Source organism: Phyllobates terribilis, unplaced genomic scaffold (assembly GCF_046119375.1).
Source record: "Phyllobates terribilis strain yellow unplaced genomic scaffold, ASM4611937v1 Scaffold_3__8_contigs__length_932513732, whole genome shotgun sequence".
NCBI lineage: Eukaryota > Metazoa > Chordata > Amphibia > Anura > Dendrobatidae > Phyllobates > Phyllobates terribilis.
The window spans coordinates 201,259,303-201,326,888 of record NW_027362763.1 but is presented as its reverse complement, the minus strand read 5'-3'; the positions used below and the strand labels follow the sequence as shown (position 1 = coordinate 201,326,888).

At 46.5% G+C, this 67,586-nt stretch overlaps 1 protein-coding gene across 1 annotated transcript; it reads right to left on the bottom strand.

Annotated features, from left to right (window-relative positions):
- Positions 1 to 30,224: 30,224 nt before the first annotated feature.
- Positions 30,225 to 53,463, bottom strand: AMER3 (APC membrane recruitment protein 3). The gene is made up of 3 exons (XM_073674476.1): positions 53,177 to 53,463; positions 37,585 to 40,262; positions 30,225 to 31,372 (listed from the first exon to the last, which is right to left on the bottom strand). Exons 2-3 carry the CDS (start codon positions 40,244 to 40,246, stop codon positions 31,335 to 31,337), a joined length of 2,700 nt encoding a protein of 899 aa, XP_073530577.1. The 5' UTR covers positions 40,247 to 40,262; positions 53,177 to 53,463; the 3' UTR covers positions 30,225 to 31,334.
- Positions 53,464 to 67,586: the final 14,123 nt, after the last annotated feature.

Sequence of the window (67,586 nt, the reverse complement as noted above, 5' to 3'; positions counted from 1 at the left end):
TCCAAAACTTGAACATATGTTTGAGGTAGCAAGAATATTACCAAGCAATGATCTATTAAATCCCATAATCTGAGTCATAATAAGATATGGTTAATCATCACCTGTGGATGTGTCACGCTTATGCAACATTGATAAAGCATCCAACAAAGTGCAAAGATAATATAAAACATCACCAACTTTATAGAAAATGCATCAGAAAAAAATATTTAAAAACAATTAAAATGAATCCGCACAAGGAAAAAGAGTTGGGACAACCAGAAATCCTCTATATGTATAAAACTAGGCACATATAGAAATAATAACACAATCAAAATAATTCAAGAAAAAGCTCAAAACAAAAATGATAGGTCTATGTATTAAACATAGCATCAACCAAAATAGAGGATCAAACTGAGGTGGGAACTTTGATCCTCCATTTTGAGTGGTGCTATATCTGTGAATTTGACTCTACTATGATCTTTCAATGATCATTATTATCTTGACTATTTGCATATCTATGATTACTATCTGTATTCATGATGCATTGTTTCGATCTAAGTCCTTTTTTAATTTTTTTGATTTACAGCGGCTGTAATGTGGTATGCATATCTTTACATATACATACAGTATATAAGATCTCTGGCTGTCCCACTGTAACACAGGTTCTGGAATGCAATGCACAGGTCCACAAGGAGGGAACAGTTAGGGGTACATAAAACCACTTTATATATATATTTACAGGGTGGGCCATTTATATGGATGCACCTAAATTAAATGGGAATGGTTGGTGGTATCAACTTTCTGTTTGTGGCACATTAGTTTATGGGTGGGGGAAAACTTTTCCAGATGAGTGGTGACCATGGCGGCCATTTTGAAGTCGGCCATTTTGAATCCAACTTTATTTTTTTCAGTGGGAAGAAGGTCATGTGACACATCAAACTTATTGAGAATTTCATAATAAAAACAATGGTGTGCTTGGTTTTAACATAACTTTATTCTTTCATGAGTTTTTTACAAGTTTATGACCACTTATAAAATGTGTTCAAAGTGCTGCCCATTGTGTTGGATTGTCAATGCAACCCTTTTCTCCCACTCTTGACACACTGATAGCAACACCGCAGAAGAAATGCTAGCACAGGCTTTCAGTATCCATTGTTTCAGATGCTGGACATCTCGTATCTTCACAGTATAGACAATTGCCTTCAGATGATCCCAAAGATAAAAGTCTAAGGGGGTCAGATCGGGAGACCTTGGTGGCCATTCAACTGGCCCGCGACGCCCAATCCACTTTACAGGAAATTGTTCATGTAGGAATGCTCGGACCTGACACCCATAATGTGGTGGTGCATCATCTTGTTGGAAAAACTCAGGGAACGTGCCATCTTCAGTACATAAAGAGGGCAACACATCATCATGTAGCAATTTCAGATATCCAGTGGCATTGAGGTTTCCATTGATGAAGAATGGCCCCACTATCTTTGTACCCCCTATACCACACCATACAATCAAGATACGAGATGTGCAGCATCTGAAACAACGGATACTGGAAGCCTGTGCTAGCATTTCTTCTGCGGTGTTGCTATCAGTGTGTCAAGAGTGGGAGAAGAGGGTTGCATGGACAATCCAACACAATGGGCAGCACTTTGAACACATTTTATAAGTGGTCATAAACTTGTAAAAATTCATGAAAGAATAAAGTTACGTTAAAACCCACCCTGTATATATACACTGCTCAAAAAAATAAAGGGAACACTCAAATAACACATCCTAGATCTGAATGAATGAAATATTCTTATTGAATACTTTGTTCTGTACAAAGTTGAATGTGCTGACAACAAAATCACACAAAAATCATCAATGGAAATCAAATTTATTAACCAATGGAGGCCTGGATTTGGAGTCACCCCTAAAATTAAAGTGGAAAAACACACTACAGGCTGATCCAACTTTGATGTAATGTCCTTAAAACAAGTCAAAATGAGGCTCAGTATTGTGTGTGGCCTCCACGTGCCTGTATGACCTCCCTGCAATGCCTGGGCATGCTCCTGATGAGGTTGCGGATGGTCTCCTGTGGGATCTCCTCCCAGACCTGGACTAAAGCATCCGCCAACTCCTGGACAGTCTGTGGTGCAACGTGATGGATGGAGTGAGACATGATGTTCCAGATGTGCTTAGTCGGATTCAGGTCTGGGGAACGGCCGGGCCAGTGCATAGCTTCAATGCCTTCATCTTGCAGGAACTGCTGACACACTCCAGCCACATGAGGTCTGGCATTGTCCTGCATTAGGAGGAACCCAGGGCCAACCGCACCAGCATATGGTCTCACAAGGGGTCTGAGGATCTCATCTTGGTACCTAATGGCAGTCAGGCTACCTCTGGCGAGCACATGGAGGGCTGTGCGGCCCTCCAAAGAAATGCCACCCCACACCATTACTGAACCACTGCCAAACCGGTCATGCTGAAGGATGATGCAGGCAGCAGATCGCTCTCCACGGCGTCTCCAGACTCAGTCACGTCTGTCACATGTGCTCAGTGTGAACCTGCTTTCATCTGTGAAGAGCACAGGGCGCCAGTGGCAACTTTGCCAATCCTGGTGTTCTGTGGCAAATGCCAAGCGTCCTGCACGGTGTTGGCTGTGAGCACAACCCCCATCTGTGGACGTCGGGCCCTCATACCACCCTCATGGAGTCGGTTTCTAACTGTTTGTGCAGACACATGCACATTTGTGGCCTGCTGGAGGTAATTTTGCAGGGCTCTGGCAGTGCTCCTCCTGTTCCTCCTTGCACAAAGGCGGAGGTAGCGGTCCTGCTGCTTGGTTGTTGCCCTCCTACGGCCCCCTCCACGTCTCCTGGTGTACTGGCCTGTCTCCTGGTAGCACCTCCAGCCTCTGGACACTACGCTGACAGACACAGCAAACCTTCTTGCCACAGCTCGCATTGATGTGCCATCCTGGATGAGCTGCACTACCTGAGCAACTTCTGTGGGTTGTAGAGTCCGTCTCATACTACCACGAGTGTGAAAGCACAACCAACATTCAAAAGTGACCAAAACATCAGCCAGAAAGCATTGGTACTGAGATGTGGTCTGTGGTCCCCACCTGCAGAACCACTCCTTTATTGAGTGTGTCTTGATAATTGCCAATAATTTTCATCTATTGTCTATTCCATTTGCACAACAGCATGTGAAATTGATTGTCAATTTGTGTTGGTTCCAAAGTGGACAGTTTGATTTCACAGAAGTTTGATTTACTTGGAGTTATATTCTGTTGTTTAAGTGTTCCCTTTATTTTTTGAGCAGTGTATATATATAAATATATACGAGGGTCAGTCAATAAGTAATGCCTCCTATTTTTTTCTCCTTTTAATTGGCAAGAAATTCAAATGCAATTACATAGGTTGAAAACCACAACATTAACGATTAATTTGTCACTTTTCAATATAATCTCCATCCATTCCCATAGTCTTGGTCCACCGTTTAACAAGGGCATGTATTCCAGCATGGTAAAAAGCATTCTTGGGACCCACCGTGCACAAACTTTTCTGTATCCCAGTTGTCCAATAATTTTCATCACACTGCCTTTACTGAGGCAGATAATGCCACACAATTCATCTGCAGTCACACGGCGGTCACCACGAATGATGTCATCAACTCGCTGAATGTTGCTTGGAGTCACTGCGGTTACTGGCCTGCCACTCCGCATTTTGTCAGCCAACGGTGATCGCCCTTCAGCTGTGTTACAGCGACGAACCCATCGTCTAACAGTACTGACATCCACTGTTACATCACCGTACACATTTTTCAGTCTCTCATGAATTCGAATGGGCGTTTCACCTTCTGCATGCAAGAATTCAATCACAGAACGTTGTCTAATACGAACATCGATGGCAGCCATTTTGCAAACGGATACAGTCCTGCCACCTGTTGGTGCAGGAAGTTGCAATTGCTGTGGATTGGAGAAGAAGGTTTGAGGAATTGTGCCAAATTTGAATATTTAACATAACTACCTTATTTAAGGAGAAAAAAAATAGGAGGCATTACTTATTGACTGACCCTCGTATATATACAACTATTATGCAAGGGGGTTAGTAACAAGGGTAATAAAGAGCAACTTGGAATAAGAATAGGAAATATCTTTCAGTGAATAACAATAAACTTCTTTGCAAAAGTGTGATACACCCAGTCGTGGGAGTCACCAGGTGAGTTCGCTTTATATGGCCCTAGCGAGGGTTACTGGTTATTCCCACTAGGCCGCAAGTCTCTCCCGGATAAAGTCTATCAGATCCCGTTTCGCCTCCCACGCACCAACCGACCCCCTCCCAACCCAAAATCCTAATCCCAACTGTCCCCGGTACCGTAGGTGAGAGTTGGAAGTGATGGCCCTGTTCACTTGCGTGATTCCTCCGCGGTTGCTGACGCATCTCTCCTGTCGCAGTTCTATCTCAGCTCTTCTCTGCTTGACCATTGACGGTAGTCTCTCATGCTTGCGATAAGGGGCAGGCGGCGTCGGGTCCCGGGAACTTACTCAGCGTGGGGCACTGGTCCTGACTCTGATCAATATGCGCAGGGCTCAGGGCACTTCTGTGAGGAGTCCAGAGCCTCTTAGGCGGTATCCGACTCTGGTGCAGCGCAGGCCTTTGGCTGAGGCCTGTCGTGCTGGGCTCTGCGGTCCCTCTGGAACATGTCTGCTCCACTCAGCAGCCTGGTGCCAAATCTGCCTGTGTCTTGGCAAGCTGGACTTTTATATTCATGAAATCATTCCTGGAGGTCTCCTGATCAGGTCCGGCATCTGAATTTGCTCCCCCTTCAACTCTTCTAGTGTAACTTGGTTCCGCTTTATTTCGCCTGTCCAGCAGATGGCAATCTTTCCTCATCTCTGGCACATCCTGCAAGAATCCTCCTGATAGTTCATTGCTCTCTAATACATTCTTCTCCCCTTTTTGCTCGCCAGTCCTCGGGTGAGTGGACTTCTTGCGGGATTGACGTCTCTTTCCAGGCAGCCCAAGTTCAGACAAGAGTTGAGCATACTCTTCTGTTTTCTGTTGAATCTGAGACCAGATAAACTCTTTCCCCAACATATGGGGTATCGGCGTGCTCAGGAGAAATTGCACAACAAATATTGGGGTCCATTTTTATCCTTTTCTCCTTGTGAAAATAAAAAAATTTGGGTCTAAATTAACATTTTTGTGAAAAAAGTTAAATGTTCATTTTTTCCTTCCACATTGCTTCAATTCCTGTGAAGCACCTGAACGATTAATAAACTTTTTAAATGTGGTTTTGAGCACCTTGAGGGGTGCAGTTTTTAGAATGGTGTCACTTTTGGGTATTTTCTGTCATGTAGGCCCCTCACTTCAAATGTGATGTGGTCCCTAAAAAAGTGGTTTTGTAAATTTGTTGGAAAAATGAGAAATTGCTGATCAACTTTTAACCCTTATAACTTCCTAACAAAAAAAAATTATGTTCCTAAAATTGTACTGATGTAAAGTAGACATGTGGGAAATTTTAATTATTAACTATTTTGTGTGACTTAACTCTGATTTAAGGACATAAAAATTAAAAGTTTGAAAACTGCAAAATTTTCTAAATTTTCGACAAATTTCTATTTTTTTCACAAATAAACACAAGTCATAATAAAGAAGTGTAACTGTGACGCCCAGCTGCGCTTGGTATCACAGATCCTGGAAGAGTGCATTGATGGATTCCTCCACAAGAGGCCCCAATAACCATTCACACATCTCCACCTTCCACCTCAGACCAGCAGAGGGAGCCCGTTAGGGATATAAAATAGGGAAGGTGAAGCCAGGCAGTTCAGTCTGGAGTCGACAGAGAGTGATTCAGCAGTTCCTCTGAGGAGCTCCTGCAGTAGTTAAACCTGAGAGAGGTCAGCCTGCAGTGGAGCACGGTCCAGACTCAGTTGTAGCTCAGAGTGGTGAGCTTTAGGTGTGCCGGCGCCATAAGATCGGTGAAGCTCGGCAAGCTGTCGTTAGTGTGTATAGCCTAGTGAGGGCCCAAGTAGGCCGAAGGCGAGTGGAGAGTTAGTGCATAGGGGGCAGAGGAGCTTAACTAGCTCACCCCGAAGAATTTACCGGACACCGGATCCGAAGCTTACCGGGATCTCTATGACCCAGTATGGTACAACCGGAATCCCTGGAGAACTACAAGTCCCAGGATCACTAAAGAACTGATACGTAACAGAGCCAGGAGACACATAGGCCCCGTAAGCTGGGAGCGTGCACTCCAAGAGAAGGCCCAACCACAAAGTCAGCCAGCGCAGGACAGAGACAAAGTTAAGCCTAGCTCCAGGCAGGTCAGAAACTTACTACGCAGAGGCAAGAAACAGGAGGCCCTACACCTGCTCATTGGGGAGGATCCTGACATGCACCCTTCACCCTACAGTGCTCCGGGATGTGCCTGAATTTCCATCAGTAAAAGGTACTGAAGTGACTATTGTGTCTGCCCCTGTTCTTGCTCTGACCCGGCTGGGTCTCGCCTGTCCTGCACCCCCCCCTTCATACACTGCCCTGAGGCCTAGCTCCACCTGTGGGGAGCTATACCATCAAGCTGCCTTATCATCGGCCTCAGTGGACTGCGCAGCGCTGGTGATTCTCACCAGAAGCCACAGGTGGGGTCACGAACTTTTCTTAAAAATTAATAAATATCCACCCTTTAAAGAGAGACCCCAGGGTACGGGCCCGGGAGCCGACCACCGCAACATCCCCAAGTCAAAGGCCCGAGTACCGAGTCATCCCCATCCCCTGGGCTGGTCATCTCTTCCTGGCGTCACAAACAGGATTCCGTGCCCGCTGCAATGACGGAGTGTTATGCCCGTTGCCACCGGCTACTGTGCGCCTTTAATTAAAAACTGTGTACGTTAAACTGTGGTGAAGATTGCTGCCATTGTTGGGCCGCCGAGCGACAAGAAGGGCATAACCGCGGGAAACTGAGGGGTGTACCTGCAAAAGTGCGCGAAGCCCCGGACACGCCCCACGCCTCGACGTCAAACCACGAAGAGCAAGGTCCTGGAAGGAGCATCGCTGAACGCTGTGACGTAGGACGCAAGCGACGCAAGGTCCTGAAAAAGACTGTCACCTGCGGAGCTGCGGCCTACCGGAAGAAAAGAAACGAAGGTAGGCCACGATTCGCTAGGGGGGCGCCAGAATGTCCGAGGAACAGCACAGCGCCGGAGCACCGGTTCACGGCCCTGATGTTCAACCCGAGCTCGGCCCCGAGCAGGCCGAAGTGGCCGCCCCATCAGCAGGACCGGTAACCCCTGTCATACCCGTGGCCCTGAATGTCCACAAGGTGGGGGAGGAGAGCAAACCTCCGCCATCTACGGCTGATGACCCGGCTGGGCCAGCCTATCATGGACAGGTGCTTCCCCGGAAGGAGCACCATTATTGAACTGCTGAAAATGTTTTATATGTTTATAATGTTTTTGTTATGCAAAGTTTAAGAAATGTGCCTCCCATAAAGGGAAGATCGTTATTGCATTCTTCATGTTATTATTGTTGTTTTATAAAATGTACTTCAGCCTGGGAGTGCTGAGCTTTGCTAGGGGGGAATGTGACGCCCAGCTGCGCTTAGTATCACAAATCCTGGAAGAGTGCATTGATGGATTCCTCCACAAGAGGCCCCCATAACCATTCACACATCTCCACCTTCCACCTCAGACCAGCAGAGGGAGCACGTTAGGGATATAAAATAGGGAAGGTGGAGCCAGGCAGTTCAGTCTGGATTCGACAGAGAGTGATTCAGCAGTTCCTCTGAGGAGCTCCTGCAGTACTTAAGCCTGAGAGAGGTCAGCCTGCAGTGGAGCACGGTCCAGACTCAGTTGTAGCTCAGAGTGGTGAGCTTTAGGTGTGCCGGCGGCATAAGATCAGTGAAGCGCGGCAAACTGCCGTTAGTGTGTATAGCCTAGTGAGGGCCCAAGTAGGCCGAAGGCGAGTGGAGAGTTAGTACATAGGGGGCAGAGGAGCTTAACTAGCTCACCCCGAAGAAGTAGATACAAGACACCGGGTCCGAAGCTTACCGGGATCTCTATGACCCAGTAAGGCATAACCGGAATCACTGGAGAACTACAAGTCCCAGGATCGCTAAAGAGCTGATACATAACAGAGCCAGGAGACACATAGGCCCCATAAGCTGGGAGCGTGCACTCCAAGAGAAGGCCCAACCACAAAGTCAGCCAGCGCAGGACAGAGACAAAGTTAGGCCTAGCTCCAGGCAGGTCAGAATCTTACTACGCAGAGGCAAGAAACAGGAGGCCCTACACCTGCTCATTGGGGAGGATCCTGACATGCACCCTTCACCCTACAGTGCTCCGGGATGTGCGTGAATTTCCATCAGTAAAAGGTACTGAAGTGACTATTGTGTCTGTCCCTGTTCTTGCTCTGACCCGGCTGGGTCTCGCCTGTCCTGCACCCCCCTTCATACACTGCCCTGAGGCCTAGCTCCACCTGTGGGGAGCTATACCATCAAGCTGCCTTATCACCGGCCTCAGTGGACTGCGCAGCGCTGGTGATTCTCACCAGAAGCCACAGGTGGCGTCACAAACTTTTCTTAAAAATTAATAAATATCCACCCTTTAAAGAGAGACCCCAGGGTACGGGTCCGGGAGCCGACCACCGCGACATCCCCAAGGCAAAGGCCCGGGTACCCAGTCATCCCCATCCCCTGGGCTGGTCATAACCACTATCATGAAGAACAATATGTCATAAAAAAAACAATCTCCGAATCAGTGGGATCCACTGAAGCGTTCCAGAGTTATTATCTCATAAAGTGACAGTGGTCAGAATTGCAAAACTTGGCTTGGTCATTAAGGTCAAAATTGTCTCGGTCACTAAGGGGTTAAAGCCAGATATTGATAAACATTATTTTCTTTTAGTCCGTTTATATTTTCTGATTTGCAGATTTTTTTAAATTCTAGTTTCAATATATTATTACAAGGACAGCCATCTTGCATAGTCTTCTTTTAATAGCATTTAGATATATGCTTTATAGTTGCTACATAAACATTTGAAGCAATAGTCGGGAACTGACACTTTGGGGGAATATAATAAAGTACAGTGGCTTGCGAAAGTATTCACCGCCCTTTGACTTTTTACCTATTTTGTTACATTACAACCTGTGTTTGAATATTTTTGTAATTTAATTAGTGTGTGATGCGTCAGCACTAAATAACCCAAATTGGTGAAGTGAGAAAAATATAGGCATGAATTAAGTTTATGGGATGAAATAACTAAAAATTGGCATGTGCATATGTATTCAACCCTTTTGCTATGAAGCCCCTAAAAATTTCTGGTGCAAGCAATTACCTTCATAAGTCACATTCTTAGTGAAAGGAAGTCCCCCTGTGTACAATCTAAGTGTCACATGTCTGTCAGTATATACACACCTTTTCTGAAAGGCCGCAGAGGCGGCAACATCATTAAGCAAGAGACACCACTAACCAAACACCATGAAGACCAAGGAGATCTCCAAACAAGTCAGGGACAAAGTTGTTGAGAAGTACAAGTCAGGGTTGGGTTATAAAAAAATATCCCAATCTCTTATGATCCCCCGGACACCATCAAATCCATTATCATCAATTGGAAAGAACAAGGTACCGCAACAAACCTGCCAAGAGAGGGATGCCCACCAAAACTCTCAGCCGGGGCAAGGAGGGCATTAATGAGAGGCAGCACAGAGACCAAAGGTAACCCTGAAGGAGCTGCAGAGTTCCCAATCAGAGACTGGAGTAATAAGCCGTGCACTCCATAAAGGTGGCCTTTATGGAAAAGTGGGCAGAAAAAAGCCTTTACTTACACACAAAAATTGTAAGGCTCGTTTTGAGGTTTCCAAAAGACATGTGGGAGATTGAAAGGTTTCCTGAAAACTTTACTTTTCTTGGACAGAATTAAGCATGGTAACTCCCTGCTACTGCTAATACATGTTACGATATGGCTTACTGTAACCTGTATTCTTACCTGTAGCAGCTAATTAACAACATACAATTTACTGCTTTTATAACATTTATTTAAAGCAGCAAATTATTCTGCTCATGTTATTCAGCATTTGTACCTTGATCATCAGCTCACAACACAATATGATGTCCCCACACAACTCCCCACATAGTATGATGTCCCCATACAGCCCCTCAAACATTATGTCCCTCCAAACAGTATGCTCTCCCTACAAAACATGATTTCCCAACAAACCCTTTCACGTTGTATAATGTCCCCCTACACAGTACAGTATTATGTCTCCACAAAGCTCCCCACACTGTATAATGGCCCCTCACACAGTATGATGTTCCCACAAAGCCCCCCACATAGTATGATGTCCCCACAAAACCCCCATACAGTATGATGTCCCAACAGATATCTCCATGCAGTATGATGTCCCTACACAACCCCATACACAGTATGTCTCCAAACAGCCACCTTACATAGTATTATATCCCCGCACAGCCCACTTGCACAATATTATGGACCCACACAGCTCACCACATATTACGATGTCCAAAAAAACCCTTCACAGTATAATGGCCCCACATAGCCCCCACACAGTATGAGGTCCCAAAACAGCTTCCCACACAGTATGATGTTCCCACAAAGCCCCTACACTGGATGTTCCCACACAATATGATGCCCCCACACTTGCCCCTTAGGACACAGCATTCTGTCCCCACACATGCCTCTTACAGCACAGCAATTGCCCAAAATGTACTGTGAATTTAGAAAAAATGAGCTACTCACCTAAACCCGTTGTCATGAGTGTGTCAGAGGTGACAGACAGTCGCCCTGCTGTGGTTTGCAGGAGGTCTCCACGTTTGGCAATGCAGACAGGTGCCTAGATAGGAGGCTGTGTTTAGGACCCAGCGACTACCTCCCTTTAGTCTGGGTGTATATATACCTGGTGTGTCTAGGTGGGCGTCGCCGGTTATACTCATTTCTAATTGGAACTTGTCTGAAGCAGCATCACGTCCTCTTTGGAGTCTTGATGCCATGTGCCCTGTTGGAGTTCTTCTAAAGCAAAGTTATTATTTTCCTGTGTTGTCTTCCCCTTTTATCTTTAGAGTGCTAGCGGAGGTTGACCAGTGCTCATCTCGTTCCACTCCCAGCTTTAGCCTTACGCCAGGGATAGTAGGACGAGGCACGTGATCGGCGACAGCTGCGGAGGCTGTATAGGGACGTTAGGGGGAGACAGGATGATACTAGTCCAGATTAGTAGGTCACCTCTTCCCCCTTTCCCTAGTGTCTGGGCTCCCTTTCCCCTCTGTGTTGCACTCACACCTGGTGTGACTCTCTGTGTTGCACTCACACCTGGCGTGACACTCGTTCCCCGACTGCGCCAGTCTACGCTGTGCACAGCTGACGTGATGAAGTGACATCATTGCGTCTGCTGCGCTCTCAGACTCAGCGCAGACTAGATGACAGCTCCCTCTTCCATCGTTATATTCACCGGTATCTGCATCCTGAGAATGCAAATACCAGTGAAAATGAGATGACGGGCGGCCGCATTGTGTGGGACAAGGTCCCCGGGCCTGGCAAATTGTAGGCAGACTTTTTTGAGCTCAGGCTTTAGGAGAGGCTTCATTCGTGGACTACACCCATGCATGCTATTCCTCCGCAGTATACACCGTATCGTGTCATGCAAAACACTCACCTCGGTTTATTTTCATACTAACTGCAGTGAACTTGCATGTTGTTTTTCTTCCACCCTTCTTATTGAAAACGCTCCTGTTTAGGTGTTAAATTACATGGTTGGCCTGGACACTTTGGTGAGATAGTTGCAGTCCCATATTTGTTAAATTTTTGTATCCCTTTTGCTGCAGTATTCTGACTAATAAAGCTTTGCTGAACTTCTTGTAGCCTTCACTTTTCTTGTAATATCGCCCTTTCAGGCTATGTGCCCACGATGCAGAAATGCTCCGGATTTTTTCCTGAGCGTTTCTGCATCTCCCTGGCAGAAAAAACACATGCGGATTGTACATGCGTTTTTCCTGCCAGGGACAAGCGAATGTGAAGCGTTCTTCACTTGCATTTCCACATGCGGGTTATCAAGCGCTTTCCAAGCCATTTTAGCATCACTTGGAAAGTGCTTGACAACTCGGTCACACAATATAAATCCATGCAAACAGCATGGATTTATATACTGTGACCGAGAGAATGTAAAAAAAATAAAAAATAAACCTATACTTACCTTCCGATGGCCCCTGCAGTCTTGCTGCGCTCCTGTGCTGGCTGCTGGCAGATCGCGGTGCGCTGTACTGAAGGACCTGCCGTCACATGACTGTGACGTCACCGCAGGTCCTTCAGTCCTACGCAATCTGTAGGCAAGCGCAGGGAAGGAGTCCGGGGGCCGTCGGAAGGTGAATATAATCTTTATTTTAGAACGCGCCAATTACGCAAGTACAGATGCAGTCTTGCGGAATTGGGCGTTCTAATGCAAGTCAATGGCGGCGAAAATGCAGCAATACCGCAAAATAATTGGTAATGCTGCGAATTTTTCCGCAATGATAATCTGCAGCGGAAATTTCCGCAGCATGTGCACGGCACATGCGGATTATCATTGGGGAACATGGCAGACCTTCTACCAAGCGTTTTTTAAGCGTTACTGCAGCATTTTTGCCGCTGTGGAAACGCTTAAAAAACGCATCGTGAGCACACAGCCTAATAATAAACTGTCTGCTAAACACCTGTTTAATGAATAATTAGACTTACTGATGTTTGAATTATTGTTGATTAGAATTTTGTAGTCTAAGTTTTAGCTTTGCTACTAAGACTTTCATTGGGGTATACTCATTTTTGCAACATGGTGTTGAATGAAGTTGTTAGAAAAATTACTTTTTTGGGTGTGCAAAATAATAAATCTTGTTTCCGTGCAATGACCCATGTGTGTGGGAGTATTTTGTAGTATGGTATCCCATAGACAATGTTGATTCGGAATGGAAACAAAGGTTTTCTGACAAATCTGTTGTGGCGTACTCATTTCACAGCGCCATGGCTCCCATAAAACAATGAAGCAATAACGTTAATATGAATGAAGCCTTAAACAGCAGTTTAGCTAACAGAGATTTTTCTGCTTTGTTACATTATAGCTATCTGTATGATATCTATGTTATAGCAGGTCTAGTTCAGGAGAGGATTTCTGCTTCTGACTGTAAATAAGAATGTTTGACAGCAAACAGAAATATTGTAAATGTTTGATAATCAATCATATTAAATGAGAAAGTTGGAGAACATTTCAATAAGAAAGTTTAAGGCGTTGACCTGGACTTTTATATTGATGGCTATGATTAGGATAGGTCACCATTATCAGAGCTGTGTAGGTGCAAAACCCAGCACTCCCATCAATCACCTATTCCCAGTACTGGTGGCTGCCGAATGTGATCAGTTGTGGAGCGGAACAGCACAGCTCCATCAGACATATAATGGCTGCAGCGGGGTACTGCAGATCCACCCCTATTAATTTGGCTAATAGTTGACGGAGCTGTGCAGTGCAGCTCCGCAACTGATCACATCTGGCCGCCACCAGGCACCAAGGACCACTGAACGATGGGGGTGTCGAGAGTTAAAATCCAATGCAATGTCATATTGATGATCTATCCCAAGGATAAGCCATCAATATAAAATTACTGGACACCTTTAACTTGCAAATCCTTCAATATATTCAAGGTCTATATAGTGACCTATCTGGTTATCTGATACCAAGGTCAATAAAGCAGCATGTAGCCATCCTATACCGTCCCCATACCATCCTAATACCATGCCAATACCATCCCCATACTATCCCAATACCATGCCCATGCCATTCCCACTTCCAGGGGAAAAAAGTAAATCATTTTTTGGGGGGTAAATCCAAAGCTGCAGATTTTATTGCAGAGATGTCTGCAACTGAAAATCAGTTCCATCCATTCTTTCATCTGATTGTGGTTGTTCCAGACAAATAGAACAGATGCAGTACAAAATGTGCAGCAATGCACAACGTGCACAACTAGAACACGTATGGCAGAATGGTCCATTCCTCATACAAGACATAAAAGTCTGAGAATTTGAGTCCTATTCTGACAAAACTTTATAATAAGCAAAATATAATGAAAAAATATATTTACGTAGGTATAATGGATGCTGCAAGCAACATTGAATTTTCAACCATAGGCATAATGATGACACCTAGTGTATACTTCTAATATTACATCAGTTACCAAATATGATGAATCAGGGCATTATCCCAGTAACAGATAAATATCATGTCGTATTTTATACCAGTGGGTGTTTATGTCGCTGTACATACTGTAAATGCTATAAGAGCAGTAGATTCCCATTATAATCACTCATTATGTAGTCCTTCAAGGAAGTGGGGTACTAGCAGGAATTAGTCATTATTGCTATTAGATATGAATATTTAAGAATGTGTATGGAATCTTTAGTCATTTCTTTTACCATAAAAATCTATGCGGGGCAGATAACACAGCAGTAAGCACCAAACTTCCTCTAGCAGCTGGTGGCTGCATATAGCTAAACATTTATGCCTGTGTGTAAGACGCGAAGAATCAAACTCTCATCACCCTCTTGATAAACATAATGTTGGACTGAATTTCTATATTTCCTTTGTTCCGCCATGATGCCATTATTCTTTTGTTGGGCTGATTGCCTATGTAATGTATAATATACTGTTCTATACTTTTATTGCACTGACATGATGATTGGTTTATTTGTGGGTTGTTTTGGGGGTTACAGCAACGGTTGGGTGAAAGATTGGTGCACAAAAATGGTGTTTGGTTTCTGGTCCCCAGATGGAATACTTGGGTGAGTGAATGATTCTGAGGCTGAGGGTACACATGAGAGTTCTTACTGTTTATGGCGTATGTGTGGATTGGTGCAGACAGGCCAAATGAGGGTACATTTTGTCCACATCACAGGTGGAAGCTACACTTTCTGTAACAACCTATAACTGTTAGCGGAGGAACAAGCTCTCTTTCAGTTTTTGGTTTGGATCACATTTTTGCTGGACGGCTGGAGGACAGTTTGCCCCTGAGGCTGCTTCAAGCATGGAAAACTTGCCGACCGCAAGGTGAAATTAACACTGGGAGACTAAGAGTGGAGGCAAAGTGCGACTACAGAGGAACGGTTGCCTCAGACCAGTATGCACATGGAACTGGAAACCAAAGTCAATGTGTGAGAGGAAGGGAGTGAGACCTCTTGCGTAGTGCACATTCTGAGAGTGTGGGTGCTGCATTCATGAGATAGAGAAACTCTGAAGCCACAGAAAGATGCAAGGAGCCAATCGTGGTGATGTAATGCTGGCGGACACCCTCTCTGAGAATTATATCTGTGTCCCCGAACATTTGCAGAAAAATGGGGATCCTGGCTGGGTGTGTGTGCTATTACCTTAGCGATACGCCACTGCAGACGACATGCTGCCGCTACATGTTACAATCAACAAACAGATCACAATGGGAGTCTGAATAGGCTGAACACCCCGAGGTGTTACTACGACGTCTCACGACTATTCTCAACTTCCAATTGATGTGGGCCACACGCCCCTTACTGTTCCGCTGCATTTCCCTTAGGGGAACGTGTGTCCTAGCCTGGTCAGACGTCTCTATGACTCTCAAGTCTGACTACACTTCCACTTCTTCCATAGGTAACTGTAGCACCCTGAGGATTCGGCTGCTACAGGGGTATTGCACCTCAACCCAGAGGTGTGATATTCCACTCCCGGGTAAGGATGGAGTGTGGAACTGAGCTCAGTAGGCTGCATGCACTACATACATCCCATTTCCGGGGGACAGATCAACGGTACTCCCACCAGTTTATGTGCAGGTACGATAGTGTCTGTCCCTGGCTGGAGTGGGAGGGGGGGTGGAACATCCCAGTAGTGTAGGGGCAGATAGGGGGAGCAGTCTGGGTAAGGCTAGGAGCTCATTGGGTGCTGGTCACCTGAGCTCACACATAGAGGGAGTATATAAGGTGGGAACCATCTTAGATCAGGGTCAGACAGGCAGACAGCTACTAGTCAGTCTGTTGTAGAGGGTCAAGCAGTCCTGAAAGAAGAGAGAGAGGAGTCAGAAGGACCCAGAGGGGAAGAGGGAACCCCAAGAGCCCAAATACAAGCAACAGGGTGAAGGGTTGGCACAAGGGTACCGGATCCCAAGCTGGTGGAGGGCACTAATCCTCAGCCAGAGACCGGAGGTTGTGGGCAGGATCTGCCACGACCCCCCACTAAATCCACCCGAAAGGCAGACCAAGTATAGGGTCAGGGAACCCAGAAGAGGTGTACCCACCAAGAGACCCGAGGGAGCCGGACATAGGTGGATCCCTGGTGGGGAAGGCCAGAGAAAAGGAACGTCAGAAAGGGAGCTCAGGATCACGCTCCAGAATTACCTGGGGGTTGGCCGAGTCCAGGACCTGGTGGATGCAGCACGGCTCGGGCGGTCACTCAAGGCCGGAGTGACCAGAACAACAGCAGTAAGTAAAAACCCTGAACTGCACAGCCCGACTCTGAGTCTTATTACCACCCTCACTGCACCACCACAACCACCACCCTCTACAACTGACCCCCTGAGGCTATACCCCTCCCGTTGGGGGTTATACTACCAGAAGCTGCACACACACCACCAGCCTCAGCGGACCCTGCTGCAGCGGCGGTCGTATTGACCGCAAATCAACGGGTGGCGTAGTCGACACGAAAGAACATCCAGCAACATCTGTAGGACTGCCACACACTGAGCTTGACACCCTGGGCACGGACCGGGTCACCGCCACTCGGAGACTACAACCCCCATCTGATCCGGCTCCGGGTATCCCCCAAACAACACTGGCCCAGGGGGCGCGTCAACTTTGGCGTAGTCGGCAGGATAACGTGCCCGCAACAACCGGGTACTGCGTGCCTGAAGAAAAGTTCATCGTTACCTCAAAAAGAAGTCTCCCGCCGGTTCCAGAGGGTCCCCGCCATGGGACACCATCACGGATCGTTTCCCGCCGGTTGCCCGCCATCTGCAGCTTGTTCCCGCCATCCACGGAGTTTCCCGCCACTGGGAGACGATTCCCGCCATTTCCAGAAGATTTCCCGCCTTGGAAGAGCAGACGCCATTATGGGCGTGCCAGAGGGTGGCAAGAGGTCACCTCCCATCGTGGGCCAGGTCAAGGAATGGCGCCAAAAGCGGAGACCGCCCCCACCAACGGAGACTGTGATGCTAGAGATGTCCATCAGCGTGAGAGAACTGCCCCTGGAACTGACAATCAAAAAATTGCCCCGGGACCACCTTCAATGTGGGCGGAGACAGAACAAGAGAGCGAAGATGGGTGCAGCCTGGAGGAGTCTGGAGAGAGCGCACCCGGAGACAAGAAGTCTGGAGAGGACTCCGGAGAAGTCGTACCCGGAGATGGAGGGAGAGACAGGCAGCACCGACCCAGTGGTCAGGAGCCTGCTGCAAGCAACAACCCCACTAGGTTTAGTGGAGATCCTAGCACAGCTTCCCCGAGACCGGGAGTGTGCACAGACCGCACTGGAGGGCCTCGCACGGAGGATGGCCCAGGTGCAGCAAGACACGCTGATGGAGTGGAGCCGTGAGATGGCCCAGCAGACCGGAACCCGTCAGCGGAGCACGCCACCCGAGACGAGGAGACAGACCGCCTCTGAGGATGGTGCAAGAGGAGTGAAGGCCGGAGACGGCGCCGAGAAGGGAGCTGAACGGACGGAGGCAGGTAAAGGGGACGTCTCTACCCCGAGCCAAGAAACCGTGTACCTGTCCCAGCTCCCCGTCGCAGAGCCCGAAATTCCCCCTGCCGTGCCCGTCGCTGCATCGTCACCGTGCCGGACTAGGCCTCAAGTAGAAGCCGCGGCCGCGACCCCTGTGACGTCACACGCCTCGACCCTGAGCGCGACCAAACAGGAAATACCATCGGCCTGGTCGCAAGGCCTAGTACCCCCGGGCGCCGCAATTCCAACAGCGCCCTCTACCTCCGCGGAGCCACCGGCCTGGTCACAGGGCCGAGTAACCCCGGGCGCCGCCGTTCTTACGGTGCCCTTTACCTTTAGGGTGCCCCAAGCCTGGTCGCAAGGCCTGGTCAACCCGGGCGCCGCTACCATCAACGCGCCCTCAACATCTCGAGTGCCGCACCTGGGCGAAGATCTATTTGCCCAGCACACGTGCCCGGATGGGCAGCCCTTTGTATGGCCCCAGGAGTACTACCAACTGGAACTCCAAAGAGCAAGGCCCCTGTGCGAGCCTCTGATTCCGGCTCCGAAGCCCGTCAGGAGAACCCCGCTCCCGCTAGAAGAAGCACAATTCGAGTGGGACCCCACCGGAGGAGATCTCATGGGGTTCACTCAAGAAACGCGGGCAGCTGCAGCAGAGCGAGTGGAGTGCTGCCGCCAGCAGTTGGCAGCCTTCGAGCAAGAGCGGAAAGAGAGGCGGATCCGTGAGCAGCGGCTGCAGGAACAGAGCGCAGGGCAGAAGAGCCGGACCAGGAGGAACCCCCGTGCAGCTCATGGTCCCCGTACCACCGGGACTGTGATTAAATTCAACCTGCAGCATGGGTGGGGCTTCATAAGAGACCATCATACCCCCGGCGACGTCTTTGTAACCTGCAGAGACGTAGAAAGCCATCTGCCGGAGGGACACAGAGGTCGTGACCTGTACGTAGGGGACGAGGTCACGTTCACCCGGCACAAATGTGCCAAAGGACCCTACGCCCTCCATGTGCATCGCCTGACGGAGGAGGAGCTGCGGTGTGAGGAGGAGCAAGAGGACCCGGACGGGTCTGAAGATAAAGAAGGAGCAGGAGGACGCCGTCGTTAAAGTACGGTAAAGAGACTGTAAATAGTTACCCGTCGGGGTACAGTGAACTGTTGCTGCTTTAAATATGTCCCCGTTGGGACAAGTGTAAACTGTTACCCGTATTTCCCTTAATCCCACTGACCGAGGACTGAGAGCGGTCATTCCTTCCTTATACCTGGCCGAGGACTGAGAGCGGCCATACCTTCCCTTGTAGATAGTTGCGCTTTCTAAGGCGCCCCCTACCGGTTTTATAGGAAACTGTTGTTTTTTCTTGAAGAGACAGTCGCACTTTACCCGGTCACAAGTTGCACCGTGGCCGGAAGAACAAGAGTGTTATTTATGAAAAAAGTTTTATATGAAAAGTTTTATGCTGATGATATATATATAGTGTTTTATATGTTTATGATGTTTTATGAAAAAAAATTTGTATGTTTTGGATGTTTATTCTCTTACAGCCCGAGGACGTGCTGTGATTTACCAGGGGGGAATGTAGCACCCTGAGGATTCGGCTGCTACAGGGGTATTGCACCTCAACCCAGAGGTGTGATATTCCACTCCCGGGTAAGGATGGAGTGTGGAACTGAGCTCAGTAGGCTGCATGCACTACATACATCCCATTTCCGGGGGACAGATCAACGGTACTCCCACCAGTTTATGTGCAGGTACGATAGTGTCTGTCCCTGGCTGGAGTGGGAGGGGGGGTGGAACATCCCAGTAGTGTCGGGGCAGATAGGGGGAGCAGTTTGGGTAAGGCTAGGAGCTCATTGGGTGCTGGTCACCTGAGCTCACACATAGAGGGAGTATATAAGGTGGGAACCATCTTAGATCAGGGTCAGACAGGCAGACAGCTACTAGTCAGTCTGTTGTAGAGGGTCAAGCAGTCCTGAAAGAAGAGAGAGAGGAGTCAGAAGGACCCAGAGGGGAAGAAGAGGGAACCCCAAGAGCCCAAATACAAGCAACAGGGTGAAGGGTTGGCACAAGGGTACCGGATCCCAAGCTGGTGGAGGGCACTAATCCTCAGCCAGAGACCGGAGGTTGTGGGCAGGATCTGCCACGACCCCCCACTAAATCCACCCGAAAGGCAGACCAAGTATAGGGTCAGGGAACCCAGAAGAGGTGTACCCACCAAGAGACCCGAGGGAGCCGGACATAGGTGGATCCCTGGTGGGGAAGGCCAGAGAAAAGGAACGTCAGAAAGGGAGCTCAGGATCACGCTCCAGAATTACCTGGGGGTTGGCCGAGTCCAGGACCTGGTGGATGCAGCACGGCTCGGGCGGTCACTCAAGGCCGGAGTGACCAGAACAACAGCAGTAAGTAAAAACCCTGAACTGCACAGCCCGACTCTGAGTCTTATTACCACCCTCACTGCACCACCACAACCACCACCCTCTACAACTGACCCCCTGAGGCTATACCCCTCCCGTTGGGGGTTATACTACCAGAAGCTGCACACACACCACCAGCCTCAGCGGACCCTGCTGCAGCGGCGGCCGTATTGACCGCAAATCAACGGGTGGCGTAGTCGACACGAAAGAACATCCAGCAACATCTGTAGGACTGCCACACACTGAGCTTGACACCCTGGGCACGGACCGGGTCACCGCCACTCGGAGACTACAACCCCCATCTGATCCGGCTCCGGGTATCCCCCAAACAACACTGGCCCAGGGGGCGCGTCATAACGTTTGCCATTGGCCCCCACTTGACTGAGATAAATGATCCTTCTATTACTTGTTCACTCTAGAACTTGCTATCTGAGTATGGTCTCCCTTCTTCACACATACCACTCTTTTACGATTCAGATCTGCTGGACCATAGGTCTTTCCCTTTTCAGTTCTTTCCACTAACTCCCTGACAAAGAGGAACTGTGTTCCTTTGGCCCATTTAGATCCTCCCACTATGGGCTGCCCCCAATAGTTAACCATAGCCACTGGCTAACTAAGTGATGCAGGCCACAAACTAGATAAAACAACATATAAAACATGGCAATCCATAATATTGCAATAAGATCTTCAAGGAGGGGGGTGGCAACAGCTTTTCCACTCCCTTACAGAGAGGTCCTCATCATACACTCAGAAGCGTGCCCGTCCGGGCACATCCGGGGTGCAGCGATAAAGATTAGTTAGTTCAGAGGTGGGCTGAGTGCAGGAGTGCTCTGTTTGTATGGAAGGTGACAGATAATGCTTCCAAACAATGAATATATATATATATATATATATATATATATATATATATATATATATATACTGCAACGCTATTAGAAAAGTGCCACCTGCTGGAAGATATACAAATAGACAACTTAATGAACTGTTCTCCTGTCACAGGGCTTCTTGTGGGGCCTCCAAATGTAGGAAATGTAGGACTCGGTCTTGGCTACATAGGGTATTATGACATCCGGTATACCATATATGTGCAGCAGATTTCTATGTCCTAAAAATAAAACTCCACCTACTATAAGGAAATATGAATAAATTAGTAATCAAAACATTTTATACTTAATTAAAATGTTGTCCAAGAATGGACATTTAAGAGTGGATTTTCCTTCTTCCTACTAGTACACTAACGTCCTGGAAAGAGGCTATGTCTGAGTCTGCAGAGTTGTTTCCTATGCAGGGCCTGGTCATGACAATCTCCTGTCCAGAATTCAAGGTGCGAGCAGATGATAGGTGCAGCCTGAAAGAAAACTGCAAGGTATCTCTGGATCAGCAGCTGAAGCTATAGGTGTGGGCGCCTCTACTTTATCCCCTCCACTTTTAGTAATAAATTCTAGACAAATAAATGTTCATTGAATAATTTAATACGCTCCATTCGTGTAAATAAGTCAAACCTTCTGTGGATTTATTCTACGTCATTGAAATTAGTCATTAAAAAAATGGAAACACTTTTATTGGTTTCAGGTCATACAATGAGCACAGGTTTACATCTCATCGATTTAAAAGCATTCAATTAAAATCATATTTACTAGAAAAAGTTAAAACATCCAGTTGCTTGATATGTTGAATTGTTACATTCTGTTCATTATTACATTCACGGAATTAAAGATCTACTATGGCAAACAATGGAACCTCATTCATGTGACACAGCAATAAACTGGAAACGTTAGTCCCGCAAATTGTTTTCTATTTTACAAAATATTAGGTGTCTTAAGATGCTGCAAGTTTTTGATAAGTATAGAAAGTACATTAAAAACTTGCTGCAAATCTTCTACAAAATCAAAACAGGTAATCTGACGTTTCCTTCATTGCTTAATGTATTTTAATGAGTTTTATCCAAAATAACAAGTTATCCCATATCTATATAATAGGGGATAACTTACCGAATGCTGGGAGTGTAACCGTTAGGAACCCCTGTGATAATGAGAATGTGTCTGTGCAGTCCCACCTTCAAAGGAGGGAAGGTGCTTATGCTCAACCTCCTCTCCATTCATTGTCTATGGAACTGCCGAGTACTGGGCTCCGCTATGTATACCAGCCCAATAGACAATGAATGGAGCAGAGGTCAAACATTTGCACCTCTGCTCCATTCAAGAAGGGCCACTGCTCTGCCTCGTCTTTGGGATCACTGGGGGTCCCAGGGATCAGACCTCTGACCTCTAGCTGTTGGCAAGTTATTCCCCTTGTTATTTTGGGAATAACCCTTTAATAGAACTGACTGTTAGTGTGGTTACTCCATAGGCAATGCACTATTGTACATTACTTCATAGTTTACATTTAGATATAATCTATGTATATTTTTAAGATACTCTGCAAATATTTTCTTGTCAACATAAAGATATTAAATGTATATAATGTCTCTATATAATATAGCCCATTAATATTAACAAGTGCAATGTGAGTTCAGTAAGGGCCCTTTTACACTGCGCTTTGTCCAATGTTCAGTGATCCCATCGGGGCTAATGTCCGAACCCCCCTGCAAAACGGATTTCAGGAGTATGCGCCGATGGGGCAATTGACTATAATAGTGTTGACAGAGTCAACGAATGCTCTGACAAGCATTATTTTCGGGTATATACCCCTATTAGAGGCCGACACTCAGACGCAGTCTACATACGTCAAAATCCCATTTTGCGGGCGGGTTCGGCATTCATTCGGCAGACAACCAACCATCTCTCCCGACTCCTGAAATTTGAACTGCCCAATCCTTATCTCCCACAACCTTATTTGTTGGCGGAGAGCCAAGAAGCCCCCATATGCATCACATGGTTGTCCAGTCCTGGCAGGTTCGACAAACTTACATCTAATATGTTCAGGGGCCCTACGATTGGAAATCATACAGAATTATGCAGACATGAGATGTGCAAAATTTATCATAAGGTGCATGCTCCATAATATTAAGGTGCATCATTATCTGTGCACCAGAAAATTAAATCTAGGTTTGTGTCAATTGGTAAAAAGTCACAAATTATAACAAAATTGGCAGATGCACCATAATTTGCAACTTTTTTATGCAATTTTTGTAGCATAAACTCTTTGAATTCTGTTACTCATGCTTGTTCATTGTCAGTTCAGAGCAGGTCCTACAGAATAGTATTCTGGAAATGTAGTCTTTATACAGACATGTTTCAGGTTTAAATGACACAGGTTTCTCCAAAATGCTCTGTAAGTGTTTGTCCAAATGGGACATGTATTTGAGTGGAAAAAAATCTGTGACTAATCGGTAGCAACAGCTGCATGAATTACAGTATATGCAGATTTGTTGCAGATTTTGTTACCGATGAATTGTATACCGCAGGTCAATTTCCTAACCCACTTTGCTGATACTGTAATATGCTATGCATTTTCTTCTGATAAAGTCTATGGTATGTATATACTCTTCCTAACAGTATTCTGATCTGCACTAAATTCTGTTTAGAGGATGCAAATGACATTCTTAAAGAGAGCCTATCGCCAAAAATCTCATTTTATTAAAAAATAAAAAATATAATTATATGTGTGTGTTTACTTATTTTAGATAGATTACTGCTTGGAAAGTCAGTATGTATCTAAAACCCTCTATTTTGTACCTCTTTTTCAATGGAAGTGCGCTGCGGCTTCTCCCTGGTCCCTCTGCACCATAAATGCTTCTAATGCGCATGTGCAGTAACCAGAAGCGCACTACTCCTGGGTCCATACTACTACTTTATAAGAAGACTTTTCCCTGGCTATCTGCAGATTCACTATCTACCATTGTCACACTGGTCTCTGCTCTGATAGGAATGAAAACGCTTCAATCATAGCAAAGACCAGTGAGATGTTGATAAATAGAGAAGCGGCTGACAGTAATAATATACTTATCACTGGTGGCACAATCGGTGATCGGTCTTCTCTGAAAGTGCAGCGATGTCTCCGGGAGCCGCATGTATGAGAACGCTTCTTGCTCTCTCTCCTCACTAAGCAGTGAGATCTTGCAAGTTATCATGGGATCTCACTGTTTAGTGAGAAGAGAGACCAAGAAGCGTTCTCACACGTGCGGCTCCCGGGGACACTGCTGCACTTACTGAGAAGACCGATCACCAAGACTCCACCTGTAGAAAGTATATTATTGCAGTTGTCCCTGCCTATCAGCAGCTTCTCCGTCTATCACTATCACACTGGTCTTTGCTATGATCGGAGCGTTTTCACTCTTAGCAGTCAGACCATGCTACTCAGAGCACTAACGTCAATTCTGTGCTGTGGAGTGATGTAGGTATGTTAGGAAATAGCGATGACATCTTACTTATAGTTGAATTAGCATATCATTTGCATTTTTTTAAACATTAAGAAAAGCCCTTTCCTCATTGATTTTTTAGTGACATATTTAGAATTTAGCTTATTTTTAACTAGTAATATATTAAAATAACAAAAGTCAGAGGCAATTTATGGTGATAAGTCTCCTTTAAGCTTACAGTTTATGCGCTTTGAGAAATGACCCTTACTGACTTGACTGCTTTTAGTTTAGGCACTACTAACTGAATGAAGACAGATCCATGTACAGTACTGCAATATGCATTGTGATAAGCACAAGAAAGCTTAAATAATATCATAAATTTAGAAAATATATGTTTATGTAAATATTTACTCTTTGCGAATGACTTAAGCATATTGTCTAAATTAAAAGCATATACATGTGCAACACATGGTGCGAAGCTTCAGAGTAAAAAAGCAAGAATTTATCGAGCATATAAGAAGTTATTGTAAACTATATGCGCTAGCGACTGATAATGTAATGACTAACTTTGCTAATACAGTACGGGGGTGGTTACCCTTCCCACGTTCAGATAATTTCAGAAATGCTGTTCCCATATGTATATGCAGCACCCAATGGCCAGATATGTTTTTCTAGAGTAAAAGTCTGTAGGTGCGGAAAACATTCTTTACTCCAAGCTTCCCTGATACACTTGATAAAATGAGATCTGATCATTGCAGACCATTAAAGCAGATTAAAGGGGTTTCAGAAAACCCCTGGTACCAAAAATCCTCTTTTTTTGAACGTTTAATTGGGGGCATAGGAAAACCATGGAACGGTTCAAAGAAGTCTCAAGGGGTTGGAAAAACAAAAGATAAAAATTGGTAAGGCAATTTCCATAGCACCTTTCTACCAAGGTTTGCATCCACTAACACAAAGGTGTGAACTCTAAAATTTTGAGAAAGTGCGGAAAGAGGACCAGTTAGCAGAGCTGCAGAACAGAAGGTGAACAACCCAGGAAGCCTCCATCGCCTGGGTGGAGTTAGCCATAATGATGTCCATTGCCAGATACACTTTCACAATGGCAGAATGAATACAGAGAGCGATGGTACCCTTAACCCCTTCACAACCTTTGATGTACTTGTACGTCAAAAGTCGTGACCCTGCCTTTGATGCAGGCTCGCAGTCTGAGCCTGCATCTTTCTCTGCACATGATGGCTGATTTAACTAGTTTTCATGTGCTTCTAACAGCTACGGGTGGAGAGGAGCTCTGACCGCGGCTGTTAACCTATTAAATCCCGCTGTCAATCTCTGACAACACCATTTAACACACGCCGGCAGGGGGGCACCTGTGATGTGATCATGGGGCACCTATGGGCTGTCATGACAGCCGGGCGTCTGGAGATGACCCCCATACCTGTCATAACGATCCTCCTGTGAATGCCAGCCTGTGTTCAGCATTCATAGGCGATCGTAATTTTAGCTATACATAGCAGTGCTGTTGCACAGCTATGTATAGCACAAGTGATCAGACGATCGCAGCTTGAAGTACTCTAAAGGGACTATTGAATACGATAAAAAGTAAAAAAAAAAATGAATGAAAACAACCAGTTCAAATCACCTCACTTTTGCCTCATTAAAAATATCTGTTATTAAAAAATAAAAAATGCGCTTTATTCACCCTCGTCGGGTCCAGTTTTGAGATTCCGCCACAGCTCCCAATGTTTGTTATTATCTGCAGCGCTAACATCATGTCGACAGTAAAGCAGTCAACAATTAAGCTCAGAAGATCTGCCCAAGTAGATGACACAAGCTGCTCAGAGCTTACTGATTAGCTGCAGCGCTATTGATGTGACGTCACTGCTGCAGACAATAACACTGGGAGCGTTGGATTCTTAAAAAACAAACTGCACCTGGGCACAGGCGTTTTCTGAAACTGGAAAATCTCTTTAAGCTCATTGCCTTGATATTGAGATGTCCTCTGCTGTGTGACATAGCTCTATTCTTGGAAGTAACCATTACATGGAACATTGTCATTTATTAGGAGGCCCCAAAACGTTTCCATATCTGATCACATCTGAACCATTAACATAATGCAGAATAGATTCATGGATTCATGTTTTGCTCATCAATGTAACTGAACCATGTTTATGATGTGTTTGCAGAAATCAAAATTAGTTTCACTGGATGACCTTTCTATAATATTCATCTGCTCTTTTATGGAGAATGCTCAAAATGCATTGACATATCACAGCTCAAGCCAATAGGAGCTGAGCTGCAGTACCTGAGAACACCACTACACATTGTTCGGAGCTTTGGTGTTCCGACTCTTTACTTCTGATGGCTGCTGAAACTGGTAACAGTTTATTGGTGGGGGTGGTGGGTGTAGGATGCCCACTGATCTGATATCGATAATCTATACTAAGGATAGGCCATGAATATTGTAGTCCTAGACAACCCCTTTAAACTACCTTCTTGGCACCAATCATTGCACGTTTATGACTCATGGGATCACCTATCTTTCACCCATTATGGTATTTAGCCTGGACAAGAACTGCAACTCTTGACCGTATCTGCATTGTGTGATTAGATAAGAATTGTACCTAATAAAATGGCAGATGCATGTATTTTTTGGAGCATCTGAAGAATAGTATGTTTAATACAAATGTTAAAAATCATTACAAAATGCATAAAAAACCTATTAGTAGAGTTGGAGGGTTCAACAGAGGAAGAATTGGTAGATGTCCACATTCAACTTTAACGGATTTGGTTTCAGAAACATTCTACCTACCCAGTCTAACCCCAATCTCCAGCCAGTGAAATATCTTTTAACAAAGTAGACTGTAATATAAAGGTAAAAAAAAATATGAATGTACTGTGTGGTCAAATAAAATATAAAAACCCAACAAGAAGTCAATTTGAAGCTCTGCAGAGATATATAGATCACCAGATCATAAAGGCAGTCTGGTCTTCAAAGGTTACCGTATATTCCGGCGTATAAGACGACTTTTGAAGACTGAAAAATCTTCTGTCTAGTCTGGGGTCGTCTTATACGCCGGTAATGCTTTTGAACTTTCAGAAATTGACATGCGGGGATACTCTGGGGGTGTTAATAAGCTGCCGTGGCCGTATCCCTGCCATGTCGGAGTTAATATAAGGTGGAGGGAGTTAAAATACGGCGGCGGTACGTCCAGACAGTCAGCGCTTCTGTGCTGAAACTGACACATCGCTGCGTATTCCCAGCTCCGGACACAGCGCAGGGCTTCTGTGCCGACAGCTTTCACTTGTCACAGAAGCGCTGCGCTGTGTCCGGAGCAGGGAAGTTCGCATCGCTTCTGTGACAATATATGAAAAGCCGGCAATTCAGCAGCGGCATAAGCCGGCACCCGACAATTTAGAATAGAAAGAATAGAGCATCACACATAGATTAGATAGATAGAAACATGTCAGTCACATATATATGAAGTACTGTGACAGTGTTGCTTACTGTACTTGTCATTTAGTGTAAAGGATTTATTAAAACAAATAATAGTGTTTTCATGCACCGTCTCTTTAAGAAAGCCGGCCGGCAATTCAGCATCTGTACCCGACAATTTATAACAGACAGAATAGAGCTTCACACATAGATTAGATAGATAGAAACATGTCAGTCACATATATATGAAGTACAGTGACAGTGTTGATTACTGTACTTGTCATTTAGTATTAAAATAAAGGATTTATTATTAAAAAAATTGGCGTGGGGTTCCCCTTAATTTTAGGCTCTAGCGGAGGTTAAGCAGACGGCTGGGGCAGATGTTTGAAGCCTGGGAAGGGGGTAATACCCACGGAGCTTCCCAGGCTACTAATATCAGCCCCCAGCTGAATACCTAGTCTTTACTAGCTATTAAAATGGGGAACCCCCCCAAAAAAATGACGTGGGGTCCCCCCTAATTTAATAGCTAGCAAAGGCTAGGCAGACAGCTGGGGGCTGATATTAATAGCCCAGGAAGGGAGCCATGAATATTGGCCCCCTCCCAGGCTAGAAACACCAGCCGTCAGCCGCCCCAGAAATGGCGCATCCATAGGATGCACCAATTCTGGCACTTAGCCTCGCTCTTCCACGCTGCCCTGGTGCGGTGGCAGGGGGTAATAGGGTTGGGGTTGATGTCAGCTTATAATGCCAGCTGACATCAAGCCCAGGTTAGTAATGGAGAGGCGTCTATAAGACACCCCCATTACTAACCCCATAGTCAAAGTTAAAAAAAACACAAACACCCAGAATAAAGTCCTTTAATTGAAATAAAGACACAATTCTTTATTGTTCTAAATTAAACCATACTTACCATCACGCCCATTCCAGCTGAAGCCAACGATCTCCTGCAATAAAAGAAAAATAATAAAGCAACCTCATCCTTACCTCTCCATGGTTCCCAGGACCGGTCCAGCTCTGCTACATTCACATGACAGGCTGGACCGCAGCAGAACGCTGCCATCCAGCCTCTCATCCCGCAGACACTGAGAAGCGCAGGCATGCTTGCGCTCCTCAGTGTCTGACTGTGACGGCATCCAGATGAGCCGACAATGAACTCAGCTCACCTCCTGGACGTCCGTCACTGACAGCGTGGGAAACTTCTACTGCGCATGCGGGGAGCAGGAGAATTTTCCCACGCTGTCAGTGACGTGCATGAGGTGAGCCGAGTTCATTGGACATGATCTCGGCTCATCTGGATGCCGTCACAGTCAGACACTGAGGAGCGCAAGCATGCCTGCGCTTCTCAGTGTCTGCCGCATGGCAAGCTGAACGGCAGCGTTCTGCTGCGGTCCAGCCTGTCATGTGAATGTAGCAGAGCTGGACCGGTCCTGGGAACCATGGAGAGGTAAGGATGAGGTTGCTTTATTATTTTACTTTTATTTCAGGAGATCGTTGGCTTCAGCTGGAATGGGCGTGATGGTAAGTATGGTTTAATTTAGAACATTAAAAAATTGTGTCTTTATTTCAATTAAAGGACTTTTTTCTGGGTGTTGTGTTTTTTTTAATTACTTTACTAGAAATTCATGGCGGTCATGTCTAATATTGGCGTGACCCCATGAATTTCGGGCTTAGGGCCAGCTGATAATGCCAAGCTGGCCCTAACCCCTTTATTACCCAGTGAGCCACCGCACCAGGGCCCTGGATGAGTTGGGTACAGCGCCAGAAGATGGCGCTTCTATGAACGCGCCATTTTCCGGGGTGGCTGCGGACTGCAATTTGCAGCAGGGGGGGGGCCCAGAAAGCTTGGGTCTCCCTGCGCTGCGGATTCCAGCCCCCAGCTGCCTAGTTGTACCTGGCTGGACACAAAAATAGGGCGAAGCCCCACGTATTTTTTTTTTTTATTATTTCATGAAATAATTAAAAAAAAAAGGGCTTCCCTATATTGTTGTGTCCGGCCAGGTACAAATAGGCAGCTGGTGGTTGGGGGCAGCCCGTTCCTGCCTGCTGTACCTGGCTGGACACAAAAATATGGCGAAGCCCCACGTCAACATTTTTGGGAAAAATTAATTACAAAATTAATAATTTAGGGACTGCATCTTTATTAACCCCTCAATTGTCATTTAGTGTTAAAATAAAGGATTTTTTAAAAAGAAAATTGGCGTGGGATCCACCATCATTATAGTCTCTAGCGGAGGTTAAGCAGACGGCTGGGGCAGATGTTTGAAGTCTGGGAAGGGGGTAATACCCACGGAGCTTCCCAGGCTACTAATATCAGCCCCCAGCTGAATACCTAGCCTTTACTAGCTATTAGAATGGGGGACCCCCCCAAAAAATGACGTGGGGTCCCCCCTATTTTAATATGTTTATGAGTGACAGTTTTCCTGCTATATACCTGCATGTCATAAGAATTTAAATTAAAAAAGGACCATGTTAAATTCAAATCTGTTTTTTTTTAATTTTTACCGGTGTTTGGTATGCGTTGGAAAAGGGGTAGTCTTATACGGTGAATATATCCTAAACTCTATATTTTAACAGGAAAGTAGGGGGGTCGTCTTATACACCAGGTCGTCTTATACGCCGGAATATACGGTAATTACAAAAGATGAGTTGTGGATGGCATCACTTCAAAGGATGATACAAATGTAACAATATAAAATCATTATAGAGATGGAAACCATTCATGTGTTGGCACAGTTACATATTTACAAAGTTCCAATCTGTATACCAGTTTTTTAGTAGATACTCTGTCTTTTGTGACTTAAAATGAGAAATATTAAAGTGCATGGCAAAAATTCAAAATACGGCTATTGTCCGGAGTATTGGCGTCTATCTCAGCCCCAAAGTCTTAGGGTCCATTCAGAGAGGCCGACCACTGTTATTAAATGACCACCGATCGGATACATGAAGCCCATCAATGGTTGTTTAAAATGTCTTTTTAGGCAGGCCAATAATATTTCTGTGCACTCAGAAAGATCGTTGATACAATCTTTCTGTGCACATGGAACATCATGTTCTCGGCAGCACATCACCTGTTTACATGTGGCCATGCGCTGCTAAGAACGATGATTTTTAAGCTTATTTAAAATTCATCTCACCTGATGAATGAGCATATTGCTTTTACATTGACTGATTGCTTGGCTGTTTAGACAAGCCGATAACGAGTGATCTTAAAAATGCTCGTCCCCAATTATCGGCCTGACTAAATGGGCCTTTACGCACATGGGTCTACCACCAACCAATCAGAAGATCCACTGGTGTTTTCTTGCAGACAACTTCAGGCTACCTGACCACTCAGGTCCTGGGCACTGTCACTACCCAACCTGTGGCTAGCTTACACACATATGTGGAACCCTGTAGGTGAGACTTTGGAGCTGGGATGGGCACCTACTCTAGGTGCAGTAGTTGCATTTTCAGTTTTTGCCCAAAGTTTTACCCCACATTATCATGGTATATTTCTGTTACACTGAAGTTGTTTTTTCTGATTACTGGGTTTCATATACTCCACTTCTTGTTCTTTGTTATTAATAAACCTGCAAGAGAAGAGAGAACTGTAATTAATTTTAATCTACATTTAACTTATTACAGGATGATGAGTTAAATTGACTATGTGATAGTTTGATGGTGTAAGGGGATGGACCACCTGCCATGTTCTCCCTGTAGACATCAATGCTGGGGTGGTATAGAATGTGAATAATGTTTTGTTCCTGATATGTTTCCTTGTAAGCTGCAGTATTAACTAATGGTCACAAGATGTCACTGTCTAGAATGTAGGTGAAAGGTGAAGTTTGCCCGGTAACGCAGGCTGCATAGAGACCATGTGAGAGTTAATTGTGAGGACATCCCATAGTGGGTGGGCACTTTGGGAATCTCTGGTTAGTGTGAAGAACAGGAAGTACAGTTCAGTCAGTGGTTGTGCAGTAGAGCAGAAACTAGCAGCTCTGTAGAGGCTGCTAGGGTAGACGTGGGCCTAGTATCTTGGACAGTAGATCGCCATAGAATCCCTCCGCAAGAGTCCCCTTAGCCGGCCTGGGAACCCTGAGATAGTCGTCCAGGGCCTGGGGGCACATTCTGTCTGGGAGGCTGCAGAAGGACTTAAGTTCTCAGAGGCGGAGTGAAATGGGATACAGATATACTGTCATTGGTGAGGGAGAATCTCTAGGGCTAGAGAAGAAAGCAACAGAGATGCTTTACTTATATCGGGAACCAGGGCTGAAGTTGTATCCGGTACATGTGGGAAGGATGACAACCAGTTGGGACCTATCGACGATGGCACATGGCGGTCGAGACTTGGTTATACCCCATTACTGCCCAATGGAAATTAGGGAGGAAGAAAGGGAAGTAGAGGAGGACATGCACTCTGCTCAGGGAGAGAAAACCCCCGGCGTTACGGTGGCGATGAAGACACGAAAGGTCGTGGGATGAGGCCATTGAGAGGTCATGAAGACGGCACTGGTGGTCTGTGAGTACAGCATCTACTGCTGGGGTGAACATAGTGTGCCAGAGAAGGCACGAATGGAAATTGATAAGGCTGACGAACTGAGCTATGGTGAGTTGGGGTGGACTCCACCCAGTGAAAAGTGGGTACATGATGGACCTCAGGAGCCAGAAGAGATGGCTCGATTCGAGAGTTGTAAGCCTCTGGGAGAAAAACGGTGTGAAGTAATGGTGGAGTTGCAACTGACGATGACTCAGTGTGAGTCAGCTGAGGAAACGGCTGACCAAGGACGAGTGCACCAGCTGCTGCAGATGGTGGACAAGATGGTGAGACCAGGCAGCCTGCTAGAAAGGATCAAGGCTGCACCTAAGCCAAGGTCGGCGGCCTGGTTTGTGGCCCACATTAGGGCTAAGTGCCTGGAAACCCCAGAGTCTGAATTGATTGCTGCCCTGGTTCCAGAAGAAGGATTCCTGGAGTCAAAAGAGGCCGGGTGGTCAGAAGTAAGTGGGATACACCATATACACAGCAGCACACCAGAGCAAGGACACACTTTGTCTGTAGGGTGCCAAAGTGAGCATGGGCTCCAGCTCGACCACGACTACCTCATTTGGACACCTTACAATGGTACATTTTGGTGTTCCAATAGAACAGTAGGGCCATAAAGCCTTATTTTAAAAGGAATATCATTTCTTTCATTCTCAACCATCTATACAAATTTCTCCATAATGTTAAAGCAAAATCACTTAGCATAAATATATGCAAATTTATTAAAAATCAGAAATATCATATGTGCATAAGTATTTTTATTAAACTCAAAGTTGAATTCTGTTAGTCCTTGAAGAAGACAGTGGCCTCCATTATTCTTACATTTCCTTTGGAGTGATCAAACTATTTCTTTCCTGACCATTAGCGCAGAAAGGCTTTGGTCTGGCACATGACCAATGACCCAAAGGTCACTTTGACTGTGCTCCAGAATTCTGTTGTGAAGAAGTTGTGAAGAAGGGAGATCCTTCAAGAAAGACAACCATCTTTGTAGAACTCCACCATTCACGCATTTTTGGAAGAGAGGTGAGATGAACACTATACCTCAGTAATACATGCCTATTTGGAGTTTGCATAAAAAAAATTTTTTATATTGTTTGATAAAACCAAGATGACATATATTTGCTTTATTGCAGATGTTGTGTCTGGAGGAAACGGGCCAGCACTTAACTGTCCATCACCATATGGCAAAGCATGGTGATGGTGTTTGGATATACTTTCTGTCACGGTTTCATCACTCATTGTGGCCTAGGGACAATATGGGTGACAGCTCAGCCGCCCTATAGAATCTGTAGTGTGCTGGACTGTCAGTATTGTGAGTTACAACCCAGTTGTCCAATATGAGTCTAGGGCGAGCTGGGTTGTCAGCATTTTGACTGACAACCCTGCTACTCAATCTAGCTTGTCGGCTTTCTTCCAGGTGTTTTCCATTTGTGTTAATTTGCTAGCTATTTAGCTGCTAGCTATAAACAGACCATTGTCAGTTATAGCTTTGATCAGTGATGTGTGTGCTTTCCTCTGTGTCTGATTTCCTGATCCTGTTGCTGGACTTTGGATTTGTTTTAACTATTCGTGTGTCTTATCCCTTTTGCTCTTGAAGTTCTCTGAACTCAGATACATGACCCCGGACTTGTCCTCTGACTATCCGTTTCTCTTGTCCCCTTATCTTGACATACCTTCCTGGCATTTGACCCTGCACTGTTACTTTACCACGCCTTTGTCTTTCCTCTCTGTATTACGAGCCCTCCTGGTATCTGACCTCGGACCTCTTGACTACCTTGTCTCACAGCTAGTCCGTGAGTATTGACTAAGTGTCACACTTTCAGCTTCAAAACCTAGGAGACTGATCTGTGTTTTGGATCTCAAACTGGTGAGAAAATGACCCAAAACAGACAGCCTAGTCAGTGCCTTCAGAAAAAGTCAGTGAATGTCTACATAGAACCCATATATGAATGTAATTAAGTATTTCTGGCAATAAAACTATAGATGCTTCATATCCAACTAGATAGAGGAGTAACATCATACCATAGGAGACTTAATGAGGACCTGTCATTTGCTAAGAAAAATAGTTAAATACCTTGTAAAAATCCTTGAGCTCCCTTTATTCTGCTGCTCTTTTCCGTTTTGCACTGCATCACCCCATTGCAGAGAAATTCACATTTGTTGCTTTTGAAGCACAGTATGTGAAATTTCTGCTTGCAGACCAACTGGGCATTTCATCAGAGTCTTCCCTGGGGGGCGTGCACCTTCACACCTCCCAATCACAGCTTGGCAGTGTCTCAGATTGCTAAATCAGCTGTGATTGGCAGCATCTATGAGGGAGGGGTGAAGGTGCACGCACCTAGAGAAGACTCTGAAGAAATGCCGAGTTGGTCTGCAAGCAGAAATTTCACATACTGTGCTCCAAAAGCAACAAATGTGAATATCTCTGCAATGGGGTGATGCAGCACAAAACGGAAAAGAGCAGCAGAATAAGAGTTGCTCTGGGACTTTTGCAAGGTATTTAAGACTTGAAATGGTGCCTCAACAAACTGCTATGTACACATACAGAAAACTTATGTAAATGTGACATTTCAGACTTTTTATTTTTAATATATTATCCATTTTATTACATACATTTCTATACCATCTTTGCCCTGATAGGTGATTTAGACTGATTAAAAAAAAGTGTATAATCCATTTTAGAATGTGGCTGCAATTTTGCTTCTGCTGCTCTTCACTAGGCTGTGTATTGTGCAGAGGTTTGTTTCACTATATTCTCTTTATTATCATCATACTTTCCCTAAGACATGCCTGAGGCCTGTGTATAAATATACCTCGGCCAGAATGTTTTATACCTCATGCTCAGCACAGGTTACCTTAGTTTGTATGTAGAAGGATGTATTTCTGCCCTAGGATGTTTTATTCATAAGTACAGATGCTTTTATATTATGTTTAATCTTTTCATGCCTTATTTTATATTGACTTATCTTATAATATACGGTTTATGCATTATACAGGATTTGTCTGCTTTATGTTTAATGCATATTATAGGTGGTAGGATTTTACATGTCCCAGGTTACATTGCCTATTTTGTTTACATTTTTCAAACCCAACACAGGTTCTTTTACAAGCCCCAGCATGGTTTATCTACCCTAAGTTTATCCTTCAATTCCATAGGCGACAGCATTTTCTAAACCTTGTAGTCCTGCTTGTGGCAGGAGGTCCGCTGTCTATCACGAGACAATATGTCGTACGATTCCAATGTGTTAGTTTACTATCTCTTTATACCCTACTTTACTGTATCACTATATTTTGACCATACATTTTTGCTTCTGTTACAGCTTGACAAAGGGCTTTATTATCCCATCTGGTTACAGAGGAACGTCACTGTTATAGTTTTGCACAATTATTGCATCAATTTAAGTTTGTGCTGCCATATGTGGTATATTGTGGACTATTTCTGGGCTCTAACCAGTGGGACCCCTTGGAGTCGCACCTTGTATACAACAGGACTAGCTAAGAAGGTGCTGCTTGTTTCTACGAGCAAATGTTAAACTTGTTCTGTACTATACTTTTGATTTCCCTGCCAGCTGTCAATATTGCAACCAGGAATATCCATGTGGGAAAATCCATGTGGGGCTAAAGCTAAAGAGTCATTAATCCTTCAAAGTCTTCTCCCCTGTCTGTCCCTAAACAAAATCCAATAGTGAGGTTCGCCGTGACGTGGCAGTGGGCTTCATACAGTCTCATACAGTCTCGTACAGTCTGATCATAACGTTATCTAAGAACCTTTTGTGTCTTTTTTTTCTACACTTGTGTTGTAAAATCCAATCGTGAGGTTCGCCGTGATGTGGCAGTGGGCTTCATACAGTCTGATCATAACATTATCTAAGAGCTTTATGTTCAGTTTTGTACATTTTTTCTTAGCTACAATAGATCAATGTATAAATTTTGGATGTGTGGTCCATGTCTTTTTTTTTTTCTACACTTATGTTGTAAAATCCAATAGTGACCTTCAGATTCATTACAGTCTTTCCAGTATACTCATGTAGCGCCCCGAGGGTTCGGTCGCTACAGAGGTATTGCATCTCACCCAGAGGTGTCATATCTCACTTCCAGGTAAGGATGGAGTGTGGCTCAGGACCCCGACAGCTGCATGCACTACACCACATTTCCGGGGGACAGGGCGACAATGCTCCCGGGTGTGAGCACAACTGCCCCTGTCCCTGGCTGGAGTGGGGGGAGGGAACACCTAGAAAGGGGGAACCCGGTAGTGTGTGGGTGGGGAGAGTAGATCCTGGGTGCACTGATGAGAGAGGTATAAAAGGTGGGAGCCATCTTAGAGACAGTGTTCAGTCAGAGGGAAGAAGTGACAGAGCAGGGCCTCTGTGGAGCTCTGCTCCGGAGGCGGGCCTAGCCTGTGAGGCCCTGCCAGGACTGAGCCTGGAGGAGAAGAAAGGAGAGGAACGAAGGAGGCTCCAGGAGTGGAGGGAAGGGACCCCAGGGGTGCGGACCGGCCAGCCGCCACCGCACGCCCGCCGCTACCAGAGTAGGGGGGTCAGGCCAAGAAAGGGAACCGGATCCCTCATCTAGTGGAGGAGAGCAACTACCCTCAGCTAGTAACCGGAGGCCGTGGCATTGCACGTGTTACGGCCCCTCACTACATCCGTTAGGAAGGCACCATATAGGACCCAGGGAAACGGAACATACGTTTGCCCGCCAAGGCCCGAGGCAGCTGGACAGAAACGTGGTCAATTGTGGGGTACGACAGGCCAGAGAAAGGACACACGATGGGGGTCCTGAAAAGCATTCCAAGGGTACCTGGGAGTTGGCCGAGCCCCTCACCTGGTGAGCACAGCACGACGTGGGCAGCCGTTACCTGCAGAAGTGGCTTGGAGTGTAAAACTGTGAATAAAGACCCTGGACTGCATCACTGGACTCTGAGTCATTACTGTTGCTCCCGCGCACCATTACCCCCACCATCTGCACGCACTGCCCTGAGGCTATACTCCTCCCGTGGGGAGTTATACTACCCTCTGCTACGCACACAACATCAGCCTCAGCGGTCTGCCCGCAGCGGCGGTTCTCAGTGACCGCAATCCATGGGTGGCGTAGTCGGACATTTAAACATTACAAAACCAAAGAAACAGATCCGCCACTGGTTTGACCACCCTGAGCCACAGGACCGGGTCGCCGCCACGGAGACTACAACCCCCAGCATTGCACAGAGACCCGGCTCCGGGTATTCCCCTACACACACGGCCCAGGGGGCGCGTCACTCACCACTTTCCCTAGTGAAAGTTGTAGATGTAATAGACAGGAAATCATCTTTTGGGTATTTCGAGTAGTCTACCGATGAAGCTGCTGGATCTTGAGTAAGCGCATCGTTACTATTAGGTAATGGGTTGTACTTTGTTGCATTAAAAAATATGATTGCATCTTCTGTGTTGTGCAGTTTGTATAAAACTGAAGAACAACGAGAGATCACTGATGAGCAGGTTGACTTAAAAAGAGGTAGGAATCCTGGTTTACACCCATCCTTAGAGGATTGAATTTCCTCTGGAAGCAATCTTGATGTTCTCACTATGTATAGTTGGTTACCAATAGAGTCATCATTGATTTCTTTCCTAAATAGGCTGTTTGGCTCCTTGGTATCCGTTATCATATTTTTCTTATTTACTTGACTATCAGTTATGGTTTGTAGTTTTTCTACAGAGTTCTTGATGTTTTGGCCAATTTCATATGGTCGCATTATTTTACTCATGCTATACAACACATATTCATTGCCAAACAATACATGCAATGGTGGGACATCAGTTCTTTTCTTGAGCATGTCAGCTAACCATCTATTATTTTCAGGTACAGAATATGTAGGGCATTGATAGTCCAAGAGCTGCAAACAATCCAGATGGTTAACAAGAGGAGGGACACATATGATATTTGGCTTTGGCGTCAAAATCACTGTAGCTAAAGTATTGGCATCTGAACTGGATAACTCTAATTGGTCCTTATATTCAGTGGTTTTATTCAAGATATTTTGCTTTGTTGATGGTTCATATAAGACTACATGTGTTCCCAATGGAGAGTTATTGTCAAGTGTGCTCTCATCTGAAATTGTAGATTTTGGTATTTCAGCACATGTGTTGGACGCAATATTGATATTTCCTGTGCTGCTATTGGCAGGATCTGTATGTTCTGTTTTGACAGATTCCCAATGTGATATTGTATTTTCCTGGCGGTCTCCAGTGGCTTCTTCAGCATTATAGGCTTTCTCATTCATCGTTTCTGCCGGCTTCTCTAAGTTACAAGTGATATTTTCATCACCAAGCTCATTCTCTGTTATTCTTCCTGTTCTTTTTAACCAGTTAACCATTCCAATAGTTAAAGACAACTCTGTGTCACATAGTTTTAATAAACACTCTCTACCATTCCATGCCTTCTCACGATTGTCATCTCCATCAAGACCTAGTGACGATTGAGAAGCCATATTTTCCTCAGACCCTACACAAAAGCTATATACAGATGTAGGATTGTCTTTATTGTCATCAGGGGCAGACACACAGTCCTGGACAGTCCACAGCTTCTTTTCACATGAGTCAGAAAATAACTCATAAAGGGCATCTCCACTGTAACTATCCCTTGGAAATGGTCGAACATTGCCAACCTCATTGTTACTTTCTTCCACTGCCGGAGAATATGAGTCATAATACCCCTCATCACTTGTGGACATGGGAGATTCGGCATCATGAATATTCTCATTCAAAGACATTAGATCATTGAAAGATAGGTTGGAAACTTGATCACTTGACAAGTTGTCATTACCTTCTACCTTATTGATATCATGACAAACTGGTAACCTTTCAGTTTCAGACAGGACATTTGAACATACACTTTTTGCAGATGCTTTCAGGTGACCACGCAGTCTGGAAAAGTCAATAGACTCAGATTTGGCTGGAGAGGCAAGTTTCTCAACTCCTCCTTGAAAACTAGCAGCTAGCGAGCTTGACTTAGATATAAAAGTGACTCGGCTGTTTTCGATATCAATAAAAGAGGCACTTTCATCTGCAAAGATTTCCCCACAGCCAGTAAGAGAGTCAAAACTTTTTAGAGAAGCAACATCCTCACAAAGTGCTTTAAATGAGTCAACAGCATCAATGTACATGTCGTAATCCGGGCAGTTGTGAAGAAGGAACTCATCAGAAGGCATCTCGCCAATACTTAGTTGATATTGTCTTTCGCCTGCTTTAGTTTCTTTCATCTTAAACACTATTGGCTGGCTCTCATCTTCTGATATGACATCTTGTTGCTTATTCTTCTTTAAATTGAATATATTTTTTAAACTTTTTTTGGACTTTGTTAGAGAAATTCTTTTTCTTGGCAGTGATTTCGCAACAGATGGTACAAAAGGCATCTGAGGCACAAAGTTTCTGTAGTCTATCATATTTTGTTTATATGCTGCTTGTTTGTTGGCTTCTATGTCGTTTCTTTTTCCACCTTGATCTTCTACAAGGCCTGGGGAACTGAGACTGTTTGGTATCCGGCCTTGTACTATTTGACTGGTAATTTTCTCTGGTTTATCATCTCTTATAACACAGTCATGTGTTTTACTTTTTCTTATAAACCTTGGACAACGGAGATTTTCAGTTTCCTTTGTGCAAATACCATTAGACATTCTTTGTGTCTGTGCAGAATTTTTTTTGCTATTACATTCACTATGATTTTTCTCAGGCTCTACATTCTTTATTACTTTATATGTGACTGTTGGTACTTTTTCTGGAGGATTTTGGGTGTAAGTTTTTATAAAGGTCTTGCCTCGAATTTCACAATCATTAAAATTCTTTCCAAGTTCTACATTCTTTTTTCCTTTGTACATAACAGTTGGTATCTTTTCTGGTGGGTGTTGAGCATAGCTTTTTATGAAGGTCTTACCACGAATCAGTTCCATTTTGAAAAATATATATCTGAAAACAAAAATACATATTTTTAATATTGATGTCAAAATTTAGATATTTTTAATAGTTGTATCTTTTTTATCACACCGTCATAAATACCCACGAAACACTATAAATTGTACAAGTTGTAAAGCTGGTCATATACAAAAGATAAAAGTTGTCCGAAGCCTCCAAACTCAACAGTTTCAGTCATTGATCTTAGGGTATGTGTATGGGGGCATCCTCGCTCTCATATGACACAAGAGTTTAGGGAAATAGGTATTGGCCATGATGGATTTCAAAGAAGTTATTTCATGTGCATGGACAGAAGAAGGGTTGGCTGAAAATAGTTTGTGACATTGTGCAATAAATGTCAAGACTCCCTTACCAGATACAGAAACATATATTTCCCCATAAAAGTACTAAAATAATACGTTTAATGTATATACATTAAAAGTATACCTTCCACAATGACACTACAAATAAATAGCTGACATGCATAAATTATAGACGTATGAGTATGACACTTAATAGCAATACATCCCAAAATAAAACATATCCCTAGACCCTAGACAGGCTCAGACTGGCCCACAATAGGTTAATCCCCCGGTGGGCTCCTGTGCAGGAGTGGACCCCAGCTTACCACCCCTCTACACCAGCAGTGCGTAGCACAGTACACTTGATGTACTATATACGGGCAATCCACTTGCCTCGAGAGGAAAATAATAATAAAATCTGCTATAAATGCCTCCTCTGGCATCAACACTTTTCAGATGCATTGGGGTCCACAAGTTCCACCCCACTGCATCCTCAATGTATTCCAGTGGAGATGTAGCTACACACCTAATGCAGCCATGTTTCCATTCAAAAGCACGGAGAATGTGTTGGCTGGAAGACTGCTCACAAGAACTTTCATGAACCAGAAATACTTGCTCCAAAACAGATTGTGCCTATTGATGTGCATATAGTGCAACTGATAAAAATGAGAAATTCTATATATTCCAAGACTCCAGTATTTTCATGAAGAATTTCCTGTAAATAGTGCAATAGAAATGATTATTTCTACAAATGCCAAATATATTTATTTTAATATATTTCAAAGGGTTATTCTTATTTTCTTAAATGTGTAAAATTGCAGAGCGATTGTAAAAACAATAAACTTTGCAACTTATTTGTTATTAAATATCCTCATTGTTCCGAAGAACTGATTGATTTTTAGTTTTCTAGTCTACTAATTGTTGACTAGGTTACCGGCCACCGCTGCAGCCTGTCAGCAGTGGCTGAAAATGTGCAGTGCTTACAAAGTCTTTTCAATAGAGCTTGTGATACCTGCTCTGAAGCTGACTATACGCTCCTGACCCAGCTAACTTCAGTGCAACTGTTCTCTTCGAATGCTGCAGGGGCATAGCTACATCAAATAGGAGTGTCAGAAAGTACTCTTTTCGGGCCAGTGGCAGGCCGATGCTGAACTGGTCTGAACTGCAGGGTATTTACTTATTATGTTTTTATCTTGGGTTTTGTCTGTTTAGTGGCCAGTGTGAACATGCGATTACATGCTGCATGTGTGGCACCCCAGGAGTCCGGTTGCCACAGTGGCATTGCCTCACTCACAAGGGGTGATGACATGCCTGGAAGCAAGCAGGGGTCCCCTAATCAGGTTTTGCTAGCATGCAACACTTTCCTGGCTCCAGACCAGCAAGGGGAGCTCCTCCCCTTAGCAACTGGGATCTGGAGGCGGGTTAGTTAGTGTGAGGAGAACAGACAGGAGTTGGAGTCAGGACGTCGATGAGGAAAGACCTAGGGAGTGGAGCTGCACGGCAGTTCACCCCAGAGGAACGCGCAGAAGAACCGGACACCGGAGTCCGAGGTTGTGGGGCACCGAAAGTCCAGCAGCAGAAACCGGAGGGCAGGAGACTGCAGGTCTCCTGGCCCCATCAGACCCCCGGAGGCTCAGCAGCACATAGGGCCCAGCACCGCCACGTTGGAGCGACACTCCAGGAAGGCCCGAGCTGCCTGCCATACGGGTGAGCACAAAGACGTTTTACTCAGGGACGAGGGCCGCAGCATAGCTATACGTAGCAGGGCCAGGGAGGTAGCGCAAAGGGAAGGCCTACAACTCCACCTGGCTAGGTGGATCCCCCAACTTGCTTCCAGGCCGCCCGGACCTCTACTACCAGCTAGTACCCGTGCCCCGGTCTGCCTAACCACCGCAAGTAAAGATAAGAGGAAACTGCCATTAAGTTGTGGACTGATTATTAACTGCGCCATCCTCTGCACTACACTGTACCACGAGTGCTACTTCCATAACAGCAACATCTACACTGCCCTGGAGCTAAGCTCTACCTGTGGAGAGCCGAACCAACTCTGCCGTGGCGGCGTCACAAACTCTATACAAGAACTATAAATCCCCTGTAAATAATAACCCCCTTTGGATTGACCGCCCTGGGTCACGGACCGGGTCACCGCCACTGTGACATCTCCCCTAGCTTATATTCCAATTAATTTCTTTAGGTTTTTGTTTCAGTTTTTTTGCACTCTGTGCAAATAAGAGTCTGGCCTCCCTTTTCTTTGAGCTGGACATTATATTCATTTAATTTCCCATGGCTGGGTGTCCATTAGCCATGTCTCAGTTTTGCTTGGCCCTTATTCACGTGTATGTCACTTAACAATTGGTAAGGTTTTAATACTGGAGGTTAGGGTCGTCCTGAATAGGGTCACCATGACGTGGTGGGATGGCTTTTACATTTTTTTAATCAAAATTATGTTGACTAAGCACCCTATATTATTTTTATGCACTATTTAGTTATTTACTGCAGGGTACTTGCTTATTATGTTTTTATCTTGGGTTTTGTCTATTTAGTGGCCAGTGTGAACACGCGGTTACATGCTGCAAGGACACCAACTTATATTCCCGTTTATCTCTTTAAGTTTTTGTTATCCTCGAATGCTGAAGGGACAAAGCTGCTTCGTATAGCAGTGTCAGAAAGTGGGCCGGTGGCAAGACGATGCTGAACTGGTCTGAGCTGTGAATGTAGCAGGAAGCTGGGAGGCAGGGGGGAGGTGCACTCCTGAAAAGCAAGATGAGAAAACCCCCTTAGGCTATGTGCCCACGATACAGAAATGCTCAGGATTTTTTCCTGAGCGTTTCTGCATCTCCCTGGCAGAAAAAAACGCATGCGGATTGTACATGCGTTTTCATGCCAGGGACTTGCGGAAATGGAGCGTTATTCACTGACATTTCCGCATGTAGATTGACAAGCGCTTTCCAAGCGATTAGTGTGACGCCCTGCTGTGCATGGAGTCACAGATCCTGGAGGGGTGCATTTCAGGTTTTCTCCACAAGAGGCCCTCAGAGCATACACACACCTCCACCTTCCACCTCAGACCACCAGAGGGAGCCTGATAGTGATATAAATAGGGAAGGTGGAGTGATTCAGCAGTTTCCTGCTCAGACACAGAAGGACTCAGTGCAGTCGAGCCAGAGCCTAGCAGTACCTGCAGAAAGAATTCAGTACAGTCTGTAGAGTGATTCCAGACTAGAATTCACAGAGCTCAGGATAGAAAGCTAGGAGTGTGCCAACGCTCTGAGAGCGGCGAAGAAGAGCAGTGTCCCGGCTGCAGTGTGTGTAGCCTAGTGAGGGCCCCGAGCGGGGCCGAAGGCGAGTGGAAAGTGAGTAACATAGGGGGCAGAGGAGCTTAACCAGCTCACCCCGAAGTTACAGCGGACACCGGGTCCGAATCTACATGGATCTCCATGACCAGTAGAAAACTACCGGAACCCCTGGTGAACTACATGTCCCAGGATCACCAAAAGCTGATACGTACCAGGGTCAGGAATCACAGAGACCCCAAAGAATAGGGAGAGTGATCTCCAACAGAAGGCCCTACCACAAGGTCGGCAGGTGCAGAACAGAGACAAAGTTAGGCCTAGCTCCAGGCAGGCCAGAGACTAACACTAAGCGGCGAAGAAACAGGAGGCCCTACACCCGCTCACTGGGGAGGATCCTGAAATGCACCCTTCACCCTACAGTGCTCCGGGATGTGCCTGAACTTCCATCAGTAAAAGGTACTGAAGTGACTATCGTGTCTGTCTCTGTTCTTGCTCTGACCCGGCAGGTCCCGTCTGTCCTGCATCCTTACCAAACACCGCTGCCCTGAGGCCTAGCTCCACCTGTGGGGAGCTATACCACCGAGCTGCCTTGTCACCGGCCTCAGCGGACTGCCGCAGCGCTGGTGAAAATCACCAGATACCACAGGTGGCGTCACGAACTTTCCCATATAAACTTTTCCCTTTTTGTTTTGTCCCTTTTTACTGACCGCCCTGGGTCTCGAACCGGGCCAGCCACCGTGATAATCCCCGCAAGCAGCCATCGGCCCGGCTGTCGAGTACCCCACGGCCCAGGGGGTGCGTCAGATCTGGCGTCACGAACAGGATTCCATGCCCGCTGCAACGTTGAAGTGTGTTGCCCGTTGCCACCGGGTACTGTGCGCCTTTAATAAAAACTGTATATTTAACTGTGGCGAAGATGGCCGCCATTGTCGCGCTGTAGTGCGGCAAGAAGAAGGGCGTAACAGCGCGAAACTGAGGGGCGTACCTGCAAAAGAGCGCGAAGCCCCGGACACGCCCCACGCATCGACGTCAAACCAGGAAGCGCCAGGTCCTGGAAGGAGCCGCCGTGAGCGCTCTGACGTAGGACGCAAGCGACGCAAGGTCCTGAAGAAGACTGTCACCTGCGGAGCTACGGCCTACCGTAAGAAAAGAAGGTAGGCCACGGTTCGCTAGGGGGGCGTCAGAATGTCCGAGGAACAGCACAGCGCCGGAGCACCGGTTAACGGCCCTGATGTGCATCCTGCACTCGGCGCCGAGCAGGCCGAAGCGGCCGCCCCATCAGCAGGACCCATATCTCCTGTCATACCCATGGCTCTGAATGTCCACAAGGTGGGGGAGGAGAGCAAGCCCTCGCCAACTACGGCTGATGACCCGGCTGGGCCAGCCTATCATGGACAGGTGCTTCCCCGGAAGGAGCACCATTATTGAACTGCTGAAAATGTTTTACATGGTTATAATGTTTTTGTTATGCAACGTTTAAGAATGTGCCTCCCGTAAAGGGAAGAATGTTACTGTTTATTGTTGTTATAAAAATGTACTTCAGCCCGGGAGTGCTGAGTTCAACTAGGGGGGAATGTGACGCCCTGCTGTGCAAGGAGTCACAGATCCTGGAGGGGTGCATTTCAGGTTTTCTCCACAAGAGGCCCTCAGAGCATACACACACCTCCACCTTCCACCTCAGACCACCAGAGGGAGCCTGATAGTGATATAAATAGGGAAGGTGGAGTGATTCAGCAGTTTACTGCTCAGACACAGAAGGACTCAGTGCAGTCGAGCCAGAGCCTAGCAGTTCCTGCAGAAAGAGTTCAGTACAGTCTGCAGAGTGATTCCAGACTAGAATTCACAGAGCTCAGGATAGAAAGCTAGGAGTGTGCCGACGCTCTGAGAGCGGCGAAGAAGAGAAGTGTCCCGGCTGCAGTGTGTGTAGCCTAGTGAGGGCCCCGAGCGGGGCCGAAGGCGAGTGGAAAGTGAGTAACATAGGGGGCAGAGGAGCTTAACCAGCTCACCCCGAAGTTACAGCGGACACCGGGTCCGAATCTACGTGGATCTCCATGACCAGTAGAAAACTACCGGAACCCCTGGCGAGCTACATGTCCCAGGATCACCAAAAGCTGATACGTACCAGGGTCAGGAATCACAGAGACCCCAAAGAATAGGGAGAGTGATCTCCAACAGAAGGCCCTACCACAAGGTCGGCAGGTGCAGAACAGAGACAAAGTTAGGCCAAGCTCCAGGCAGGCCAGAGACTAACACTAAGCGGCGAAGAAACAGGAGGCCCTACACCCGCTCACTGGGGAGGATCCTGAAATGCACCCTTCACCCTACAGTGCTCCGGGATGTGCCTGAACTTCCATCAGTAAAAGGTACTGAAGTGACTATCGTGTCTGTCTCTGTTCTTGCTCTGACCCGGCGGGTCCCGTCTGTCCTGCATCCTTACCAAACACCGCTGCCCTGAGGCCTAGCTCCACCTGTGGGGAGCTATACCACCGAGCTGCCTTGTCACCAGCCTCAGCGGACTGCCGCAGCGCTGGTGAAAATCACCAGATACCACAGGTGGCGTCACGAACTTTCCCATATAAACTTTTCCCTTTTTGTTTTGTCCCTTTTTACTGACCGCCCAGGGTCACGAACCGGGCCAGCCACCGTGATAGTCCCCGCAAGTAGCCATCGGCCCGGCTGTCGAGTACCCCACGGCCCAGGGGGTGCGTCATTAGCATCACTTGGAAAGTGCTTGTGACAACTAGGTCACACTATATAAATCCATGCAAACAGCTTGGATTTATATAGTGTGACCCGAGAGAGTGGTAAAAATAAAAAAATAAATATATACTTACCCTCCGATGGCCTGCGCTGTCTTGTTTCGCTCGGTCCCGGCTGCCGGCAGCAGTGAATTGAAAGACCTGCCGACGTCAGCGTCGCGTGACCCGTCACATGACTCTGATGTCAGCGCAGGTCCTTCAATTCACTGCAAAGTGCCGGGAAGCAAGCAGGAGCGCAGCGCGGGCCGACAGAAGGTAAATATACATTTATTTTTTATTTTATTCTTTTTTTACAGATTTTTTAATGGTACCTGGGTGTGGATGAGACTCTCCTCTCATCTACACCCGGGTACCATCCGCACATTAGAACGCGCCAATAACGCAAGTACATATACAGTGATGCGTAATCCATGCGATCTAATGCAAGTCAATGGCGGCGAAGACGCAGCACTTCCGCAAAATAATTGGTAGTGCTGCGTTTTTTTTCCGCAATGATAATCCGCAGCGGAAATTTCCGCAGCATGTGCACAGCACATGCGGATTATCATTGGGGAACATTGCTGCCCTTCTACCATGCGTTTTTAATGCGTTTCTGCATTAAAAACGCATCGTGGGCACACAGCCTTAATCTCTATATTATAGGGCTATCTTTGGGCAGCACACTGGTTCAGTGGTTAACAGTGTTAATTTACAATCCAGATCTAGGTTCAGATCTATCCATGGTCATCATCTACCTGCAGTCTGTATATTCTCCTACACTTTATGTTTGTTATTTCCATTTTCATTCCACACTCCAAAAACATACTGATAAGTAAATTGACTTCTTATGAAATTGACTGTGTGTGACAGATCTCAGGAAAATTAGTTTGTGAACCCCAGTGGGGAAATGATCTGATGTGAGTCAGGGAATATCTTATGTCAAATATGAATACTTTCCTAGAATAATACTTAATATGCCAGAAAACTCAATGGAGGTTGTAAGATAGCTGTTAGACATATAGTGGATGGAAGATAAACCTGAAGTAATGCTTTAGTGCATATAGGACTAAAAGGGGTTAATCGGCCAAGACAGGTTAACTAAGAGTAGCTGCTCACCATATCTCCATCCCTGAGTGGGATTCACTGGGTAAAATGAGACCTGTTTTGTCTCACACATGGTGTGTGTATGAAGGTATGCAGATCTCCTGGATTGAATGCCTTTGCTAAGGACTAAGAAGCTGGACTCTAAGCCAGGCAGGCTAACCAGCACTATTGTATGGACTTGTTACTTTATGTTTTACCTTGTGCCGAACAAGTGATGTGGTTTTTGAGGACTGCAATAAACCAGCCAGACTTTTAAATAGAAACGGTTCCTGTTATACCTCATATTGCTGAGAAAAGAAGCCTTGAGTTGAAACTAAAGCATTCCATAGAGCAGATTCTATATATAACACCGTACAATGTCTTTTTCATCGAAGATCATAGTATCACATGAAACGGATCACTGGAAATCTTTCCTTTTCTGCAGAGAACAGATGGAGAATGTTGTAAGACCTGTGACTTGACATGAAACTTTTTAAAAGCCCCGGTGGTTTGTCATGGCTCATCACTGTTAGCTTACTAACTACAGTGTTTTATGCCTGCAAGACAGAGAAGTATGGCTTTTCTGAGGGCTACAAGACAAATAGGGTTTAAGGTTTCTGAAGGTTACAAGGCAACTAAACACGTGAAATTCAGCCTCTGTACATGGGACATAAAGTATAAATATTCCAGAATTTGCCACTCCTTGCTGCATTGTCTTGTTTTATGCTACAGTTAAATGGAAGTCACTATTATACATTTACTAGCTATTGAACCTGTTATACGCCCGGGTAGCGAGCATTTTTATTGGTATATGGTCTCCCATCCTGTTATGTGCTGCCCCCATCCTGTTATGTGTTGCTCCCACCATCCTGTTATGTGTTCCCGCCATCCTGGTATTTGTGCTGCCCCCATCCTGGAATTTGTGCTGCTCCCATCCTGGTATTTGTGCTGCCCCTATCTTGTGCCCCAATCCTGTTACGTGCTGCCCCTATCTTGTGTCCCCATCCAGTGCCCCCATCCTGTTACGTGCTGCCCCTGTCTTGTGCCCCCATCCTGCTCCCCAATCCTGTTATGTGCTGCCCCATCCTGCTCCCCAATCCTGTTATGTGCTGCCCCCATCCTGTTCCCCAATCCTGTTATGTGCTCCCCCATCCTGTTATGTGTGCCCCCCATTCTGCTTCCCAATCCTGCTTTGTGCGACCCCCATCCTGCTTCTCAATCCTGTTATGTGCTCCCCCATCCTGTTATGTGCGCCCCCCCATCCTGCTTCCCAATCCTGCTTTGTGCGACCCCCATCCTGCTTCCCAATCCTGTTATGTGTGCCACCATCCTGCTATGTGCTGCTCCCACCCCGCGCCCCCATCCCGTTATGTGCGCCCCCCATCCCGTTATGTGCTCCCCATCCTGGTATTTGTGCTGCCCCCATCCTAGTATTTGTGCGCCCCCATCCTGTTATGTGCGCCCTCCATCCTGCTCCCTGCACACTGCAAAATTGTCTTCAACAAAATGGCGCCGAAGATGGCGCTATGCGCAGGCGCGAACTCTGGCACCACAGTCCTTCACCCCGGCCTCGTCTTCCTCCCTCAGACCTGTAACGGCAGATGTTTTCTTCAGTCTGGAGCCAGACTGCGCAGGCGCGTCGCTCTTGCGCAGTCTGTAGAGGCTTTGGACAGAGGGCTGCATCTACGGTTATATTATAGATGGTGTTCTCTTTCTCGTTTCTCTGTATTCTGTATGGATACTATTACCTTTGTTGAATAAAAGACAATTTAAATATAAATATTATACAAAAGAGGTTACGTATTAATTAAGGCAATGCATTTTATCTATTTTCTAATTGGGTGTTAAGCCCCCGTCACCCTAAGCGAGATCGGGTCAAGTTTTGTGACGCAACAGCGACCTCAGCAGCGATCCCGCTACGTTTGACACTTAGCAGCGACCAGGGCCCTGCTGTGAGATCGCTGGTCGTGTCGGAATGGTCTGGACATTTCTTTGATCGTTGAGGCCCCGCTGGGCAGCATGCATCGCTGTGTTTGACATCTTACCAACGACCTTGTTGACGACTCAGACACAGAAACACATAGGCGTGCATCGTTATACAGATAGTTACGGGTCACTGCATCGTTGCTGTGTCGTTGGGAAGATCTGACTGTTTGACATCTCACCAGCGACCACATAGCGACGCAGCAACGATCCCTGACAGGTCGTATCGTTGTCGGGATCGCTGTAGCGTCGCTTAGTGTGACGGGGCCTTAACTTCGGCCCCTATTGGTTTGGGGGTATTGCTGCTAACTGATAAAATATCAATGCTTCCTAATATTTGCTCGGTTTTACATACAGTAAGAGACTGCGCTGCTAATTATCATTCATAGTTACTGATTCCCCTATGATCAAAGGATCTGCTTGAGAGCCAGGACATCATATAAGACAAGCTAATTGCTTTTAAAAGATAATTAACATAGATGCAAACATATTTCAAAATCAGAGATGTCTATATTGGGTAAAAAGGGTGCAGGTGAACTTGATCTCAAGGGACTCAGAAAGCCCCACTGAAATGCTGCCAACTAAAAAAAATACCAGTGTTTAGTCTCTGCACTGTGACATCAGTGTCTAATATTTTCATATTGTGACATCACTGTCTATCGTCTCTGTATTGTGACATCACTGTCTAAAATTTTCATATTGTGACCACTATTGTTTCTACACTGTGACCTCACTGTTTATTGTCATTGTGACATCACTGTGACATCACTATCTATTATCTCTGTATTGTGACATCACTGCATTTACTTTCTTTGAGCTTCTAATCAGGTCTATTGCCCATGTACTGTATGTCATTGCCATAATTATCGCAGTGCTGGGACATGGCTGCAGTTCTCAGTCATTAAAGGGGTTGTCTCAGCTTTGAAAATGGTTCAAATTGTAAAGTGCTTGTGAATACAAACAACTCTGCTTGTCATGAAAAATCCTATCTGCTCTCAAGAATGGAGAGAATTTCTATTGTATTCCTTAAAAGGTTTTTGTCACCCCAAAAACTCAAATTAAACCCCTGATACAGTCATTTAGGGGACTTAGTCCCTATTAAAATCATACCTCTTTTATAGGTTGCACTATTTAGTTTGATATAAAAACAGTTTTACTACATTTGCGCCCTCCGCACTTATTCCTTAGCTTTATTGACAGCGCTCGCTTCGAGCACTACCTGGCCCTGCACATATCTGCTGCCACAGCCCAGAAAGTGCGCATGCACAGTGTCAGTGCATGTGCGCATGCTCTCTTTACCTCTGTCCTGTCTGCAGCGGCCACTCACTGCACACAGAATCACAAAGTAGTGGGCAGCCTTCTTCAGGTGTCTACAAATAAAATGAGGAGCTCAACCTTCTTATATTCTCCTTAACTTAAAAGGGGTGCAGCCGATCATTAACAAAAAACACACTACTTTCAGTACAATTGTTCTGAATAATAAAACATCCTAAACGCATGAATAATAAAAAGGATATACAAAAAAAGTATAGAAATAAATATACAAATAAAACATAATTTCTCAATAATAGAAAAACTATACAAATAAGATAAAATTTACAATGCCAAAATACAATTCTAATTACCTATAAGAACTTGGTCAGTGTAACCTGCACTTATCCCAAACGGAATTGTCGAATATAAGAATAAAAGATACCCGCACCGTCATATTGATGGATTAGCTATGGAAGCTCTGGCGGCTCAAAGTGCTATGGAAAGCGTTGTTCATTTTAACACCTCCATGTAAAAGGGGAACGTAAGAAAGAAACTACAAGTACAGTAAACCACAGTAATAAGGTAAAAAATGTATATGCCACATTTGCTCTACTACATCATTTAGTCCATCTAAATACAAACTTTGTAGTTTGCATATCCAATAAAATTCTTTAGAGTTTAATGCTTTCCTTTTATTCAATATTTAGCTATTTATCTGTTCAAGAGGTGTAATGCTAACCACATCAAAATTCTTATTATGTTTGATAGCAAGATGACATGAAAAACGTTTCAGAAAAAAACCAAAACATTTGGTATTTTGTCTATGTCCGTAATGTTTGTATTGAACGGCCAATGTATAGTAAACTGCAAATGGTTTAATAAAAATATTAACAAATATCTCCAATTAGAAATGTAGTATAGTTCTTCTGATTCGCACTGTTGCTTACCCTATGTACAGGGCATTGTCATAGCTTAGGTATCCATGGTTACGATCACTCATATAGTGACAGTTAGTTAGCTGTTAGTAGTCCTAACCATGGACACCTAATCTACTGCAATACCTGCACATGGAGTAAGCAACATAGTGAATCAGAAGAACTATACTACATTTCTAACTGGAGGTATTTAATAATATTATTATTATTATTATTATTACAACACCTATTATATAGTGGGATAGGATCTTGGAGATCAGAATACCCCTTTATGTTACACTTCTTATAGAAGCCATATTGAATAGATTAATAGAAAATCAAAGTGATTTTTTAATACATATTTAGAAGAGTCAAAACCTACATGACAGCTATACCACAGGAATTCCAATGGACAGTCGGAATTATAATTTAATTTTTTGGACAATCCATATTGAATTTGTACCAGAATGAAGTAGTAAATGACAGTAATTCATGTGTTAAGTACATACGCCCATACCTGTCTATAGGAAATTATTAGCCAGATTTCCATAAGGCACCAGACTGCAGACTACGCGTTATTGACAACATTGCAATCCATTATTCCTGATAACTAATACTGATATTGACATCAGATCTCCCCCATCATCAAGATGAATAAGTATTTCGCAGAACGCCCTAGTATAATGGGTTCTTAGTGTATATTATATGCTCCGCAGCAATTAATGCAGAATCTCAGTAAGAGAATAGGGAATATACAGCACATCAGGCTCTGAGCAGCAGAAACAAAGGGCTGATCTCTTCTGAGGGTAAAGAGAACCGAGAGCAGCATCAAATCGCTCACAGAACCCACCATCGCATCATTGATCTGTGCTCGTAAATGAAAAATGTGTCCATCATGAACACACGGAAGCTGCTGAAAATGGGAGACGTTCAGTAGGGAAAGGCGTCCTTCAGCAGCTCTCCTGTGTGCTTGGTTACTCATGTGCACTGTATGGATAATTATAGGCTCCCGCTGCTGTATGGCAGGGAAGGAGAAGCAGGCTGCATACAGGAATGTGAGATGGAAATGGAAGGATCCCTCTGCTATTAAACACCATAGGATCATACATTAATAAGACAGCCATTGCAAAACATAAAACAGATCATCAGATAGAAAAAAAAATAATTTTCAATAGTTTACACCAGTATAGATGGAATAAAAAAACATCGTTCACATGGTTAGATTAATATAGGGTCTCGGATACAGATCATGTTGTTTACCTGGAGGCATCAGATTCTGCTCTGTCTTCTACATATACCCCCTCCTCCCCATCACCCAGCAAAATCTGCCTTATAAATGACGGAGAGAGATTCTGTACTCACCGATAAAGCTGCTATATCCTGGGTTTAGAGCATTTTTTTTTATTTTATGGCTAACTACAATTTCTCCCAAGAGGTGATGATGTGGGAAACAAGTGCTGCTTGTGGAGGCTGCTCTTCTTCTGTGCAAAATCTGGTACCCACCCTACTCCCATCTGATAACGTCTCAGCAGCACATGTATTTCCTACAGCCTCTGCAATGGGAGATGTACTGCAAGAGATGCATGGCTGTCTCATCCAATAGTCAGTCCTCCTCAACGGTGCCATGTCACACCAGATTAGCTCATCAATGAGGTTATTGTAATGATGAAATAATGTATGATTGCATGCATGAAAGTGAGAGATTCTCTGCTTACATTTATTCATCTATGTAGAAAATTCCTCACTTTCTTATACACTAGATAGACATATACATATTATTATTGGGACATATACATAATACACGTACAGGAGATTTTATGACCTCCCATTTTAAATCCATAGTGATTAATATGGAGTTGGTTCTCTTTGTAGCTATAACAGCTTCCACTCTTCTGGGAAGACTTTCTATGAGATTCTGGATTTGTCTTTGGCAATTTTTGCCCATTTCTCCAAGAAAAGCATTTGTGAGGTCAGACACACTGATATTGGAGGAGAGGGCTAGGCTCACAATTTCGGTACTAGTTCATCCCAAAGGTGTTGGATAGCGTTGCGGTCTGGCCTTTGTGCAGCCAGTCATGTTCTTCCTTACTAAGCTCACCCAACCATACCTTCATGAACCTTTCCTTGTGAAATGGGGCTCAGTCATGCTGGGACAGAGAAGGACCTTCCTAAACTGTTCACACAAAGTTGGAAGCATATTCTGGTTTACTGAAGCATAAGGATTTACCTTCACTGGAACTAAGGTGTCGAGGTCAACCCATAAAAAACAACCTCATAGTGTAAGGAGATGGACATACTCCTCACGTTTCCCCTTAAAGACACATGTATTGCTCTGCTGTGTAAAGTGAATTGTGATTTGCGTTATTAGTGATAGATTGCATTTTGCCCGACAGTAGGGAAAGTTAGGGTTAATGTTTTTAACTATCCTAGAGAGGGAGGGTCTAAGGTGAAGCACAGAGACAGTTTCCTGTCAGGAAGACAGTTAGGGCCCACTGTGCAACAGAAGCAGACTTAAGGTCTGACTAGTCAGCAGGGCCAAATGACATGGGTGCCCCTGACGAGAGTGGAGACAGAGGCAGTAGAGGACAACCTCATTAATGTTCTTATACCCTGGCCTATAAGTCACAAAAAAGTTGAATCTGGTGAAAACCCATAGCCATCCTGCCTGTCTAGGTGCCAGACATTTAGCAGATTCCAGATACAAAAGATGTTTATGATCGGTAATTACCATGACCAGATGAACTGCCCCCTCAAAACAATGACATCATTCCTCAAAGGCCAACTTTATTGCCAAGAGTTCTCTATTACCAATGTTATAGTTCTTCTCGGCTGACGACAATTTCTTGGACAAGTATGCACACGGACACCATTTACTTGGAGGTGAACCCTGCGACAATACAGCCTCAACCCACACCTCTGATGCATCAAGCTCTACAATGAACGGCTGAGTGACGTCAGGCTGTATAAGAATCGGCACAGAAGCAAAGCATCTCGTCAAAGTAGCAAATGCCTCACAGGCTAAACTGGACCATTTAGAAAAGTTCTGGTCTGGTTTGGCCACTACCGAAAAGTTCTTGATGAACTTATGGTAATAAGTAGGGAAACCCAGAAAAAACTTTGTAAAGCTCTTACGTTTTCAAGATGATCCCAATCCAGTACTGCCTATTTATATTTGTCTCGAGCTGGTGGTGGGTATATAGGGTGTAAAGTTATATACACCCTATATACCCTATAGGTATCTATAGGGTGTAAGGTTTTACATATTTTTATTGATCAGGTTAAAAGTGTACACATATATTGCACAAAACAAATTGTCCTCAATCAGGTTGGCGATGACTACGGATTTGCATCCAATTTCCAAAAATATTTTTATATTATCCCAATATCAAATATGAAAAAATTGTTGAGAAAAAAATAATTCAAAAGTGACTAGTGCATGAAATAAATAACAATTATTCACATCATGTGTTGTGTATAAAGTATTATAACAAGGATAACACCTTGTAGGGGTTTTGCTCACTTGGGTGCGACGTGGAGGAAAACAGGGAGCATGTTCCTTTAAGAGTCCATGTCGGTTTATTACTTCATAAACCAACAAGCAAGAAAAAGAAACAAACAGCCATTAGTTCAGGCAAACAAAGTAAAGTGTCCTTAGCAGGTCTCTGCTTAATCAGTCCTTTGGGCACACAGGTTGCGTAAGGTCCAGTATCCTGGATCGGTCTGGAGCCAGCCACACACAGGAGGCCTTCTCCCTCCAAACACACAGACCATGTGCCAAACAGCCTCCATTTTATAGTCAGTTAACCACACCCACAGGTGAGGTATGTGGGTAGCTGAACCCGCCCATTCTCTCCTAGCTACCCGTAAGGTAAGAGATAGCTATATCAATTCATGGGATCACCAGGTCCTATAAAATTACATCAGCAGGGTATGCTATTAGAGAATTGATGATAGAAGTTGAACATAGGCAATGACAGAATGAATGATAGAATGAATTGATGATAGAAGTTGAACCTAGCTTTTATGCTTTTTTCACCTAGCCTCGTAAAAGCTAGGCGAAACGCACGTCGGGCATGCGAGGCTGGCTGTGGTTTGTATCCTACATCCTTTTACTTTGATTTCCCTACCCTAGGTTTTTATTGCCTATGTTCAACTTCTATCATCAATTCTCTAATAGCATACCCTGCTGATGTAATTTTATAGGACCTGGTAATCCCATGAATTGATATAACTATCTCACCTATCATATGCATCAGTCACTTTATGTTTCATGTGCAATAATCTAGATTTGATTTATATGGTGTATTGGTCACCTTTATACAACAATCTTAGTTCCAATGACTAATGTTTAGTCGTTTTGGGGTATTGCCCCTCGTCAGTGCAAAGCACGAGATCTGGCTAGGTGATAGGCCTAATACCCTCTCATGTCAATCTTAATAAGGAGAAAGTTACCCCTTAGACCTCAGAGAATGATAAACATGGTTGCAATCGTGCAGTCTGGCTGCGATTTATGCTGCCTGTGGTTTGGGCAGCGCGAATCAAATGTTCCATTTAAAGTGCATGATATGGCACAATGCTACGGGAATAACGTCATTGCCCTGACTGAGCATAAAATTAAAGTCACGGTGGCTCAGTGGTTAGCACTGGTACTTTGCAGTGCTGAGGTCCTGGTTTCAAACCCCACCAAGGACAACATCTACAAGGAGTTTATATGTTCTTCCCGTGTTTGCGTGGGTTTCCTCTGGGTTCTCCATTTTCCCCCCACACTCCAAAGACATACTGATAGGGAATCTAGATTGTGATTCCTAATAGGGACAGTGATGACAATGTCTGTAAAGTGCTGTGGAATATGATGGCGCTATATAAGCAAAGCATAAGTAAATAAAGTCAGTGCTCCCATAGCATAGCACAGGAAGAGGTGTAACTGGTAACAGCCCATACTCTTTAAAGGAAACCTGTCAGCAGTATTTTGCTAAGTAAACTACAGGCAGTGTCATGTTGGGGCTGCTGCGCTGATTAAAATTATACCTGAGGTGAAGAAATCCATCTTGTGGTTCTTGTGTAATCAGTCTTTGCAGTTTTGAGTTAATGATATGCTCGTGCTCCGGGGCGGGACTGTAGGCAGGGTCTTATCCTGGTGCTGTAGGCCTGATCAGTGAGAAAAGACCTGCCCACAGGCATGCCCCAAAGCACAAGTGTGTTCCTCATCATAGAGACACAGAGACAGCCAACCAGAGAGAGAGATAGCCAGCCAGAGAGGGAGAGAGACAGCCAGTCAGAGAGAGACAACCAGAGAGAGAGAGAGAGACAGAAAGAGACAGCGAGACTCTGAATCTGATATCCTGAAAGTTGGGATCTCATACACTTCTAAAAGATCTAGCACATCCCACAACCAGCCCCCATATGAGGTCACAAAGTGAGGTATGTCGGTGTAAGGATGTGACAGGGACTATCATGTACCTTCCCCTGAAGAGAACAGTTGTAATGTAAAATGCATAGAATGTTAGAAGTACTGATGCTGCTGTGTTGGTATTGTATTGGTAATGCCTAATGTAACCTTGTACACTCAGCTCAGGGGTAGGGAAAGTATGGAATTTAGTTTACTGCTTAGTTAGCGATAGATAGGAACATTAGGGCAGATAGGTAGCGGTGGGCTTAATTATTATACACTAAAGGAATACAATAGGAAACAGTTAAATGTTAGGGACTAGCCCAGGATAGGAGGGGGGGTCAAGTTAAAAGGGGAATAACTTCCTGATTCAGTGAGAGAGAGTAAGAGAAAGTGTGAGGTTTGTGTCAAGTTCAGGTGCAGTGGGCTGGAGGCACGAGGAGTACATATTGCAGCATAAGGTCGTACCAAATTTCCTGCGGAACCTCCTGTAACGTCCAGGGCCTACTGCCGAACTAGGCACTGAGGAGTGTGCGTTAATCTTTTCCATACAGAGGAAGTTGGACGGGGAAACGCGTGAGGGAAATGTAACGGATCTCGGGAATTCTGTGGGGTCAGACAGGAAATCCCTGGGGCTGACAGGAAGATTAAGCGGAGGGATAGTCCGAGCTGAACTTAAGCAAAAGCTTGAAATGTATGGAGTTGATGGAACTGGAGGGTTCTGTGTCCAATACTGCCTATTAAAGACTGATGTACTTGAACTGTCTAGCAAAGTTTAGCTTGTTATAATGTACCCTGATGTGTGTGTGGTTGATCCTGGACCTAAGGACATGGATGCAGCAGAGGCCTACAGCCTGCAAGTGAGTGCAAAGCAAACTTCACAGCACACTACATATGGACTGGGACACTGTTTGTGGGGTGTCAGGGCATGGGGAAGCAGCAGCTCGCCCACTGCTACAGCCCTGGGCACCTTGATCTAACAAAATTTTCCCAATTGGAGTGCTTCCCTCCATGAAGATAAGAGCCATTCCTTTAACATCAGGTTTAGTAATTCTCTTTTGTTTTTCCTTTTTCCTTTATGTAATTGTACACTGCTCAAAAAAATAAAGGGAACACTTAAACAACAGAATATAACTCCAAGTAAATCAAACTTCTGTGAAATCAGACTGTCCATTTAGGAAGCAACACTGATTGACAATCAATTTCACATGCTGTTGTGCAAATGGAATAGACAATAGATGGAAACTATTGGCAATTATCAAGACACCCTCAATAAAGGAGTGGTTCTGCAGGTTGGGACCACAGACCACATCTCAGTACCAATGGTTTCTGGCTGATGTTTTGGTCACTTTTGAATGTTGGTTGTGCTTTCACACTCGTGGTAGCATGAGACGGACTCTACAACCCACAGAAGTTGCTCAGGTAGTGCAGCTCATCCAGGATGGCACATCAATGCGAGCTGTGGCAAGAAGGTTTGCTGTGTCTGTCAGCGTAGTGTCCAGAGGCTGGAGGCTCTACCTGGAGACAGGCCAGTACACTAGGAGACGTGGAGGGGGCCGTAGGAGGGCAACAACCCAGCAGCAGGACCGCTACCTCTGCCTTTGTGCAAGGAGGAACAGGAGGAGCACTGCCAGATCCCTGCAAAATGACATCCAGCAGGCCACAAATGTGCATGTGTCTGCACAAATGGTTAGAAACCGACTCTTTGAGGGTGGTATGAGGGCCCGACATCTACAGATGGGGGCTGTGCTCACAGCCCAACACCGTGCAGAATGCTGGGCATTTGCCATAGAACACCAGGATTGGCAAAGTCGCCACTGGCACCCTGTGCTCTTCACAGATGAAAGAAGGTTCACACTGAGCACATGTGACATACGTGACAGAGTCTGCAGATGCCATGGAGAGCGATCTGCTGCCTGCAACATCCTTCAGCATAACCGGTTTGGCAGTGGGTTAGTAATGGTGTGGGGTGGCATTTCTTTGGAGGGCTGCACAGCCGTCCATGTGCTCGCCAGAGGTAGTGACGCGCCCCCCAGGGCAATGGGGTACTCGGCAGCCGGGCCTATGGATGCTGGGGGGGTATGTCACAGTGGCTGGCCCGGTCCGTGGCCCAGGGCGGTCAACCAAAAAGGGGATTGTAACTTGGATTGAAAAATAAAAATAAAGTAAATAGTTTGTGACGCCACCTGTGGTACCTGGTAAGGTTTACCAGCGCTGCTGCAGACCTCCGGGGGGTGATGGGATGGCAGCTGAGGTGTTTCTGCTCCCCACAGGTGGAGCGGGCCCCCGGAGCAGTGTGGAGTTTGGTGGGTCGTGATGCTGGGGCTTGTAGTGCAGGCAGATGGCGCAGCAGGAGTAACTGACAGAGACAGGGATTCGCTTCAATACCTTTACTGGTGTGGATGTCAGGTACGGTCCAGGGTACTCAGTAGGGTGGGTGCACTTCAGGACTTCTCCCCAGTGAGCGGGTATAAGACCTCCTGGTCCGTGTCTGCCTCTCTGTATGCTAGCTTATGTGTTGTGCTGTTCCTTCACCTGTCGCTCGATAGTCCAGGATACTGTCCTCAGGTTTCAGGGTACAGTGGTAGAACCTCATCCGGAAATCTGTCTCAGTGCGGTTTTCAAAGACAGTTTGCAGTCTCTTAAAGATAATGGATACTGATTCCTGGTCTGCGGCTGGCCAGGTTTCAACTTCCCGCTCTGCGGCACCAGTGAATTGTCCCAGCACAACAGCGACTCTCTGCTTACCAGTCATAGAATACATGTCCAGTACACCGCATATTTTTCTCTTGAACCCAGACAGGGTGTCTGGTTTGCCATCATACTGGGGAAGCCATTACTATCCAGGGATATACGGCAGGGCCATGGGTATCAAAGGAGTCCCGACCCCTGCTGGTGGGGCGGCCGTTCCGGCCTGTGCAGCGCCGGGCGCAAGTTGGGCATCAGGAGCGTTAACCGGTGCTCCGGCGGCTTGCTGGTCGTCGGCCATTGTTGCGCCCCCCTAGTAAACCGTAGCCTACCTTCTTTACGTGGATCGGGTAGGCCGCAGCTCCGCAGGCGATGGTCTCCTTCCAGGACCTTGCGTCTCCCTCGCGGCTGACGTCAGAGCGTGCGCTTGACAATGCTCTCCTTCTAAGACCTGACGCTTCCTGGTTCGGCGTCAAGGAGCGAGGCTGGGCCTGGGCTTCGCGCGCTTCCAGCGGTTACGCCTCTCCGATTCCTGCGGTTACGCCCCTCTTCTTCCCGCGCGGCGACAGGAAAATGGCGGATAATGGCGGGAAACCTCGGGAATGGTGGGAAATCTTCACCACAGTAAGTGTTACACTCTTTTAAGGCGCACAGTACCCGGTGGCAACGGGCACGCAATCCTTTTCGTTGCAACGGGCACGGAATCCTGTTCGTGACGCCAGAAGTTGACGCGCCCCCGGGGCAATGGGGTACTCGGCAGCCGGGCCTATGGATGCTGGGGGGGTATGTCACAGTGGCTGACCCAGTCCGTGGCCCAGGGCGGTCGACCAATAAGGGGATTGTAACTTGGATTGAAAAATAAAAAGTAAATAGTTTGTGATGCCACCTGTGGTACCTGGTAAGGTTTACCAGCGCTGCTGGAGGGTGGAGTTAGTCAGTTAGTCAGTCAGTCAGAGAGTAGTCTGAAGAGAGTCTGCTGACACTGAGAGCAGTGAAGATGCAGTACATCTGCTGCTGTACTGAGGGCCCCGAGTGTGGCCGAGGCAAGGAGAGAGGAGAGAGGAGTTAAGGGGGCAGAGGAGCATCTCAGGCTCACCCCAGGACACAAGCCGGACACCGGGTCCGCGCCTACAGGGTCCTCTATACCCAATAGGGACAACCGGCATACCAGGAGGCTTCCAGACCCCTGGTCATCCTGAAGCTACCATCAACGACAGGACTAGGAACCACGAAGGCCCCAGCGTCCAGGGATAGTGGTTGCCAGAGAAAAGTCCTACTACCAAGCAGTCAGGTGAGAGAGCAAAACAACATAGAAGATAGGCCAAGTTCCAGGCTGGCCAGAAGCTTAGAGAGAGGAAGAAAAAGACCAGGAGGCCTACAACCCACTCACTGGGGAGAGTCCTGAAGTGCACCCTTCCTATTAAGTACCCTGGGCCATACCTGCCGTTACACCAGTAAGGGTACAGAGGCGAATCCCCTGTGTGCGTGTCCGTCATTCCCCCTGACCTGACCGGGCCACCTCTCACCTGCATCACTTCCATCAACCCTGCCCCGGGGGCCCGCTCTGCCTGTGGGGAGCAGAAACATCCCAGCTGCCATCCCATCACCCTCGGAGGTCTGCAGCAGCACCGGTACTCCATACCGGGGACTACAGGTGGCGTCACGAGACAAATTGTTAACAAACCCCCTTTTAAAGAGTGACTCCAGAGGACGGGCCCAGGAGCCGACTACTGTGACATCCTACAAAGAAGGTAAAGGCCCGGGTACCGAGTTCCCCCCATATCCCCCTGGGCGAGTCATATCCACCAACGTCACATTGCACCACAGACTGTCCAGGAGTTGGCGGATGCTTTAGTCCAGGTCTGGGAGGAGATCCCACAGGAGACCATCCACAACCTCATCAGGATCATGCCCAGGCGTTGTAGGGAGGTCATACAGGCACGTGGAGGCCACACACAATACTGAGCCTCATTTTGACTTGTTTTAAGGACATTACATCAAAGTTGGATCAGCCTGTAGTGTGTTTTTCCACTTTAATTTTGGGGGTGACTCCAAATCCAGGCCTCCATTGGTTAATAAATTTGGTTTCCATTGATGATTTTTGTGTGATTTTGTTGTCAGCACATTCAACTTTGTACAGAGCAAAGTATTCAATGAGAAGCTGACTCGCCCCCTGGGCTGTGGGGTACTCGGAACCGGGCCTTCTAGTGTATGGTGCTGATGGGGGTAGTAGTGGCAACCCGGTCCCGTGGCTCAGGGTGGTCAGACCAATGGCAGTCTTCTATATGTTTTGTAATGTCCGACTATGCCACCCGTGGATTGCGGTCAGGGAGGACCGCCGCTGCAAGGCAGACCGCTGAGGCTGATGTGAATATGCAGCACATGGGGGTGGTGGTGCAGGGCGTCCCGGCGTCCCAGTACCGTTAGTGCTGGCGTGGTAAGAAACACAGCGACAACGTGTTGCAGTCCAGGGTCTTTTACTCACAGTTCATATACTCCAAGCCACTTCTGTACAGGTAGTGACTACCCAAGCCGTGCTGCGTCCACCAGGTGAGGGGCTCGGTCAAACCGCAGGCAATTCAGGAGTATGGCACAGAACTCCCTTCTATCCTTCCTCTGGCCGTGCCCCACCAGTGACCAAACTTCTGTCCGGCTGCCTCGGGCCTTCTCTGGGAGAGCTTGGCGCCAGCTTCCCTGGCCCTATGCGGTGCCTTCCTAGTAGGTTTAGCGAGGGGTCGCACCAATAAATGATCACGACCTCCGGTTCTTGGCTGAGGATTATTTGCCTCCACCAACTTGGGATCCGGTACCCTTTTCTTGCCTGACCCGTCACCCGTAATCTCCTGGGTCCTTAGGGTCCTTTCTACCTTCGTGTTTCTGGGCCTTTCTATTCTTTTGGTTCCTTCTCTTTCTATTCTGTTCCTTTCTCTTTTCTCTCTCTCGCCCTGCCCGTGTCCTAGGCCTGGCTCTGGAGCAGAACTCCAGCGGAGCCTCTGCTCCCCTCCTCCTCCTCTCTCACTTCCTCCTCACAGACTGAACACTGTTCTAAGATGGTGCCCACCTTTTATACCTCCTCCTCCGAGTCTGAGCTCAGGTGACCTGCATCCAATGAGCTCCTTCCTATGCCCAGAAACCAGCCCCTATCTGCTCCCACATCACTAGGGTTCCCCCCTCCTCACTCCAGCCAGGGACATAGTCAGTCGTGCCTGCATACTAATGGGAGCACCGTAGAGCTGTCCCCCCGGAAATGAGGAGTGTATATGTGTGCAGCTAACTGAGCCCTGGTCCATACTCCATCCTTACCCGGGAGTGGAATACCACACCTCTGGTTGAGGTGCAATACCCCTGTAGCGGCCGAACCCTCGGGGTGCTACATTCCCCCCTGGTAAACCACAGCACGTCCTCGGGCTGGAAAAGAGTAAAGACATTTGATTACAAGACATGCAAAACTTTTTCAATAACTTTTTACATTAGAAAACGGACGACATTGTTCAATTCCCTTTATGGGAAACACTTTTCTCTTTTTCATCATTTTGCTTTCACTGGATATCGTTAATAATACCCGAACTCTTTTGTCATATAAAACATCATATAAAACATTTGTATTATTACCTAGCAGCATATAAAACTCTTCATATAAAACATTTTTAAGTAAAACATATTCTTGGGTACTGGCCGCGGTGCAACTTGCGACCAGGTGTTCATTCTTCTGAAAGGTGCAACACTCTAGCAAACTTGTCTTGAGGTAGACGTTGCAGTTCTTTTATAAAACCAATAGGGGGCGCTTTAGGAAGCGCAACTATTTACAGGGACGGCCGCTCTCAGTCCTCGGCCAGTTAGGGAAGGGGATGGCTGTTCTCAGTCCCCAGCAGATTAGGAGAGGGGAGTGGCTGCTCTCAGTCCTCAGCCAGGTAAGGAAAGGGGGCAATTTTTAACAGTTCCATATCAGTCCCAACGGGGACCACACTCTAAGCGGAAACAGTCCCAAAACAGTCTCTGTACCCTGACGGGTAACTATGTACACTGGTGCTTCTCCACTTTACTGCAAACGCTGACCTCCATATGCGCCTTGCTCCTGGTAATCGTCAGGCCCGTCTGGGCCCTCTTGATATTCTTGGGCAGAGTGGCGCTGTTCCTCCTCTTCTACCACTCTGTGGACGTGTAGGGAATACCAGCCCTTTAAGCTTTGGTGTCTGGTGTAGGTCACCACGTCCCCAGGATACAGGTCTCGGCCTCGGTGACCCTCCGGCAGGTGGCTCTCTACATCCCTCCGGGTCACGAACACGTCGCTGATCGTGTTCGGGTCTCTGATGAAACCCCAGCCGTGCTCCATTTGGAACTTGACGACAGTCCCGGTGGCTCGGGGACTGCGGGCAGCTCGGGGGTCTCGCCGGGTCCTCATCTTCTGTTCTGCACTTTGGGCCTGTAGCCGCTCTTGCCGGACACGCCGTTCCCGCTGCTCCCTCTCGAACATCGCCAACTGCTGGCGGCAGGACTCCCGCCGGCGGGCTGCGTCCGCCCGTGTCTCCTGGGTGAACCCCATTAGATTTTCTCCGGTCGGGTCCCACTCAAACTGGGCGTCCTCGAGCGGGGGCTGGGAGACTTCCATGGGCTCCGGAACAGGTATCAGGGGTTCAGGTGGGACTCCGGCCTCCGCGGACAGGCCTCTCCGTAGGCGGGGGTTAACATATCCGGGGGGCCAGATGAAAGGGAGCCCATCCGGACCGGTGTGCTGGGCGAACAGATCCGCGCCCAGGGGTGGTACTGCAGAGGCAGGGGGCGCTGGCGGGGCAGCAGCGCCCAGGGGCACTAGGCCTTGCGACCAGGCCGGCGGTGGTCGTCTTCTGGTCGCGCCCGGGGTCAGAGGGCACGGATTGGGGCGGGGCTCAACGGCGGCGTCTACGGCCTGAGGCCCAGTTGGTAGCGGGGGAGGTGTGATGGCAGCTACGGCTCCCGGGGCTTCGGGTACCGTGACGGGAGACAGGGACAGGGTTGCGACCCTTGGACTCGGGGTAAGGACTTCCCCGTTACCTGCCTCCGCGGCTATGGCCTCCTCCGCGGCGTCGTACTCGGCCTCCGATCCACTATCACCGCCCTCGGAGGCAGGCGTGCTGCTGGGTGGTGGCAGAGCCTCCTGCTGCTGGGTCACGGTCCGCCGGGCCATCTCTTCCTTCCACCCGGCAATCACGTCCCGCTGCGTCCGGACCATCCTCCGGTCCAACCCCTCCAGCGCAGCCCGCACATACTCCGGGTCTTCCTTGGGGAGTTGTGCTAGCAGCTCCGTGAAGCTGCATCGTGGTTCGGCTTGCAGCAGGCCCCTCGCCAGAGTGCTGGAGCTGGCTCCTCTCTCCATCTCCGGGTGTGGTCCGGTGAGACTGATCCAAACCACACCCGGCCCCACAGTTTTCTTCTCTTTCCGCCCCCATTGGGGGTGGTCTTGGGGCAATCTGCTGACAATCACTTTCAGGGGCAGCCCCCCCACCTTGTTGGACATCTCCACAGCCGCACTCATGGCTGTTGGGGGTGGGCTCCTTCTTTGGCGCCATTCTGGGACCTGGCCCACGATGGGAGGTGGCTTCCTGTTGTCTTTTGGCGCGCACATTATGGTGTCCGTTCTGCTGGGGCGGGCGCCATCTTTATTACAGTGAAACAGTCTCTTTTCAGGCACGCAATACCCGTTTGTGGCGGGTTGGTCACGATCCTGCCGACTACGCCAAAGCTGACTCGCCCCCTGGGCCGTGGGGTACTCGGAACCGGGCCTTCTAGTGTACGGTGCTGATGGGGGTAGTAGTGGCAACCCGGTCCCATGGCTCAGGGTGGTCAGACCAATGGCAGTCTTCTATATGTTTTGTAATGTCCAACTACGCCACCCATGGATTGCGGTCAGGGAGGACCGCCGCTGCAAGGCAGACCGCTGAGGCAGATGTGGATATGCAGCACAGGGATAGGATAACTCCCCACGGGAAGAGTGTAGCCTCAGGGCAGTGTAAGTGAATGCTGGGGGTGGTGGTGCAGGGCGTCCCAGTACCATTAGTGCTGGCGTGGTAAGAAACACAGCGACAACGTGTTGCAGTCCAGGGTCTTTTACTCAGAGTTCGTATACTCCAAGCCACTTCTGTACAGGTAGTGACTACCCAAGCCGTGCTGCGTCCACCAGGTGAGGGGCTCGGTCAACCCGCAGGCAATTCAGGAGTATGGCACAGAACTCCCTTCTATCCTTCCTCTGGCCGTGCCCCACGAGTGACCAAACTTCTGTCCGGCTGCCTCGGGCCTTCTCTGGGAGAACTTGGCGCCAGCTTCCCTGGCCCTATGCGGTGCCTTCCTTGTAGGTTTAGCGAGGGGTCGCACCAATAAATGATCACGACCTCCGGTTCTTGGCTGAGGATTATTTGCCTCCACCAACTTGGGATCCGGTACCCTTTTCTTGCCTGACCCGTCACCCGTAATCTCCTGGGTCCTTAGGGTCCTTTCTACCTTCGTGTTTCTGGGCCTTTCTATTCTTTTGGTTCCTTTTCTTTCTATTCTGTTCCTTTCTCTTTTCTCTCTCTCTCGCCCTGCCCGTGTCCTAGGCCTGGCTCTGGAGCAGAACTCCAGCGGAGCCTCTGCTCCCCTCCTCCTCCACTCTCACTTCCTCCTCACAGACTGAACACTGTTCTAAGATGGTGCCCACCTTTTATACCTCCTCCTCCGAGTCTGGGCTCAGGTGACCTGCATCCAATGAGCTCCTTCCTATGCCCAGAAACCAGCCCCTATCTGCTCCCACATCACTACGGTTCCCCCCTCCCCACTCCAGCCAGGGACATAGTCAGTCGTGCCTGCATACTAATGGGAGCACCGTAGAGCTGTCCCCCTGGAAATGAGGAGTGTATATGTGTGCAGCTAACTGAGCCCTGGTCCATACTCCATCCTTACCCGGGAGTGGAATACCACACTTCTGGTTGAGGTGCTATACCCCTGTAGCGGTCGAACCCTCGGGGCGCTACAAATATTTCATTCATTCAGATCTAGGATATGTTATCTGAGTGTTCCCTTTATTTTTTTGAGCAGTGTATATACCGTATTGTTTTCTTCCCATTTTGTGTCATTTTTGTATATTTTTTTATAAACACTGCCAACCTTCCCTGATAAAATATATAAAATGTAATAACTCCGTTCCTCTTTCTCTGTATCCCACACCCCTGAAGCCATATGCTACCTGAAACGAGTATCCAATCGGCCTGTATAAACGATTGGTAGTGGTAGCTGGTAGTCCCTTGTGTTATTGTGGAGTTGGCAGTGACCGTACCAGGGTATATATGTGCATTCCATGAGTTGGAATTGGAGGTGTATATACCACATGCTCACTGTGAGTTCCCCAATAACCGGCCTATTAGTGGAAGCAGCCACAGTTTCGTTCATCACTCATTAGTCAATTACGTAATTGCCCAGACAATTGAAGCCAGCGGAGCTGCATTCCCTGACATATTGGTGGCAGCAGTGGGATCTGGGTGGTCTCCCTGATGCATCCCTTGACAGATTAGTATTGCAATATATAGGGAAAATGATGGTCTGGCTGGGCTTCACAGGAGTACCAACATAGCATCCATGGGGGCCTTTAGAAGGTTCCCAGCTGCCAGCTCAACCAACTGGTACCCCACGATTGCATTAAAGGGTGTCAATGGGCATTTGACATGGTACAATCCCACACCTTAAGTG

Excerpts from the sequence above, each read along its gene's own strand:
- AMER3 (XM_073674476.1), bottom strand. The coding sequence starts at position 40,246 with ATGGAACTGATTCGTGGTAAGACCTTCATAAAAAGCTATGCTCAACAC. Across the intron at positions 31,373-37,584 it reads AACTTTCACTAGGGAAAGTG|GTTTATTAATAACAAAGAAC; the intron begins GTGAGTGACGCG and ends CTTCTCTTGCAG.